General features: G+C 34.4%; 1 protein-coding gene, 1 long non-coding RNA gene and 1 pseudogene across 2 annotated transcripts; 1 reads left to right on the top strand and 2 right to left on the bottom strand.

Annotated features, from left to right (window-relative positions):
- The first annotated feature begins 13,810 nt into the window (after positions 1 to 13,810).
- On the top strand, positions 13,811 to 22,836 carry LOC133179855 (uncharacterized; annotated as a pseudogene).
- A 10,069-nt stretch (positions 22,837 to 32,905) lies between these two features.
- Positions 32,906 to 34,320, bottom strand: LOC133179995 (uncharacterized). Its single transcript, XM_061314629.1, has 2 exons — positions 34,140 to 34,320; positions 32,906 to 33,126 (listed from the first exon to the last, which is right to left on the bottom strand). The coding sequence occupies exons 1-2, from the start codon at positions 34,267 to 34,269 to the stop codon at positions 32,909 to 32,911; spliced, it is 348 nt and encodes a 115-aa protein (XP_061170613.1). The 5' UTR covers positions 34,270 to 34,320; the 3' UTR covers positions 32,906 to 32,908.
- Positions 34,321 to 34,763: 443 nt separating this feature from the next.
- LOC133179994 (uncharacterized) lies at positions 34,764 to 37,992 on the bottom strand. The gene is made up of 5 exons (XR_009720232.1): positions 37,944 to 37,992; positions 37,738 to 37,767; positions 36,296 to 36,402; positions 36,032 to 36,097; positions 34,764 to 34,800 (listed from the first exon to the last, which is right to left on the bottom strand). It is a non-coding gene; the product is annotated as an uncharacterized LOC133179994 (long non-coding RNA).
- Between the last annotated feature and the right edge of the window lie 34,097 nt (positions 37,993 to 72,089).

The raw sequence follows: 72,089 nt of genomic DNA, 5'->3' as shown, positions 1-72,089 counted from the left end.
TCCTGAAACACATCATAAACGTTGGCAGAACTGGATGGACAACTTGAATCTGTTGGATGGATTCTGTATTCCTAGAATGTACGTACCAACTTCATACAGTCAGATGAAAGTACCGGAAGTGTTAATTTTTTCCGATGCTTCAGAGAAAGCCGTAGGTGCAGCTGCTTATCTCAAGACAACAGATGACCTCGGTCAACAGCAGTTGGGGTTCATTATGGGCAAATCCAAATTAGCACCTTCAGCTGGTAATAGTATATCTCGCTTAGAGCTTTGCGGAGCAGTCCTGGCGACAGAAATGGGGCAGTTCCTTGCAGAACAGCTTGAGATACTTCCAAATAAGATGAAATATTTTGTTTATAGCAATGTTGTTCTCGGTTATATAAAAAATGACACACGGAGATTTTATACCTATGTTAGCAATAGAGTAGCCAGGATTCCTCATGCTACTTCACCAGAACAATGGAATTATGTGACTACTCACTTGAATCCTGCAGACGTTGCTACAAGGGATGTGTCACAAGACATTTTGACAGCCATACAAATATGGTTGAAAGGACCTGAGTATATCTTAAATGGCATGGAAACATCAAAAGAAGAACCAGAAATGTTTCCCCTCATTGAACCAGATTCTGATAAAGAAATCCGTCCAGTACAGGTGCTACAATCCACTGTCTCAACACACTTACCACTAGATGAACGATTCTCGAAATTCTCAACATGGAAAGGGTTAGTTCATGCAATTGCCATCTTGAAACATAATGCACGCTGCCACAACAAAGAAAATGACTCATCTTGCGAAGGATGGCATTGGTGCCAGGAAGCAACAAGTCCAGTTGCACTTAGGCAGAATAATTCGTGATAAAAACCGTGCAACAAAAGCACTATTACAAGGAGGTCAACAATCTAAGACTAGGGTTGTCGCTCAACAAGGAAAGTCACATCATATCACTGGCGCCTTACTTGGATGAAGAGGGTCTGCTGAGGGTTGGTGGCCGGTTAAAATCGCCTTCGAGATAGTCAAATTTTTAGTATTTTGTTCTTTTCATATAGGTTTCTCCTATTAAGTATGTAAGAGACGGCAATCTTGCAGTGAAGTCAATACTCTTGAAGGACAACAGCACAGTTGCCAAAGTTTGTCTTTTTGACAAACTTGCAGAAAATGAGTATGCCGAAGGAAACAATTTGCAAATTACAGCAGTGTATCCAAAGAAGTACTTAGGTGTTGATCAGTTGACTGCAACTGCAGTATCAAAATGTCAGGTATATAACAAGTAAAAAAATATTAAAAAATTTATTTAATACTTTTTGTTTAGAAGTATGTCTGTGTTTATGATTTTATTTTAAATTTTTTCCTTTTTTACAGTTTTTATCTGACCAAAATTTCCCCGAGATGATTGAAGAAGATTTACAGCAGTTTCAGAATGACCAAGACTTTTTTCATTCTGTTAGTGATTTGCAAGCATCAGTCGTAACTTTAACGGACATTCTTGAAATTGACATTTATGATGTCTGCGCTAAAGATGGTAAGTATGAGAATGTGCTGTTTAGTCTACTTAAGGTGAAGTTGTGTTTGTTTGATGTCATTATTTTAAACTAGAATTCCTCCTACTGTGCATTGTTTCCTTTTTTATAAGGATATCTTTTTTGCATTTGTAGGACTAGAATGCGTCATATTAAATGATACTTCTATTTATCGATAACGAAAAGTTTTAGAAAGGGGCCACTGAATTTGGTATATGCCTCATAGTCATACACGAGAGCTTGCCTAGAAAAAAGAATGATCTATGTCTTTAGGAAAACCTTTTGTTGCCGATTTGTTTTCTACTATTTCTTTCAAAATTCTAAAGCAAATTGATTTTAATAAGATCCTTAAGAATGGAAACCTTTACTCAGTTTCTTTTAATTACTCTAATAAATTTTCTTCACTTACATGAAATTCCTGATTATAATTTGTCATTGATATTCTATCGATTATCAATGCCCTGGTGACCTGCTGCTGGGACGTCATGACACAGGCGTAGAACCCCCTTCCTCAACTCCTCAGGAACGACTAAAAGTCTGGTCTTCACAACCCCCCTCCCCACCTCCTTCCAAAGGACCTTGTCCTTATCTAATGTGAAGGCCGTCCTATGTAGCCAATAGTTTTTAATTGCGGGACCTGCAAGGAACATCACACCTTCCTCTAGTCCGAAATATCTGACTTTTTCCTGGCTTTTTTACTATTTTTATATTTTACGTGCCAGTTTCCTGGCACGTAAAATATCAAAATCGTAAAAAAGCCAGGAAAACGTCAGATATTTCGGACTAACCTTCCTCTTGAACTACACCACCGTCTTACCAGTCAAGAAATTGACTGATTTCCAAGTCCCTTAACTAGCATAGGCTCATTTCCTCTGGTGTCAAACCTACGAATGACAAGGGGCTGCCAGAACCATCATGGGGTGCCCCCACTACTGCGACAAAGTTGGGGTGCTTAGTTAGGCGAATCTTAGTCCGGAAGGGCCCATCTATTGACTCCTCACCACCAATGTCAACTTCCGGGGGAGTGTAAGTACCAATGCGACCTATGTTTTCACATATTAATTAGTCTTGACTTTTAATATACGTATTTAAAAATAACTTCCTTACTGCATAAAAAGGAAGACCTTGATATCCCAAGAACTTTCCTAAATGCAACAGCACAAGCAATCGTTGTCTTAATTAAGAAAATAAATGTCTAGGAATTGGAATCTTCTTAGTAATTTAAAAGAATTCAATTACGGTATTTCTTTGTTTCCTATATATTTTATCTTAATTCCTGTTAGCATATGTATATGTAGCAAATGCAGATAGCGAACAGGAACAGATGATGCAGAACTTTCATCTTTTATAGATCCTGTAAAAATTGATATATTGTTGTCCAAAACACAAAAGAGGTTTCAGGACTTTCCATAGAAACAACAAAATACAAAACCTCGGCACTTGCTTTAAAGATTGGATATTCTCTCAAGAAGTGTGCTGGAACCATGAAAGGAAATGTCCTTAAAATTGGTGATTATAATATGGTGGCAAAAAGCCAGCAAGTTCATTGAGCTACATGATCTAAAGTGGAATGAAGAAGTGACACCTCATGCCCACAGAATCTTACAGGAGATGAGAAGAAATAGGGTACATCTAATGCCATTAACAAATGATGTTATCCTCTTGAACAATTACTTCAACAAGAAGTCTGTGAGCCAATGCTCACTAATAATACCCCCGCTCTGATGTGAATACACAAGTTCATTTATTGACAGACACAGTGATGATCAGGAAATTGACATCGGAATTTTGTATAAAAATGAATCCCCACATATAGCATGTCTAAACAAAGAGTGTGTTAAAATTTCAAGCATCTGCGATGAGTAGTTGCTGAGAAAACTGCCACCAAAATTTGATATGTTTGGTACGGACAGACGCACGGATAAACAGGAAGTTGACATCAGATTAGTACAAAAATGAATCCCACCATATGACATGCCTAAACATAGGGTGTGTTAAAATTTCAAGGATTTGCGGTGAGTTGTTGCTGAGAAAACTGCGACCAAAATTTGTTACGGAAAGACACACAGACAGACAGACAAGGGTAAAACAGTATACCCCCTCTCCTTCGGAGGCAGGGGTATAAAAATGAATTTCAGATAGCATACGACAGACTTACAGAAGACAAAATGAACGAGATGCATGGTCCAGTCTCTGTGAGATCATATTGGCACAAATACTATTCAACCGCAGACGACAGGGAGGGGTTTCTAAAATGAAGGCTGTAGACTATCAGACTTTTGCTGAATTTATTACCGACTTTCAATATTGTTTCGCATTCTCTATTTAAATCGCTTACTCTGATTGGTCAATAGCAGAAGTTGACCGTTCACGGTAGCTCAGTCTGTAGAGCGCTTGCTCCGTGATCGGATGGTCGTGAATTCGAATCTCGACCGACTTAAGTCGATAAAAATGGGTAGCAACTGTTCCTTCGCCATGCGCTCAGCACTTTGAAGTTAAAGTTGCGGGTCCTTCGGATGAGACCTTAAAAACCGAGGCCCCTTGACACGGCAGGCGTTGGCATGATAAAGCACTGCTCAATGGCCATGAGTGCCGAGTAAAGGTCAAAATTTGAAGCCCTTCACCGGTATATGGAGACGCCTCTATATGAGTGAAAAATTCTCGAATGGGACGTAAAACAACATACAATAAATCAATTGCAGAAGTCAATTATGTTCAAAATGTGTAATTTCACTAGATAGTAAATCCGGTTAAAGTCAGTCTATTCAGTAAGGGTTTATGTGGACCTGAGTGGATCAGAAAGCCTGGACTTTGGAAGATTTGCATGAGAAGTCATCTGAGTGGATCAGAAAGCCTGTACTTTGGAAGATTTGCATGAGAAGTCATCCGAATTCAGAAATTGAAGGAAACATCATAGAGTTAGAAATATTCAGTCTGAAAATGTATGCACTATTTATTCACATATTAAGATTAAAACAAATTGAATACACCCGTTGGAACGTAAACTGTTTTGTAAAACAGGGCACGAGCTCTGTTAGCTGCATAGGGGTCTGTATAGCCCCAGCTGTCAAGCAATGGAGGGGAGGAGTCACAGATATAGCGACAGACGCTGATTGGTTAGGCTGTATAGCCCTCCTGTCAAACAGACCAAAGAGGGGGAGGGGTCACAGATATAGCCCCAGACGATGATTGGTTGGGCAGATATAGCCCCAGACAATAATAAGCAAAGGGGAAGAGAGTCAGATATAGCCCTAAAAGATGATTGGTTGAGATATAGCCCCCTGGCAAATCAGAAAACGGTCAGATAAAGCCCTCAGAAATAAATAGGTAATAGAATAGTAGGAGGAGTAAATGCTACCGGTGTAATATAGCCCAGCAAATGAATGGTTGTAAAAAAAGGAGGGAGTGGAGAATGTTATTCAGAATATGTATATAAACAGCTGTAGTAATATGTAATAACATGCAGCACATTAAAAAATGGAGGATTTTCTAATAGTGTCATCAAAGAGACCTCATGAAGAGGAAAAAGATATTGAGCGAGTTAAGCCAAACAGCAAGAATACGACTAACGAATTTGACATAGGAAATGATTGTCACGTTTCCGCACAGAGACATGAAGGCAACTTGTACATACATATACGATATTTTGAGACCAGTCCTATTGGGAGAAAGTATCCTTCAACGCCAAGCAGTGGGATAAAATTGTTCACCGATAACGTCTGCTGTATGCGTTATTGTTCCTGAGGTAAGAAAGATGATTTCCGAATAAATTAAGGTTCATAGTAGATTCGAAGTGACCGGGCTTCTGCGGATCGAAAGGACACTTTTATCTTCCTGTAGCTGGAAAATAATTACATTGATTTCAAAACATTGTTCAAAAAGATGCAGGTCTTCAAGGTCAATTTCCTCGTAGCCCTGGACTGTTGTACAAGAGGAACTTCATGTACTTCTGGAAATAAATAGCGGTAGCTTTTTCTAGCTGATAGCGCCCACTTAAATGCATAGATAAACAGCGGGAAGCACACAGGTTGTCGCGGTCTGTTCCTCAATAAAGCGCAAATGTTTTGTTAGAGATTATGTACTCTGGTAATACGATACCCCCAGCACCGATGTTTTGAAAATCACAATCTGCAGGTTTATCATGTAGAATAGTTTCCACTTCGTGTTTTCCCCATTATTTGTCATCAAGTCTTGGAGAGACAGTTCTCATTTTGCTTTCAATCTCTTGATGCTGTAGGAAAAGGCGCAGGAGAAGAGTGTTATTCCTGGCCGGGATGTAATATCGATAGTCTCCACATGCCTCAAAATAAATATAAGCGAGAACTGAATTTTGAAAGTTCTCCTTTTAGATTAAAAATACGTTCCACTTCTTGAATAATATCCACAACTGAAATCTTAATTTTTAAGAGATTATTGAATGTTTATTGGACTCCATCTTCTCGGGTCTTCTCAAAAGTAAACTTAGAGCTGGCTTTGAAAACATCCTTAAACTTTTCATCCTCCATTGAGGGAACAGACTTTTCATCGTGTCCGGTTTGTTCGTGTGTTAGGTTCCTATGAAAATAAAGTTCCCTTCGAGATGGAAATCGCAAGCTGCATGTCTTACAATACGAAGACGGTCCGGATTCAGAGACTTTCACTCAACTCGCTGCGACGGGAGGGGGATGGTTAATCGTCAGGCTGTAAATTTTGAAATACACATAGTGAAAATGCATCAATGTTAAAATCTTCTTCTCTGCCCCTGGGTATTATTCAAACAAACCAAGTGCATGGTTATGATAAGCATTGATGCCTTTTCTAAGATTGTGAATGTCATGGCCCCTGGGTCAAGGGTTCAGGTGTTAGGGCGGGACTCTATTGGTTATATATTGAAAATGCATTACATGTATTTCTTTGAAAATCTTCTTCCCTACTCCTGGGTATTATTGAACCAAACTAAGTGCATGGTTATGGTAAGCATTGATGCCTTTTCTAAAATTTTGTATTTCATGGTCCCAGGTTCAGGGGTTCTAGTGTTAGGGCGAGACTCTATTGATTATATAGTGAAAATGCATTAATCGTTTTAAAATCTTCTTTTCTTCTCCTGGGTATTATGTAAACAAACTAAGTGCATGGTTATGATGCACAAGGATTCTTTTTCCTACATTGTGCAATTCATGCCTCCAGAGTTTGGGAGGGGGGTTCTATTGATTATGTAGTGGAAAGCTTAATTTCTTTGAAAATATTCTTTTCTGCTCCTGGTTGTATTTGTTTGTTTGTATGTTGTTTAACGTCCCTCTCGAGAATTTTTCACTCATATGGAGATGCCACCACTTGCCGGTGGAGAGCTGCAAATTTTGTCCTATACTCGGCACTTACAGCCATTGAGCAGTGAGGGATCTTCTTCGTGCCAGCACCTACTGTGACACGGGACCTCGGTTTATACGGTATCATCCGAAGGACCGGTCTCCACGTCCCACAGTGGGATTCGAACCCGCGACGTGAGGATCAACTCCCTACTTCACGACTCTAGAGCAGACGCTCTTACCACTGCGCCACGTGCTCAGTGCCCACGACGCTCCTGGTTGTAGAATTTTGTATAGTTATGATGAACCTGAGTGCCTCTTCCAGAATTTTGAGTTTCATTGCCCCAAAGTCAAATGTTCTGGTGTAAGGGTGGGGATCTAATGATAATATAGTGAAAATGCATTTATTCTGTTAAATAAACCTGTCTGCTCCTACCCTAACAAAAATTTACTATAGTTAACTATAGTTTACTATAGTTAACTATAGTGAAAACTTTGATACTTTGATTTACTATGAAACTTTACTCTGGAACTTTTTTGAGATTTCAAAGCTTGAAATCTCTAAAATTCGATAACAGTAATGTAAAATTTGGGGAAAATGTGTGAATATACAAATAATAATTCAATTTAATATAAAAATGTGCAGGTATGAATTGAAGTACAAAAAATATAACGCTCTGAAATCCATGGTAAAAATACTTTGATCTACAATAGTGAAAAAACTTTGATACTATAGTGAACTATAGTTAACAATAATAAACTATAGTTAACTATATAGTTAACTATAGTACTTCTTATACGCCCGTCTTTAGACGGGACGTATTATGTTATGGCGTTCATGTCCGTCCGTCTGTCTGTCTGTTAGCTATTCTCGTGTCCGGCTCTTAACTTTAATACTATTAGGCCTAGAATTATCAAACTTTGTCAGCTGATACTTCTTGGGTAGAAGGTGTGTCGCGCACTAAAAGTAGGTCACTCTGACCTTTAATTAAGATGCTATTGCCATATATGGAAAAATCCTGTCCGGCTCATAACTAGAAAACTATTAGACTTAGAATCATCAAACTTGGCCAATTTATGCATCTTAGGTAGAAGGTGTGTCGCGACTTATTTCAAGGTCACTGTGACCTTTAATTTAAGTGAAATTCAAAAATAAAACTAGATTACACAATCCAAAAAATGCAAGAGTGTTGCAGTATCCTTATTAAAATATGTTAAATCAAGACAAGAGGCCCAAGGGCCTTAACGGTCACCTGAGAATAATACAACAATTTAGAGGATCCATAGAGTATAAAATGAACTGAAAGGTGAAGCTTTGTTGCCCAAAAGCAAGAAAAATAGGGTGATCAGGATCAACAAAATAATTAGTCTAGTATTCATTAACAGTTCATAAATTAGGAATTTCACAGAAATTTCTATTTTTTAGTAACCATGGCAACACCGTCCATCGAAATCAAAAACCGATGCACTAAATTATGTATCTTAGTGTAGTGTACTTGTGTGCCAAATTATATTGAAATCGGGCCAAAACCGTAGGAGGAGTAGCGTTTTGAAAAATTGTTTACAGACAGACAGACGGACGGACGACGGACACCTTACTATCGCATAAGCTCTTCTGGTCTCTGACCAGTAGAGCTAAATATACAGAAAATGTCCCTGCCAAACAAAGACAACTGGAAAAATTATAGACATAGGAAAATTGGTCAAGGTGAGGTTTTTGATTGCATTGTAAAACTCGATAATTTTTGAGACGTGACAAGCACGAGACAGTCTTTTATGACATAATAAATATATTTTTATAAAATTATTTTGAAATCAATAAACAGATTATGAAGACTTTGAAACAGCCAGAAAGAACCTGAAAAAACATCAAACCTGGAAAGTGAGGAGGATTTGCGGAAGAGGAAGCAACCATCAAGATTAATAAGCGAGTCAGAAAGTGGAGCAGATATTAAAAGTGACATAGAAGGTAATTATTTACATTTGTTTAAGGACCATAGATGCAATTTCAGTCTGAGGGACACATTCCAACAGAAATTCCCTCAAAACCAAAAAAAGTCATATCAGATTTTATTACGGAAGATGAGGGACGGGGGGGGGGGGCACAACTGTAAATAAGCGCTTTGTTTTTTTTATTGCATTTTACGTATTGTTTAAAATCATTGGAGAGGCACAGTCCCCTATTACCATCCCACCCAGGTTCCTACAGGCCTTGTAGTCAGTGTCAGATTTTGGTCAATCTATTGTATTTATTTCATCTATCATATGATACACAATAATTGTATGCTTAAAGAATATTTTGTCTTGTTAACATAAGTAGAATGCCGTCTCCCCCAAAGACAAAATTTTCACAGAGAGAGAATCACAAAAGACACATAACAAAAAGCATCAATAACATCATCACCAGATAGTTCACCACTCTCTCCATCACCACCACCACCATCTTTGCCAGTTAGGAAACATGACCTAGCCACAAATTCAGTAAAAGAGACAGTTGCTAAGTACAAGTACAGCAGTTCGTAGGTCCCCAAGGTCAAAAACAGGGGTTTCAAGCTTCAGCACTGAGAAATCTCCACTGAAAGTTACAAGAACTCCATCAGCGTCTTCAGCTGGACGTGCTATGTCATCTTCATCTTGAAGTGCTTCTTCATTTTCTAACCAAATACTTGGTATACTATTAAATTATTTGAAGGTATATTGGATAATTCGAATTATTTGATTAATTTAATTTTCATTATTTTTCTTTAATTTAATCAACTTATTTTAAAACTGGTTTTCTGTTATCAGCTGCCAGTGATACTGGAACATCTGCGACAAAGAAATCGGGAGGAAACATTTCTGAGTTAATCCATTAAGGTGTGTAAATAAAGTCCTGATTGTATAATGATTTTATTTCCAATCTATAAAAATTAAACACTTCTTTCTTTGTAAGATTTAGCCTCTTGAATTAGAAGCGCTCATATAAAAAATGAGCTTGCAAAATGGGGGTGTGGCCTAAAGTCTATGAGAAATCGCTGTAAACAACCTTCCCCTGCTATATTAATCAGATAAATACCTAATTACAGTGCAAGGAAGTAAAAATTGAAATTGAAATTAATAAACTACAATGTCTGTTGGAAAGATTGGGGCAAAATTATGTAGAAAATCTTTAATTTTTTGTAAATTATCGGGGGGCCATATTTGGACGTTTAAACGATTCATCCTTAATACCCATGCTCGGCACTCGGGGCCACTGAGCAATGGATCTTTTTTTTTGCCAACACCTACTGCGGCATAGGACCTTGGTTTATACGGTCTTATCCGAAGGACCGGTCCGACGCAAGTAATCCACAGAACAAGACATTTCAATACAAGTAAAGATTGATTGGACTTTCCGATCTATATGTATAAAATAATAAAATACATCTGACAATTTTTCATCATTTTCTCACCGAAAAAAAAGTTAAACGAATTATTTCAGGTTATCGAGGTCAGTCTATACTAAATGACCATAAAGCCCTAATTTCAAGACTTGAAATCTTGAATACTTATGAGGCAGTTCCATTAGACATTTTTGAACCCATTGAAATCAGTTATTTGCTCAAATGGAGAATGAAGTAAGAGAGCAGTTTATCTTTTCCAGTTTCATTGTTTTAACCAGTTTTGGGAACTACACTGAAAATTCACTTTTTTCCTAAGGAAAATACCCCATGTGCAAGTGAAAGAATGCTGAAAAAGAACTTGAAATAGTGACCAAAATTAAAGTCCGAATGCCTGTGTTTTATACCAGAGCAATAAGGAAAGAGTTTTTGGAGAGATATCCTAATTGAAGCCTTACGAATTGAGAAATATCTTTTTCAAGCTCAGAAATTTTGAATACTGTTTCAGAAAACAAAACTAGTGCAGATGTTGATGAACGATTCCTGAAATTCATTACAGTAGTCGTGATAATTGTCCTTAGGAAAAATAATAGCCGTCTTTGTGACCCCAAGCTAAACCATTTTGGGATGAACTTGCCAAGTTTCTGGAGTTTTCATCAGTGGATGATCGCCGCCAGCATTCAACATCCTATCTGTCATTTGCAATTTCTATTGATGATTTAAGAGAAAAAGCTAAACTTCCTCCTGGTGATCCGACTCCTTCAAATTCCTAAATCAGACTGAATTTCATGTCATCTAATACATCAGAAAACTACTCTGGCGGATTCAATGTCAAATATGCTGTACAGTAGCTGCAGGTCTGTAGCTCGCTGGTCTGAAATAAAATTGGAATGGACGACCAGAGAGCTACAGTGCCACCCATTGAAAAAAGTGTATATTTATTGCGCACATAAAGAAGTGCAGCTAGCTAGCTAGCTGTGCAGCAACAATTACTGTGGAAGATGCACAATATACCTTACTTCAGTTCTACATGTTGAAAGACATGGCCGTCAAGTACAGAGAATTCGCTTACGTGCAGTGTCTTGATGATAAACCCGACCGACCTGTTTCTACTGGTGTTATGGCACATCAAGGACTGACAGTTAGGAATAGCAGAGGCATTCTTTGTCTTGACTGCATTTAAGCCAAATCATCAGAGGCTGGAAAGTGCTTGTTGAAGAAAAAGGGATTATGTTTGAAGTGTTGTGTTGTGACTGAGTATCAAAGCAAACATTGCACAGAAAAAAATGAATGATGGAAAACTTGTTCATCAAAATCATAAACCGATGTACTAAATTATAGACCTTTGTGTAGTCTACTTGTGTGCAAAGTAATATTGAAATCAAACCAATACTGTAGGAAGTGTAGCGTTTTAAAGGGATTTCACAGAAAGTTCTATTTTTAGTAGCCATGGCAACATCGTTAATCAAAAACTAATTATCTTAGTGTAGTCTTCTTCTGTGCCAAAATCTAATGAAATGAGAACAAAACTGTAGGGGGAGCAAAAATTGTTTACAGACAGACGGACGACAGACACTTTTATATCGCTTCAGCTCTTTGACCAATTAAGCTAAAAATAGGCAACCCGGACCTACTTTTCTTATGTTGTGGGTATATTTAACGGCTTGGCCAAGATCAGGTGCCCATTTCCAACTAAATGATGAAACGCTTTATAGTTACATCTAATCTGAATGTCTTTTGTTGCATTGCAAAGATCAGCATGAGAGCTTTCCATTGGTATATCAAATGTATATAGTATCTGCATTTTTGAAAAACAACAGAATAAAGTCAAAGATTTATAATTTTTTTAAAGCAGTATGCTGTTGCATATTGTTGAAATTGATGCAACAAGACCGGGCTTTGTTTTTATCAGTCGTGTTGATGGCTTACAGATCCTCTCTGCATGAAGCAACCAAAGTTCACCTTCATACATGATGCTTGGAAGGGAAATAACTTTACCAAATGATTTTATATTTGATTTAGTATTTGGCGTAGTTCAATACGAAAGGCAGAAACAATTCGAGTCAGATTATGCATTTCAACTATTTGAACAATGAGATGTATGCATGATTATGCCAGGGAAAATCTAAAAATTAACTGCAGATACAATGAAAAAGAGATATCACAAAAATATCACTTTTCATTAATATAACATGGGTGATGCCGTGTGGCTACATGATTCAACGAAAAAGAAAGGGTTGTCTAAGAAAATCCGAAATCAATGGATCGGGCCATTTCTTATTGTGAAGAAAATTAGTGATGTGACATATAAAATCACCAAGATCAAAACCGAAGGTTGTGCATTCTGGTAGGTTAAAACCATATCTAACCATATCTAGGAGAAAACTAGATATCATTGAGATGGTGGCCATCTCAAAGGGCCCCGCTGTCAGCAACGAACATGAAAATGCATACTTTGCATAACACTCTTTCCATACATTCTTACTCTTTTAGATGTACCAGTAGCACAAATCTCATTACCCATGATATGTCAACCAAAATATTTGAATAGATTATACTTTCATATAAATTAGTTGAATCTGATTCGTCAAGAAATATTTGTTAAAAACACTATTGAAAGCTGAATGATGAAGCCACGCCTTTCATCGTACCAACAGTCAACATTGCTTGACGACGGGTGATAATAAAAAAAAAATAGTGACTGTGCAGAATTTATGCGCGCAAGGTTCACTGTTATATGTAGCTGTATAAACATTTAGTATAATATAAAAAAATATTGCATCTAGTTGAGTGTAACATTAAAAATTTTCACCCCTCAAAAACTGTCGTCAACCTCGACTAGGCCCTGTTGACAGTTGGGAAAATTCTTTGGGTGAAAACTTTTAATGTTAAACTCAACTACATGCAATATTTATATAAAGGAACACCTCTCAAAACTAATCTTTTAATGTTTTATAGCTTAACTGACTTTACAAAGCTCTACTTCATGTGCTTACTACCAGTAGTATGAAGGATGAAGACCTGTCAGGAGTTGATTGCATTGAACAGGGTGATGATGTGGTGTGCCCAAAGATGAAAGCAGAAACCACACTTCTTTTTCTGTCATCGGACCCGATTTCAGAGACATCTATTGTACAGGTGAGTCATGTACATGTTTATCAATTCATAAAGTTAACTTTTAGTGTGTTTGTATTTAATTTTTGTTAGTTGTGATAAAGAATAAATAGTTCAACAATGATATACTTGCTTGCTCAAATGAAAATTTACTGCCAGGATTGATTTACAAAGAAAAAGTAGGAAAGGCCAGGAATTTTCATAGTAGTTATGGAATACACCAGTTATGAGATTTTTCTGCTTCTTTTTATATCCCAGAAAAGCTGTAAAGCTGGTTTATCATTATTAAATCTTTATTAAAGGTATGGTAATGCCCTCTGTCTCTTGGATGCCACTTATCGGACCACTAAATATGCCCTTCCATTATTTTTCCTTGCTGTGAAGACCAACATGGGATTCAGTGTAGTTGCAAAGTTTGTTGTCCAACATGAGACAAAGAATGCATTAAAGGAAGGGTTAAGTACCATAAAACGCTGGGTGGATGAAGATCCAGAAAAGCCACAAAACTGGAACTGGAATCCAAAGTGTTTTATGACCGATTATTGTGAGAGAGAGATATGCGCTATTGAAGAAGTATTTACAAGTACATTAGCTCTTTTGTAATTTTTGTTCTTAATGAGAAAGAATATAATATTGTAGACATTATGTACTGTATATATGAGTCTTCTGAGTTCATGGATTAATCAACTTCTTTGTAAACCATGTTAACATTATTTATACAAATTGACAAGCAGTTTTGTGTTCATCTGTGATTTTCACCGTCAAAAAAGCTGGAAAAGATGGATGTCTAAACTTGAAAATGGTGTTTCAAGCTCTAAAGAAGGAGTCTTTGAGTATGCTTAGATGTGGCCATGCTTGTACTGAAGAGCAGTATACAGAGGCGCTTCATAAGCTCCAAGACTCTGAGGTGTGGTGTAGTAACACTCGTCTCAGAAACTGGTTTTCGAAGACATGGTTATCAGAGAAGGTTTGCTTTATTACAAAATATTTCATGGCTTTCATTCAAATTTTTGTTTCTTCAGTCATTAATGATTCCTTTTCAAAAATTGGATTTTCCCCCTATTCATTTATGTGAACATTTATGAAAGCAACTCGTTGAAGAAGTATGATTGTAGCCTCTATATTTTTTCAAATATTTTCTTGTATTTAAAGATCCTTGAAAATAATACCCCAATTGAGAATTGATACAGATTGAAATTATAAACACTAATTCATGTAAATCATTGCAGCGCTGGGTATGGGCTTACAGATACGGGAAAGGAGTTCTTGTCAACACCAACAATGGGTTAGAAAGTCAAAACAAGCTATTCAAGTATACTTTCCTAGAGAAGAGGAAAGACAACACCTTTTCGTCTATGATCAAAGCTCTCGTGAATGAATACATTCCTACTATGACGTTGAAGTAAGTAAAAATATGTCTCAATATATATCCTAAGACAAAATACTGTTGCATCAGGGTGCTCTTAAATTAGTAATGCAGCCCGTCTGCTGCATTTCTCTATAGACTACCTTTCTTTAGATTTAGGCCAACTTTTTTTTATTAAATGATTTACGGGAATTTTTTTTTTGAAAAATTGGTTCGGGGGGGGGGGGGATAAATAAAAATAAAATTCCATATTTTACGCAGTCGACTAAAAAAATTTAAATGGAAAAAGTGTCTGATATTTTCTTTCTTTTAATTATTCGATAAAAACTGCCAAATATGTGGTGTGGAACTTAAAATATGATAACCGCAACACAAAAATTAACGTAGACTATTAAACCCTTATGAGAAAAGGGGGAAATCTAAATTTCTTATCAAAATATTCATCATGACCATAACAAGATGACCAAAGAAAAAAAGTTTATAATGAGAACCTCAATATGCTTAGAGTACTGAAAAAAACATGAAACAACAAGTCAAAAAATGGGGGGAAAATGTTATAAAGAGAATCTCAATATAATTTAAAACCCAGAGTCATGATTTAAACGTGTATTTTATAATACAGCATATGTTTATACATATTATTAAACTTCTGAGAGCTTGAAAGTATTCACACATTAAATACCGTTTCGTTTGCAGTGTCTGTTTAAATCTATTCTAAAACTATTTAACACACAACAAAATACTTAGGAATTTCCAGTCTGTACAGTGCTACATTTGATCTTTTTAAAATGTTACAAGTTTGAAAACGTTTCTTGGATATACATGCAAGTAAAATACGTCATATTTTATTCTTCACAAAATTCGAACGTCCAATTTCGATTTACATTCTGTTATCACGTTCATAACGTCAGGTATCAAAATTGTAAACGAGAACTACTGTAAATGGTACCCATAGCGAAAGTGACAGTTCCGTCAACGTATCCTCTAGTAAAATATTATGCTGATCATTTCTTTTTCAACTCCAACCACAGGGGCTTGCTCCCGGCGTGTAATAATTATTTATTAAAAAAATCATATACGGTAATACTTATTGTTTTAGTATTACCGACAATTTGATTTTTTAAAATAAATAATTATTACATGCCGGGAGCAAGCCCCTGTGCTCCAACTTAACTTCTTCATTGGACATACTCTAATTGATTTTCCTGTTAGTTATGGTTGACTTGGAAAAACTATCGTGTATAAGGACAAAGTATTCTCAGCTTTTGTAAAATTTGACATTACTGCATCCATGTTGGCACGTTTTATACACTTCCGAAACGGTTGATAACAAACGTAAATTGATTGGATAATAATAATGGCTTTCAATAAAGCAGCCAATCAGAATTGCCGACTTAATTGCATATTATTTTATTTTCTTAGTGCACTTGCATTGACGATCGGCGGGAAATTAAAAAATAAAATCAACAACAGGGACTTTTATTTTTATTTGGTTTTAGCTGAAATTGCAGTCGGCGCTCCCGTAAATCATTTTATTAAAAAATGTTGGCCTTGATGAACCAATAATAAACACAAACACATGGGTGACGTGATAATTAAGTCATGATTACAATAGCTTGAGTCATACGAGGGACTCCTATTGAGGTGAGCCTTAAGAGAAAAATATCACACTTCTCTTTAAAAGACCACCAAAGTACTCTATGCTTCCATAATAATATTTTTATTAAGTACACTGTAACTCGTAAAGAGGTCTAGAGTGACTTTGTCGAGTCCTATTAAATTTATGATAAGTTTGGTTGATTGATCTCCTATTTTGAAACAATATAATATTGGAAAAGGAAGGTTTTATGGAGCCCATTCTAAAATTGCATATATTTTGAAGACCAAAATACAAAACAAATCTGCAATAACTTGAAAAAATTCTATTTCTTCTCTTGTTTTAAATTATTTTAATATTCATGTGATGTAAATAAGTAATGTAACCGACATGTTATAGTAGCTTTAGAATATATATATATATATATTTATTTTTAAATTTAAAAGGTAGAATTCTCAGGGTTTGGATTTTTAGGTCACCTGAGTCACTCAGGTGACCTATTGCTATCCGTTTTTGTCTGTCGTCGTGCGTCGTCCGTCGTGCGTAAACTTTTGAACATTTTCAACTTCTTCTCTAGAACCGCTCAACCAATTTCAACTAATTTTGGCATATAGCATCTTTGGGTGAAGGGGAACAAAAATTGTGAATTTCATGGTCCCTGCCCCCCTGGGGCCCCAGGGGTGGGGCTAAAACCACCAAAATTGATGCAATCTTTAAAAATCTTCTTCTTTACTCCTGGACATCAAGCAGTCAAACTGTTTACATGATTGTAATAAGCATTGGGCCCTCTACCTAAATTGTGAAATTCATGGCCCCAGGGTCAGGGGTTCTGGTGCTAGGATGGGGCTATATAGATCATGTAGTGAAAGTGCATTATTTCTTTGAAAATCTTCTTCTCTTCTCCTGGGTATTATTTAAACAAACCAAGTGCATGGTTATGACAAGCAATAATGCCTTTTCCAAAATTGTGAAATTCATGGCCCCAGGGTCGGGGGTTCTGGTGTAAGGGCGGGGCTCTATTGATTACATAGTGAAAATGTATTAATTCTTTGAAAATCTACTTCTCTGCTCCTGGGTATTATTTAAACAAACTAAGTGCATGATAATAGTGCACAAGGATGATTTTTCCAAAATTGTAAAATTCATGGCCCCAGGGTTAGGGGTTCTGGTGTTAGAGCGGGGCTCTATTGATTATATAGTGAAAATGCATCAATTCTTTGAAAATCTTCTTCTCTGCTCCTGGATATTATATAAACAAACTAAGTGCATGGTTATGATAAGCATTGATGCCTTTTTCAAATTGTGAATTTCATGGCCCCTGGGTCAGGGGTTCTGGTGGTAGGGCAGGGCTCTATTGATTATATAGTGAAAATGCATTAATTCTTTGAAAATCTTCTTCTCTGCTCCTTGGTATTATTTAAACAAACTAAGTGCATAGTAATGGTGCACAAGGATACTTTTTCCAAAATTGTGAAATTCATGGTCCCAGGGTCAGGGATTCTGGTGCTAGGGTGGGGCTATATAGATCATATAGTGAAAGTGCATTATTTCTTTGCAAAAATCTTCTTCTCTACTCCTGGGTATTATTGAAACAAATTGAATACATAGTTATGATAAGCAAGGGTGACTCTACCAAAATTGTGAAATTCATGGCCCCAGGGTCAGGGGTTCTAGCGCTAGGGCGGGGCTATATGAATCATATATTGAAAGTGCATTATTTCTTTGAAAATCTTCTTCTCTACTCCAGGGTAATATTGAAACAAATTGAATACATAGTTATGATAAGCAAGGGTGACTCTACCAAAATTGTGAAAGTCATGGCCCCAAGGTCAGGGGTTCTGGTGCTAGGGGGAGGGGGGGGGGCTCTATTGATAATATAGTGAATCTGTAGTAAAATGCATTATTTTTTTTGGAAAATCTTCTCTGCACCTGGTCATATCACAGGCAAAAAGAGTAAAAGTTTTAATAAAGATTTTTGAACATCTGGACCATTTGGTCAAGTGTTCTGGTCCTGGCCAGGGCTTTATTAATTGGTATTCAACTAAGAGGAGTTATTCCCCTCTGCCATTTACTTTTGATAATTAATCACTGTAAATAATGTACTTGAAAGGTTAATGGAATAGGAGAGTTATGCAAGATTTTTTATTGTATAATACATAAACTATAGTTTAAATGATTAGGTAGACTTGTAAGTAATAGATAAATAAAAAATGAGACAAAAATAACTTGTCTAATTTAATGTTCATCAAAGACCAAAAGAGTCCAATGTAAGAGATTTCATCAAGGAATTAAAATAGTTCAGAATCACTGATAATTTGTTAATATACTGTATGGTGATAGTGATAAATGGGGGACAGATTTGAACCTAATTTATGAACTGTTAATGAAAACTAGACTAATTATTTTGTTGATCCTGATCACTCTATTTTTCTTGCTTTTGGGCAACAAAGCTTCACCTTTCAGTTCATTTTATACTCTATGGATCCTCTAAATTGTTGTATTATACTCAGGTGACCGTTAAGGCCCTTGGGCCTCTTGTGTTTTAATGCGAGTTTATTCATGTTCATTGAAATTATGTTGCTAAAATATATCTCTTTGGTGCAAGGCTCATGCCAAACACGATCGCAGGACTCCAGGTCTTTTTTAAAATTGAATACGAGGGAGACGAAATCATTGGTTTATGTTCAAAGACCTACATTGTTTCGACTCGAGAACGAGTGAAGCAGTCTAATACCAGAATTACGACTGACCGCTTACTTAGCAAAGCCAAATGTAACAAATTTATACACAGAAAACGCGTAAATGACAGAATTGTTAATAAATCGAAATTCTCCTGCAAAGGTATTTCAAAGAAAAGGGTGAAAGCTCCCTTAACTACTTTTAGAAACGTCCTAAAAACCCAGAAATCATCATCAAGTTTAAATATGGGGTTTAAATTACACAATAACGAAATTTGTACATACCGTCAAGCGAGGAATGGGTTTTCGTACTTTTACTGCAAAAGCAGAGTTTTATCTGACGGCATCAGCACCGTACATTTAGATGTGGAATTATGTCCAGTTAAAAGTAAACGCGATTATGAAATTGAAATTGACGACTATGATTTAGAACTCATACATATGCTTTACGAAATGGACGAGACAGATTAATAAGTAATCTGATTTTATGGTGTAAAATGGTTTCATAAAAATTGGACAAGGCATTTTTATTATCTCCTTGGAAGAAGGGAGAACATATTGCTCTGCTGCTGTTCGTCTGTCTGTAGGTCGATCTACCAACAGTGACTGTTCATTTACTTTGCAGAGGTTGTACATACGGAAATTTGATATACATGTACTAATATCTAAGTGGAGTTTGATTTTGGGTACAAATGAGCAATTTTTGAAAGAGTTATGCCCCTTTGGACTTAAAAATATTCCAATTACATGTATTTGCTGTTTCCTTTCATTTTCTTTGCAGAGGTCTTTAAGGGAGGGGGCATTAGTCTTTTGCCAACATCTCACCAATATAGGATGAAATATAAAAAATGCCACATGATAATCTATATGTCTATTCATTTGGTGGTTTGAAATGGCAAATTGAATTGTTATTTTTTTCTAATGCGCAATATAACTTGTCTTAGTGGGGGAGAGGGAGTCATTAGATATGCAAACATTAACATTAAACCATATTTGCTATGACCTTTTACAGAATTTACAGTTAAAGTTCAAGGTTATAGCATATCTCTTTGTGATGACATTGTCCTTAGCATGTTTCTTTCCCCTCTGGTTAATGCCAATCTGGTTCACATTAATTCACCTGAAAGAATGGATCATTACTCCGAATCATTATCATGTCACACTCAAAGGTTGCCTTTAATGAATGTTTGATGCCATATCTCAATATATGGCTTCATATAATAGGAAACAACAAGATTATAAAACCAAAAGCTATCATTGTATCCAAGAAATACTTGAGCAATATGTTAATATTATTTAAATCTGATTATTGTCAGCCACCAAGTCAGTTTATTGATGATCTAGATGCCAGTTCAAAAATGTACAATTTTCTTGATTTATTTAAATGTTATTAATTTACATATCTAGAAAAGCTAGGTTGATTATGCTTTTGATTTTTAACAGAAGCAGAAACGTCACGATATCATACTGTCTGATTCTTCAGAGGACGAGTTGGAAGAGCCTGTGAGTTTGACTTGTAATATTTTGTGCATGGACATGTTTTATAGATAGAATGTTTCATCTATATGCAAGTATATTTTTATTCCATTCATGCCTTTATTAATCAATCATTGACTTCTTGATTGGTTTAATAAAATTGTAATTTTTTTTAAGAACCACATTTTTCAGCTGCAGGTTTGTAGCTCCCGGTCTGGAAAAATTTTGGATGCATGACCTTGGGGCTTTAGTGCCTCAATTGAAAAATTGTGTATTTATTGTGCACAAAATGTGCCTAGTTTTGGACTGATTTATATGAAAAATCTTTGAAAAAAAATAGTACCAGTAAATTCTTCATGCAATTTACTACCCATATTGTCTCTTTACTTGCCTCAGACTTTCTCCAGAATACACAAACCGACCTCGTAAAATGAAGTATGTTAGATTCACATCTAGATTGGCTCTCTGAGGAATATACCGGTACATGTATATAATTGTGATGCAAAAGGGCCTTAAAGCCTTTGTCAGTTTTGATTGCCATTTGTGATGTATTGGTTTAACAGTTTCTAGCATTTTTGCAGTCTTTATTAATTGGCCTTTTGGGTTTGATTTGATGTTGAGTTCCTATATTTTTACATTAATATAGGTACATGTAGCATCTGTTAATAATGATGAAATGCAAATGCTCCATTCTCATTCCAAGGTAACAAAGTGTTACCTTGGAATTATTATCAATTTATCACATCAAGAAAAACTAGGTTGATTATGCTTTAGATTTTTAACAGAAGCAGAGAAGTCTGGATATCATACTGTCTGATTCTTCAGAGGACGAGTTTGAAGAGCCTGTGAGTTTCACTTATAATATTTTGTGCAAGGATTTGTTTTATATTAGATAGAATGTTTCATCTATATACAAGTATATTTTAATTCCATTCATGCTTTTATCAATCAATTATTGACTTCTTGATTGATTTAATAAAATTGTTATTTTTTTAAGAAAAGAAAAAAGAAGACAGAAAATTTGCCACAGACTAGTACACCTGAAAGAAAACGATCTAAACGGGTAAATTAATAATTTCCATAAAACCACATTTTTATGCAGCCTATTAAAACCATTGCGTTTTATGTTTAAGTGATGTTATGACAAGAGGTTAGACTTTCAGAGGCGCATAAGCATGAAAATGTTAATGCATAATTTTAAAGCCTCTAAACCTTTGTCAGTTTTTATAACCATTAGTGATGTTTTGCTTAAACAGTTTATAGTTTTTTTGCAGTCTTTATTAGTTGACCTTTTGGGTTTGATTTGATGTTGAGTTCCTATATTTTTACATTAATATAGGTACATGTAGCATCTGACACTGAAGATATGCCAACGCTCCATTCCCATTCCATGGTAACAAAGTGTTTATATCATTATTCAAGTTCAATTAAACAATTACCCATTGGTAGGGTGCGTCAAATTTTTACATAAAAATATATGATGATTGAAAAATCTTCAGAAAATATTTTCTTTAAAACTTATAGGTCAGAAATGCTGTTACTTGTGTGAAAGCATTCCCAGGTAGTGTTGAGTTCAAGTTGAGTCCGCAATGGAGGGTCAAAATTTTACGTAGAAAAAAATCTTTCAAAATCATTTCTTTAAAACTAATGTGATACTACAATGAAATCATTTTGATCCAATAGGGGCTATATGTTGAACATAAAAATATCTAGAGTGAAATGAGAAAACTCATTTATACAAGCATCTTTTACTTCATTGTCCAGATTTATGTTTGACTCCATAAAGCTGATTATATAATGGCTTTTGTTGCTCAGGTGAGCGGTGTGGCCAATGGACATCTTGTTCAGTGGGAGGGGTGTATGGTGCCTTGAGCAATTTAAACTTAATGTATACAATCCCTGGATCAAGTTTAAATGTTATGTAGCCCAACAAACCACTAATGTTTGGATAATACAAATAAATAAATGTTAATATATGAAATTTTTCGCTGTCTTTTAGATTTAAAGTTGTTCGTATTCACTCTTATCTGGAAAAGCATGCTATATGTTTAAATTCATATACCTGTAAAAGAAGACAGATAATGGATTTACCTATTCCAATTTTGCAGATTAAGAATGACAGTTCAGATCTGCCAGACATTCCTGTAACGGTATGTGTGACATTATGAATGTACATTTCATCTTTCAAAGTCAAGAGTCTCTGATTCGATCCACACTTATGTATAGCGAAGCAAGTCAGAAGCTTATGCTTATTTATGAAACATTAATATTCACATGTTAAATTTTGTCCCTTACTTTACCATTAAAGGACACAGATGAAGGCAAATGTACAGATGAGAATAAGGTAGTTATTTTTTTTAATTTTTAGCTCACCGAGACGAAGTCGGGGGGAGCTTATGCTATACCCCTGGCGTCGGCATCAGTGTCCGGACCTGGTTAAAGTTTTTGTTGCAGGTCCAGTATCTAAGTTATAACTTGTCCTATCTTCACCAAACTTGCATGGATGATGCATCTGGACCTACTTATGGACTTGAAAGACTTGGATGCTGAATCTGGGCCATGAATTTCAGATGCTGGAGCAGGTTAAGGTTTTTGGAGCAGGTTAAAATTTTTGGTGCAGGTGCCCTTTGATAGCAATTTCTAAGTTACTACTGGTCCTAACTTCACCAAACTTGCATGGATGGTGCGTCTTATGATACTGATGCACCAGACAGGCTTGAATGCTGAATCTGAGCCATAGGTTTCGGATGCTGGAGGAGGTTAAGGTTTTTGGAGCTGGTTAAAGTTTTGGGAGCAGGTGCCCTCTGATGATTATATCTTAGTTATTACTGGTCCTAACTTCACCAAACTTGCATGGATGATGCGTCTTATGATACTGATGCACCTGACAGGCATGAATGCTGAATCTGAGCCATAGGTTTCGGATGCTGGATGAGGTTTTGTTTTTTGGAACAGGTCACATGTTTTATAGGTAATAGTACTGTACTATTTCAAACTTGCATAGTTGATTTAACTATAATATAAACTAGTTCTAATTGTAACGGGGACCGTTACAGATGTTCCCCAAACGCTCCCCAACTCCCTTTTTGTGCCAATTTCCTTTAAAACTTTTTTTTTAAGATGCTCAGTTATCGCAGGATTTCATAAAAAAAAAATTTAAAAGCTACAATGATATTTTTTGTCATTAAACGCATTGCACGCAAACGCACGTGCATACACATGCAAGGTGATCATTGCATGTTGTCTAAACTATTAACATATCTTTATATTCTATAATATAGCTAAGAATCAATAAAAAGTCATAAAAATATAAATGTTACCGTTTTTCAAATGCATTGTTCATTTTTCGCATTGCACTTGCGCAAATACATGCAAGCACGCCCTTGCATTCAATCTTGATAGTAGTATCATGTAGGAATTCATTATTTCTATTCATATTCTAAATTTCATCCTGTTCTGTTGAGAAACAACAAAGTTATAGGCATCTAAAGTTTCAGCCAATCAGATTGCAGCACACGTAAATTAACATGTTTTATGATAATTCTTATATTTCATGCTGTAGATCTTCATAATGTATGACTATGTTCAAAATTTCAAAGAATTATGACGTAAAACAAGAAAGATATTGAGAATTTAGTTTCAGTCAATCAGAGCGAAGCACACGTGCATGCGCGTAAGATCTTGCTATTTTGACCACGTAATCTTCTTGATACTACTAATATATCCATACATTGTGAGTTTCAAAAAATTCCATCAAGAAATAGAAAAGTTAAGGCTTCATTCATTATATTAGAAATTTCACATGTTGCACGTGCGCGCTCTTGCCAGCACACGTGCATGTACGTGCTTTCATGAACATTCTTATATATCATGCTGTAGACCTTCATAATGTGTGACTAAGTTCAAAATTTCAAATGATTATGACGTAAAACAAAACAGATATTGAGACTTTAGTTTCACCCAATCAGAGCGAAGCGCACGTGCATGCGCGTGAGATCTTGCTATAATGACCATGTCATCTTGTTTATACTACTAATATATCCTTACATTATGAGTTTCAAAACATTTCATCAAAAAGGTTACAAACAGTAATCTGGAGATGTTTTTTTTATTTTCAACATTGGAATATCGCAAATGAAAATGGTGTTGTCAAACAGCCTTCAATGTCTTATCTATTCAAATCCCGACTATATAATAAAACAGTTATGGACTCTTTTGGTGTTGAATATGGTTTGTTATTCACCAGAAAAATATCCATATTGACCTCAGCTTCGCCTCGGTCAATATGAATATTTTTTTTGGTGAATAACAAACCATATTCAACACCAAAAGAGTCCATAATTGTATAATATCACATGATATTGTATCATATGATATGATACAATGTTGTATCAAATTATATTGTATCAATTGATACAATATCATATAATGTATCAAATATGATATAATATCATACTATATTATACAATTTAATATCATATGTTACAATATTGTGATGTATTATGTGATATGATATTGTATCATATAATACTATATTGTATAATAAATAATGATATAAATTGTATTATGTGATCAAATACAATAATGTATACAATAGGATACAATGTCATATCATATGTTACAATATCATATTGGATCATTATTTATAACAGTATTATATTGTATAATATGATATAAATTGTATCATAGGATGCAAAATCGTATTTTATATTATTGTATTGATAAACATTGAATCTTATAATACTATAAAATGAACATATGGTTATCATGCAATTTTTTAACATATGACAATACGATATTGTGTCAAAACAGTATCCATGAATATCCAAGATCATTAACAATGATTTTTATATAATATGATAAAGTTGGTCTCAAAAAGGTGATGCTTCCCCTTCATAAAGGTGATGCCTCGTCTCGGTGAGCTTTGTAATCTGTGATTACCTATGTTTAAACTTTATAAAGGTACATGTGTACTTAATTCAAGGTGTTTTACATGAATGGTAGAAATGTGGGTGTTACTGCTTCTCCAAATTATCGTAAGACAGTCGGTGTTAATTTTAGATTAGGTAAAGGTATGATCAAGCATGACAGTGTCACCTGAATAAACAACCCATTACTCTGGTCCCGTGTCTAACGCCTGGGGCCATTTAAATGACCTAGTAGGTGTTAATTAGGTGACGCTTGCCTGTACACAGCCACTTCAAGGTATCAATAGTAAAAAACAATAGATTATGAATAACAGGACCCTAGACTCATTTCGAGCGATCAAGAACTTTGAGCCATCAAGAGTTTCCTGTATATGATTCCATAAAGCTTTCAAAATTTAGAATACACATAATGTTTATCTATTTATACAGAGAGATGATGATGATGGTTTGTACTGTGTGTGTCCAGCTCATAAGAATTAAAATACAAAGTTTATACTGTTACTGTGCTAGTAGTAAATCATGTTTCCATGCATTTGTGCAAACTATAAACTAGTCATTAGATATGGTGTGATATTTCAGTTGTCAAGCAATTTTTTTATGATCATAATGATATCAATTGAAAAGTATTGTAAAATATGTTTAAGATTCATTTTTGAATTAAGTCTGTTTTTGATAAAAATAATGAAACTAATTAAAAGGAAAAAACTTTATCTTCTGAATCAAGACAACATGATAAAATGATCCCTCTATCCTGGAAAACAGTAAAGATCACAATAATTAGGTGCTATTCATGGAAGAAACTTGACATGTGAAATACAGAAGTTTATATCTTCTAGAAAATTGCAGGCATTTCTCAAATGCTTTTCTAGTATTTGTCAATGTTGGTTGGCTTTTCTTTCAAATGTCTTAATATGTACAAGGTTTTGAAAATTAATTTTTGATTATCCAAGCAGAAGAATCAGTGGAGCTGTCAAACTGTAATGGATAATTAATTTTCATTTATTTCAATTCTAAATGTTTATAAAATTTAATTATGGTAAAAATATCCCCCCCCCTCAAAAAAAAGAAGAAATTATAAATGTTTTATGTTGGACTTATTTCAAACTAAACTATAGATTTCTTTTTGAAGTTCGCACAGAGTTCATTCCTATACTTTCCAACCAAAGATGAGCCCCAGGTTCAACTCTGCGTTGTGTACGAGAGCCATGGGGGTCTTGCAATTAACAGGCCATTCAAACTGAATGATACAGTAAAGGTATGTCAAATAGAATGGAGGGGGTTCAAGCTAATACACATCACACTTTTTAACATGATGGGCTGAAGATCCACATATGGAATCTTTAAGTTTGACAGGTACGCAAATTGTTATCATCAGTGTAAGAAGAAAAAGTTTTATATTAATTTACAAAATAAATACCAGAGAATATATATGGTTTTTAAGTTTCACTTTCATACACATTGATGAGCAATGCCTGTGAATAATGAAGAGTTTAATAAGTTCATATAATTAATTAAAGCGTAACACTGTTCGTAAATAGGTATTGACAGCCGTATATCTATTTCATCGCCACTATCTCTACAGCCCAAATATAAGCCGCAGACCTCTTACAGTTTTAAGTATTTTGCTGTAGAGGTCTCACCTGTGTGGATGTACCACTTGCCTCGCTGTGTTACTTGGTCGCGATGAAATTATCAAATGTTATGCTAAATGGATAAACTCAGGTGACCTATTGCTATCTGTTTTCGTCCGTCGTCGTGTGTTAACATTTGAACATTTTTAGCTTCTTCTCTGAAACCACTGAACCAATTTCAACCAAATTTGGCATATAGCATGTATGGGTGAAGGGGAACAAAAATTGTGAATTTCACGGTCCCTGTCCCCCTGGGGCCTGGGAAGTTGGTCAAAAACCACTAAAATTAGTGCAATCTTTAAAAATCTTCTTCTTTACTCCTGGACATCAAGTAGTTAAACTGTTGGTATGATCGTAATCAGCATTGAGTTCTCTACCAAAATTGTGAAATTTATGGCCCCAGGGTCAGGGGTTCTTGTGCTAGGGCGGGGCTAAACAGGTTATATAGTGAAAATGCATTATTTCTTTGAAATTCTTCTTTTCTGTTTGTGAGCATTAAATAAACTAACCAAGTGCAAAGGTAAGTTGAAAATGACCGCCTTTTCCAAAATTGTGAATTTCATGGCCCCAGGGTCAGGGGCTCTAGTGCTAGGGCGGGGCTATATAGATTATATAGTGAAAATGCATAAATTCTTTGAAAATCTTCTTTTCTGTTTGTGGGCATTTAAAATAAACAAACCAAGTGTATAGTTATGTTGAATAAGACTGCCTCTTCTCAAATTGTGAATTTAATGGCCCCAGGGTCAGGGGTTCTAGTAGTAGGGTGGGGCTATATAGATTATATAGTGAAATTGCATAAATTCTTTGAAATTCTTCTTCTCTGTTCATGGGCATTAGATAAACTAATCAAGTGCATGGCTATGTTGAATAAGGCTGTCTCTTCCAAAATTGTGAATTTCATGGCCCCAGGGTCAGGGGTTCTAGTGCTAGGGCGGGGCTATATAGATTATATAGTAAAAATGAATTATTTCTTTGAAAATTTTCTTCTTTGCTCCTGAGTATTATATAAACTAACCACATAATTACATAAGTACTTAATTATGTTGAATAAAGCTACCTCTTCAAAAATTGTGAATTTCATTGCCCCTGGGTTGGGGATTCTGGCGTTAGGGTGAGGCTTTATTGAATATATAGTGAAAATGCATAAATTCTTTAAAACTCTTCTTTTCTGCACCTGAGCATTTAACCAATAAACTATGTACATAGTTATGAGGAGGAAGAATGCCTCTTTGAGATTTTTGAATTTCAGGGTCCCTGGGTTAGAGATTCTTGTGTTTGGGGGTGGGGGTCTCTGATGTTTATATAGTGAAAATGCTTGAATTCTTTGAAAATCTTTTCCTTTGTTATTTGGTATAATGCCAATGATCTTAGTATATATTTATGAAAAAACTGCTTCTTCCAAAAATGATTTATTTCCTGTCCCCTGGGGCAGAGGTACTTTGGGGTGGGGGGGGGGGGGTAACATAGTCTGAAATAATTTAATGCTTTGAAGTTTGCACTTTGGTATTAATCAACAGCATGATGAAATAAAATTTTTAAAAATTTCCAAAATTTCGAAAGATGTGGCCCCAGGGTCAGTGGTTCCTGTGGGATGGGGAGCTCAACTATGGACCCGCCTTAACATAAGAAGCCCTGACCCAGGGGCCATGAAATTCACTAACAGTGGAAATGCATTTTCTCTTTGTTGCTCTGATCTACCTCTGGGTTTTAAGTAACCAAAATTAGCATGCTGAGTGTATAATTATGATAAGCAATGGTGCTTCTTTCAAAATTGTAAATTTCATGGCCTCTAGTTTAAGACATGAATCAAATTCAATTGTTGGAAAGTTGTTGCATGATACTCAGGTGACCTATGAGGCCCATGGGCCTCTTGTTATGAAATTATTGGGCTATAGGCTTCAAAATGTAATGTTATCACAGACAAAGAGAGTTGAAAGTGTAAATATTTAGAAATAGAATATGTACATAGAAAAGAAATAAATGCATAAAATCCAAAGACCACGAAAGGAAAACTACACATCAAAACTACACGTCGAGTTTCATGTGTGCAATTGGGTGTAACTTAATTGAATGGTTTATATAACTGTGTGATGGTGCCCATTTACGAGTAGGGTTCAGCTTTAAATTGCCCTTTCAATAAATCTTATAGGTATAATCCCTGTTTGCCCTCAATAGATTTGATGATTTGGATTTAAATTTTTAACTTACTTGCAAGGTTAATTGTATTATAATGAGTAATTAATGCAGTGCAAATCAACACAAAGTACAACAAGTCGTGCAAGTTATTATTAAGTAATTATTTTATATTCTTTTCAGAGCGTTTTCAGCTGGATATGCGTGGAGGTCGATCCTGAAATTCCCCCCCCCCCCCCCGTTTTCCACTTGGAGTGTCGCACACCCACCAACTGCCCTAACCCCAGTTGCCCGCACATTTATGAACTAAAAAACAACTTCAAAGTGAAAGTGGGGGACTTGCCAAATATATTATACCTGCGTGAAGGGGTAGGTATTTCAGAAACCATCATTAATTGACAATGCCCACTAAGAATTGACAATGCCCACTAAGAAAATGCATTTTATACTTGCATATACATTGCTATCACAAAGTAAGGTTCTTTATCATTTTGTAATGAAAAGTTGAACACAAGCAAGAATTGCTTTTGCATGAACAGACATAAATTAAGTCTCATAAAAGAATTGATACAAAATTTGAATGAAATTACATGAGGAAATTTATTCTTCTCTTTTTTAGCTCTACTGGTCAGAGACCAGAAGAGCTTATGCGATAGTAAGGTGTCCGTCCGTCTGTCTGTCTGTCTGTCCGTCCGTCTGTAAACAATTTTTCAAAATGCTACTCCTCCTACAGTTTTGGTCTGATTTCAGTATAACTTGGCACACAAGTAGACTACACTAAGATACATAATTCTGTGTATCGGTTTTTGATTTCGATGAACGGTGTTGCCATGGTTACTAAAAATAGAAATTTCTGTGAAATACTTTCAAAATGCTACTCCTCCTACAGTTTTGGTCTGATTTCAATATAACTTGGCACACAAGTAGACTACACTAAGATACATAATTCTGTGTATCGGTTTTTGATTTCGATGAACGGTGTTGCCATGGTTACTAAAAATAGAAATTTCCGTGAAATACTTTCAAAATGCTACTCCTCCTACAGTTTTTATCTGATTTCAATATTACTTGGCACACAAGTAGACTATAATAAGATACATAATTCTGTGTATCGGTTTTTGATTTCGATGAACATTGTTCCCATGGTTACTAAAAATAGAAATTTCCTTGAAATACCTTCAAAATGCTACCCCTACAGTTTTGGTCTGATTTTAGTATTACTTAGCTCACAAGTAAACTACACTAAGATACATTATTCTCAGTACCAGTTTCGGATTTCGATGAACTGTGTTGCCATGGTTACTAAAAATAGAAATTTCCTTGAAATACTTCAAAATGCTACTCCTCCTACAGTTTTGGTCTAATTTTAGTATAACTTAGCACACAATTAGACTACACTAAGATACATAATTCTCTGTACCAGTTTTGAATTTCAATGAACGGTGTTGCCATGGTTACTAAAAGTAGAAATTTTCTTGAAATACTTTCAAAACGCTACTCCTCCTACACTTTTTGTCTGATTTCAGTATAATGTGACATACAAGTAGACTACAGAGATACATAATTGGTGTTATTGTTTTTTGATTTTGTTGAATGATGTTGCCATGGTTACTTAAATCAAAATTTCTGTAAAATTGTTTTAAAAGGCTACTCCTCCTACAGTTTTAGTCTGATATAATAATAGATCTTGCCACAAAAGAGACTGAACCAAGGATCATTATTCTGTTTATTGCTGTTGCAATGTTTCAAGTCAAAGTGCTGCTTTTATCTTCCTTTATAAATACAACCAGTAGAGCTACAGTCTCGTCAGAGACTTCTGGTTTTTAGTATTTTGCCACAGAAGAAACTTTCACTGGATTTGGGGATGTTCTCATGTAACAAGAGAATATAAATTTGTAGCAGTTTTTTTTTTCTTTTCCCCATCACATTTGTATAGAGTACCATTTTTCATTATTGAGCATTTGATATCATTATGAGCAGAGATTTTTTTTCATAGACAGCAATATGGCTGCTTTGTATCAACCATTAATAGAGCGAATAAAAAAACAGAAAATATTATCAATGCATGGATTTGGAAAGGATTAATGTTTGGAATGATCCTGTACAATTTAATAAACATAAGAAATAACACAATATTCATTTTCTTCTTTATTATATCTTATTATTATATCAGTAATCAACTGTTTATCCTCAAATTGAATGTAAAAAGTGGGTATCTTGACAGAGGAACTATTAAAAATGAATCAAGGTCAGATATAACCAATGTACTATTATTTTTGTTCTCCATCGCCCCAAAGGGAATTTTTCACTAAATCCACTTTAATGTGGATAAAAGTACACGATCAAAATACACCTTTTTAGAATTTTAAAATGGTACCTATTTGACCAAAAAGAGTCTTTAAAATATTTTTGGAAAAGTCAAAATTATAAAAGCCCCAGCAGTATTGGAACTCGTGACATGAAAGATTTGTAGACAAACCGATTGTTATATACCGTTTGGTAACAATTATGGGTAAGGAATGATTCATAAAATTATACTTGATTCTTCTGGTATATTTTGATCAGAACAATATCCAAAATATGGAGGCATCCCATTACTCCTGAACTTTTTTTTTATTTTGATACTGAAATTTTGACCTTTACAGAGTATCAGTTCACTAATATTAGTTTCACAATCTGATTCATTCAAGTATTAATCACTTTCAAATATCGTTAATCCAACATCTATTTATATTATTATATTGCTTAATCTAGGTTGAAGGACTTACAGTAAAACTCAAATACAGCTTTTTTTATTATAAATTCATACTTCATTAAAGCAAGTTTTATTAATGCATTGGTAAGTTAAGTAGATGTATTGAAATAACCAACCAAAATCACTTATACATGGTGCTTCACTGTAATCATGTTGTACTTGGTTAGAACGTGAGTTTTTGGCCAAAAAGTTTCGTTTGAAATTCAGTCAAGTTAAACATTAACTTCATTACTATCAAGCGGCATGGTCTCGCTTATGGTCAAATTTGATATTTCTGCTTTCATTGTTAACAATGCTTTAAAATGCATTTCTAATTATAAACCAACTTTGAGCGTCAGTTACAGATATGAGCAAGATACAGATCTCAAATTTTTCTGTCATGTAAACAAGGCTCCGGTCATGTTTTTGTTTCCATTTGGTCAAAATAGCGAAAAAAGATCTTTTTCAAACTGATTTTCTTTCGTCTGATTAGTTTTGAACATAAACAAGTAGTTTCTAGCATTTGTCGGATTCATTTTAGGTCTAAACCTGGAAAATTCAAAATGTAAACAAAAACATAACTCGAGATTTGTTTACATAACAAAGAATTGTGTGCTATGTATCTCACTTACAACTTGACGACCGATGTTCAAATTTTGGTTGAGCATTAGAAATGCCTTACTTAAATATTTACATTATAACTTTTTAAGCACTCTTCAGTAGTGTCACATTGTCAACAAGTTGTGAAATTGTTATCTGGGAGGCATAGTAGTAAGTTGCAGGACTCTTTAAATTTGCATTCACTGGTTAAACTCCCAAGTAATATAAAGAACATTAAAAGAACTACTGGATAATATAAATTAAAATTCAATGCATTGATATTTTTTTTATTGTTTTTTTTTCATATGTACATGTTTTACAATTCCCATCCCATATAATATGTTTCCTGATGATGTACAATGTACATGTACTTGATGTGTACAAACAGATGTTCATAATTAAACATACACAACCCAGAATTTATAGAATATATTATTAATTATAAGAATAGGATATAAAATACCCGAAAAAAAAGAAGCAAAAAAATTAATGATATATTTGGTGTTCCAATACATCTTTGAGTGCAATATACATAGTTCTGGCTTCTAATATTGTTGAAGGACGGTAATAGTCTGAGATGATGTCAAAAGCTTCCTTAATGTCATCATCCAAGTCATTTTGAAAGCAGCATTGAGATTTCAGAAAATGAAACCGCTCATCATTAACATCGATATAATGAAGATAATTTTGGCACTGTGGATTGCCTGAAATAAAAAATGAAATAAAACATCATACACAATTAACTAAACATGTTTTTCAGTTTTCAATATAAAATTCCTTTGGAAAAATTCTTACATTTTCATAGGAAAATACTTTGTATATATTAAATCATTTGTGACCTTGTTGTTCTTAAACGATGTGTTTCATAGGACATAGGTAAACAATTGCAATTTTTTTCTCTTATAAAAGTATTACACAGCGAAACACGTCATTTCTTGTGGGTTAAGCATCTTTCAAAGTCAAGACTTTCTGATCCGCTCCGCTCTACATAAACCCTTGACCGAATAGGCAGTGTTTGGCTGGGTTAGAAACCTCGCACGCTGGTTGGTGTCATACAAGTTTGCATGATCCAATAAGAAACGTGGTTTCAATAATGATGTTAATTGTGCATTGATCAATGTTGAATCATTGTCAAATAAATTTGAGACGAACTGCCTATTCGATCAAGGGTTTATGTAGAGAGGAGCAGATCAGAAACTCTTGACTTGGAAAGATGGGGTTAAGAGGTTATATATACATGTATGTCAACATATTAAATGATCTTTTAAAAAGAGACTTTAAATTTCATGCATTTTTAATTCCAACAAATTTTTAACTAAAAGATACTCTGACAGGGGCCAAAATTTTAACTTTCTTTAATTGTTACTATAGATATATACATGTACATGCTACTTTAACACAAGAGGAATGGGGAAATGTCTGGTATAAAGCTTTTTTTGTAACACAGTTCCTTGTAAGCAACTTATGATGAAATTTCTTGATTTTAAGTTCATTTATACACAATTTTCTATGAGAAAAAAAATCAGTTAACAAATGTACAAAAGTCTGTTGATCCAGCATTGTAGTCTTTAACAGTGTCCACAAGAGTTACATATAAAAAATTGAATCTAAAGAACTTTCAAATACAAACCTATTTTTACTTTCAGCAAAAAAAAATATGTGAACCGAAATTTGATCACTTTGTAAATGATTCCAGAATCAAAACAAGTAAACTGACCTAACATTTCAGGAACATGATAAAGGAGCTCAGGTATCCCAGGAACAATATCACCTGATTTTTGTTTCCTGATTCTGTGGTTATTCCAGGCAAATTTCACTTCTTCCAATTCTTCTCTGATAATCTGCATGTAGCAGTACTGAACTAAAGTTCTGAAATGAAACTTGATATTAGTTTCTTGGCTTCAAACATGGATCTGATTGGTTCATTAGCTTTTGATACTTTTGATATTGAATTTAAACCACACATATTTGTGTGATATACTGACAAACCGGTAGCAACTGACAAAGCAAAGACAACAGAAAATATAAACAGCAAGGGGCCTTGACAGTCACTTGAGTCCCATAACCCTTAGATTGACATGTCAGAGTCTCATGTTTGCATTTTCAGCTTCATTTTGAGTTCTAAACCCTTATCTTAGAGTCCTATGACTGTTACCTTGCCTTTATTATTTTAGATTCATTCACATGGGGGAGTAGTTCAAGAGTCCGAGGAATTTTGAATTGTCTATACCTTTATAGCTACAGAGGCCAATTTTTTTTTTTATTCTATTAATGATTGAATAGTTAGCCTATTTAATCTGTTGGTTATTTCTAAGTAAAAAGCAAACTTACATATGAAGAGCATCACCAATTGTAAAATGACCATCTTTTTCTAATTCCTGAAAACCATAAGAAAAATAAATAGAAAAGCAGAACAATATTGCCTAAACTTGAATACCCGTCTTAAACCATTTTTTTTACCCAATCCTTTGTTTATTTTTAGCTTTTATATTTAGTATATATTATCCAGTATGATATACATCTACTCCATTTTTCAGAATCAGGAATCAAAACAAGATATCTGTGAGCCAATGCTCACTAGTAATACCACCGCTCTAATGTGAATATACAAAATAAGCAAAGTGGACTTAAACAGGAAGTTGACCCCCAAACAATGTGTACAAAAATATATCCAAGTGTATAGAATTCCTAAACAAATAGTGTGTTAAAATTTTAAGCACCTGCAATGAATAGTTGCTGAGAAAAATACGACAAAAATTTTTGTTACGGACAGACAGACAGACAGACACACAAGGGTAAAACAGTATACCCCCTTCTCCTTCAGAGCGGGGGTATAATTAATGCATTTTATCATATTAATAACTGGTAACCACAAATCACATCAGATATGATCAGAACATACACTATAACAAATTTCACTGCACTACATTAAAAATCATATTCTTCACAATCTAAAAGTTAATTCTTGATCATCCGAACTACATAGGAAAAAGGTTCATAAAACTAAACCTTGACCGTCAACCTCCTCCACACCCCTGGAAAAATTTCTGCATCTGAGTCGGTCAATGCATTCTTTGTTTTGGTTGGCTTAATCATTTCATCAAATGATATTGTAATTTAAGTCATATCAAAAGTTGGCACAACATTCCCACCCTCCATATCCAGATTATCACAGTGTTAATATATGCAGTCCATCTTTTACATCCTTAAATATTGTTAAATAAGAAATGCTCTCCCCAATAAAGAATGAGATGGTGTTGCTTAGTAGAAGAGTGAATGAATATGAAATTTTTACAGCACAGCTATATAAACCTCCTGCATATCCATTAAGTGAACAACAGAAAGTTCTATGCAACACTGGTTTTATTGTTCAAAGTTAAGAAATATATTTATCAGCATTGTCAACTGCAGGTTAACTTGATTGTGTCCATTCTTAAAACAATGAAGGTAATGTTTTAAGTTGGATATTAGCCTCAAGCTGTCCATTCTGTGAGAGAAAGAAGTAATCTCGGCCCTACAGGCCTTGATCAGTTTTCTCTCACAGAATGAACAGTGTTCGGCTTATGTACTTTACTTAAAGGATGGAAAAAATACTTGTATTTTTCTAACCTTAAAATGATGAATCCATTGATCTGTGCATTTTCTTCTCAAAATTCCCCACCATCTCTCTATCCTCTTCAATAAAAAACATTAAAATTTAGAAGCTATGTTGCAGATTTAATATACAGTCATTCAGTCAAAATTCAAAGTGAAAGGGCAGTGCTTTTAAATCAGTCAATAACCACTAATATTGGGATGGGTTTGAACAACTTCACATATGACACAATGACACGACCTGTGGTAAATTAGGTAATAGTTAATAATAAACATTACTTGATTATGAGTGGATTTTCCATAGAGGAAGGATTTCTTGCTGAAGCAGTCATCATCATCTTCTCTCAAGAAGTTTTGAATGGCAGCTACTGTCCCATTCTCTGTTCCTTAAAAAATATGTGGGTATTTCAAACAGGGATATAAAGAAACAAAAAGGTAGTTTACACATAAAATCAATAAAAAGAATTCTAGGGTACAAAAAAATTACCCTCAAAAGATGAAGGCCGAAATCTCACAATAAAATTAGTTTCAAAAGCATGTTATCTTCTATAATGGGTAATCAATTTCACCCAAGCTCAACTATTATTTAATTTTCTAAAGTTGAAGTATCAAGACCAGAGAATAACAAATCATTTGTTTATAAACTAGACATAATTGAGATAGTCGTCTCAAAAGGACTGGATAAAAAAATGGACATAAGGATGAAAAGTTTTTTCAGAGAATTTGCTTTCACCTTAGAAATATTTTCAGTTGGCATAGAACTTTTAATTCAATCTCATTAATCACACAACCTTGACCACAGGCAACCAGTGGTTGCAGTATAACTTAGATTAAGATTTAAGAAGGTATGCTCCTGACCAGAGTTTTTTTTGTTGTTTTTTTGACATACTGTAAACCAACTTTTATTCGCGTGCGAGAAATTTTCGCGAAGTTTGCGAGACCCTCGTCATCGCGAATATTTCTCGCCGCGAACCGGTCATTATGGTCTATGTGTTTAATAACAAGAGAACCTAAATAGGCGTGATCGCGAAAATTAATCGTCGCGAACTAGTTTACCCCTGGTAAATCGCGAAATAAAGTCGTCGCGAATAAAAGTTGGTTTACAGTAATTCTAATAGGACATTCACATCTGACCTTGAAAGGTTCAAGGTTAATGCACACCCTTTAACTTAACAAGATGCCCACAGGTCTTGATGGTCACCCAAGTACCATAGCTCTTAGATTGATATGTCAGTCTTATGTTTTCATTTAAAGCTTCATGTTGAAGTCTAAATGCTAATCTGAGACTCTTATGTTACCCCACTTTTATTATTCGTTGTTTAAAAAACACTTTTTTTTTTTAATGAAAATGTTGATGGGGTGGGAGTGGAGGATTGTACCTGTTTGACAGCAGCCCACCCATAATTTTCACCATTTTAATAACAGGACTTTTCTTTTGGAAAACTCATTTAAAAATTGCAGGTTCACATATTCAAATGGTTTTCAAAAAATGCACAAATTGTCATACTATTCTATGCAGTAGGAAAAAAATCTATAGGATGGGGGACAAATTTGTCCTTAGAGACGGACTGGATGATTCCAGCATACCTCCTTTAGATTTATTTGCAGGGGTATCTATGTTATTACTAGCCTGACAAATCAATAACATGATTTATTCCACTCTTTTTTTTTCTTTTTTTTTTTTTAAAAATCACACTGTATGGTTTTAAAAAAAAACTGACCTGCATCTCCTCGAATAATATGTGGAAATCCTACAAATCAGTATTCAATATGTATATACATCAACATTAATAGATGCAAAAGGTAAAAAAATATTACAGAAAACAAGCCATCTTGCTTTAACTCCAGAAATCAAATGAGATATTGTCTTCAATATGTTCATTTAACAAACCAACTCTTCCAAATCTTTGCACTGAATTACATGTACCTTTAACATTCTCCAAAGTCTTCAAAAAGTACCCTGCAATCTTTTTGGGTTTTTTATTGCTGACACCAGCTTCCACCCAAAGCACATAGCGGGAAAACCTAAAATTACAATGGAACATGTAAGATTTGTAAGCTTTTGCATTACCATATTCACCTCTGGGTGGAGAGAGTGCACTAGTAAAGTAACTTGCCCAACGTAACCGCAATAGTGACAGACTAGACTCGAACCCGGGGCTAAATCTGTCAACGCTATCAAATGCGCCTACATCTCTAGGGACATAGTAAGAAGTATAATTAATAAATTCCCAACATTTTATGTTTACCTACCCATCAATGCATCCACTGATATATATCCCAAAAGGGCTCAATTTATCATACTGATCTACAATTATTAAAAAAGATACTAAATATCATACAGTTTTTAATTTAAAAATCTATATACACCATAAATGATTCATTCTGCTGTTTACTGGCATTCATTGATCAGCAGACTTCACCAATGTATTTGAAATATACGTACATTGCAATGACTGGTTTCAAGCATAGAAACTAAATATCATTACACGTGTATATGTTGCTCATGTGCCACAGTACTATACATGTATCATAATGCATGAAAATAAAATACTAAAATGAATTAAATTTGATTTAACAACTTTAATAACAGAGATTCATTTTGAAAATTGTCTTCAGGAGTCCAAAGGCCCCCTTTTAACCATAATTATGAGTCCCAAGCCGAAAACAACAAGTCCATATTTATTTTACATAGAACATGAATATCAAACAAGCTATGCTTATCTAAACTAAAATTTTAAATGACCATACTAAGAGACAGGCAAAGTGCTGTCACTGGGACCCTTCAGAGTTTCGCCTGTTTCTTTATCGCCTGTATCAATAGCCATTTATTGCACGTTCTGGATCAGCGTTCCTTTTAGCATGAACCTCTTTGTTGTTATTAACTGCCACTTGTCTACTTTTTCATAAACCCTGGTTAATATATCCTGGATCCAGAGTAATTTTATCCGTTTTATTCGGTAGCATCATGATCAACATCAACACGGTAATGTCATGTATCATTGGATCTCATTGGTTAATTACTAAGTGTTGACCTATGAGATTTCTGCTTTTGTAGTGTGTTTTAATTCGGAATATTTCGGGCATCTAGTTTGTAGGTTAAGAAAGGAACTTCTTAGCGAAAAAATGGGCATGTGTATTTTTAAAATGGGATGCACAAACAGTGAAATTATGTTTACTGAGCAAATTTTGTGTATATTTTATGCAGGACGCACCACGTCAAAATGAATCACTGGCTAAAAAGTTTTAAAAAAATCCATTTGCAATTTGTCATAAAAATGCTAACTTACCTATATGCCAAAGCCAATTGGGACCTGTTAAATTGCAATGACAAGGATTCAACAAAATATTATCTTATTAATCCAAATGTAGTACATGTATTGAACAAAAATTATAAACCATAACTTTTTGCACATGTAACTCTACATTCAAGGTAAATAATTATGAAAAACCTTTACTAAGGTACTGTCTTCGTTTCAGTTTGTTTCCCTTTCTGAGGGACACGCCGACAGGGTCTAGTGTTCTCATTATTTGCCTCACCAATTCTCTATCAAAAAAGTACAAATTAATACATTTTTTCCACATTCTCTGTGTACCTGCAACTGTGTGTAACCAAGGAGAAATATTCTTAGTGTTAACTATATAATGATAGTTAAAAAAGTCTACTTTACCTTCGAACATTGCACCCATGGATTGTTTTCAATCTGAAAAACATGTCAGATATACTTCGATCTGGTTTTATTTTCACTTCATTCTGAAAGTAAAAATAACACACAAACACATTATGCATGCATTTTTATTTATATATTCTCTCTCCCTCCAAACACAGGCACGTATGTGTGTGTACATTGAATTTACCTTTATAAGATCCAATACTTCAGCAAAATCTGTCAGGTTTCTATTTCCTCTTCTGTAATTTAAATTTAATCTTGGCATTACTTTTCTCTTCAGATATTGGAAACTGGAAGAAAATAGAATTTTAAAGTATTTTATTCCTTTCAGTGAATAAAAAATGTATTTTTATTAAAATTACTTAGCCTTAATTAGCATGTCATTGACATACCAACACACCTTTATTTTAGAAGGTTAGTGGTAGCAGCAGCATTGCACAGTGCATATTCAATACAAAAGCACGAGGAAAGAGATGCAACTACTCTGGTATTTAATATTCAAACATGTAGCATCATTTTTCGAAGTGGAGAAGAAAAAAGGGGGTGGCGGTAGTCTCCTTATATTTTGAATTTGATTTCAATATACAATTCCTTCACTTTCTTTTAAGCTGTTCAAACAATGTTGGAGGAAGGAGGGGGTGGGTAGCTTCTAGCTATAAAATCTAATTTCTATTGAATAAATTTTAAGAAAAGGTTGGTTGATAACTCTGTTCTTTTTATATGTATGCTTGAAGAATGGGTGGGGTTGATGTTGTTTTTGTAGTTATTTAAGAAATTGTTATTTTTCCTTCTTTTTAATCAAATTACATGTAGCTATATATACATGTACACACACATACCTATAGTTTTGACCATGTCTTATTTTCAGTAAAAAGTGAATTTCCTTGTGAGATAAACCTCTTCTGTGGTAACTTCTAATGATGTCTTTTAAATCTACAAAAATATACAACAAGCATTTATTTACTAGTCTGTCATAATGATAATGATCATAAAAATACAATATTTTTATACCAGTGAAACCGGTAGGGTAATAATAAGGTGATTGCTTAATTGGCATCAGCAAATACTTGCAGTGCCCAAGTTACAAAATGAATATTACTTACTTTCATCCATATTTCTGTGTCCTCATTTATGGTGCACATACCAAATTAAACCCTGAAAATATAACCTATACCTCTCACAAAAAGTCAAGCAACAAACTCATTTTTATTCTTTTTAAAGGAAAAATTACTTGTAATTGAAGGTATAGCAACAAAACCATCTATTACAAGTTATTTCTCCCTTAAAAACATACCTATGAGATAGTTGCTTGACTTTTTGTGAGGAGTAGTTTTACACATGCTATTCAATCAAAACTTTATTGATCAAAGAATTCTTAAAACTCATGTAATACTACATACATCAAATAAGGCAAAATGGCAGAACACCAAGGGTGCGTTTGATGACATACCTCAAATATAATCATTATAAATTTGATCAGAAGTTGTTAGTTCTTTTGTAAAACATTGCTTGGATATTAGCCCAATTCAATATTACAATACTGTGTGCCAATTGTGAATATTACCTCTCAATACCTAAGCAGCTTTCTAAAAAAAACTCTTATAGTTAAATCTAATCTATTTTCTTAATCAACGTTTGTCATAATAATGTAATTCATACACTTTTTAAACACATCATCGTTTCATAGTATCATTCTTTTTTGCTTACATTTAATTTGGCTCAGTTCCATATTCAAATAACTTTTACCATTAACATTGAGCTATGAATAGATTTTGAGAAAATTCTGCGAAATAACAAACCCGATTTGTATATAAAAAAAATCCCGTCCAGTTTCACCAAAAAAGGGACTTATGAAATAAAATAAGAGTTTTACATTTATTATCTTTTATGCAGTACAAGTACATAACCTCTGACAAACTGAATACATTTCAAGCTCTAATAGTATTTCATATACATGATATATTTGTTTTTTATGAGTCACACACAATATCTGTATTCTGTTATCACTATAAATCTAATCACATATGCAGTAAAATGCTTGTCCATTAGACCAATATATTAATACAATGTAACCATAGCAATGACAAATGATATATTTGATGCATTTAAATTAATAAATGCATTGCAATTGGTTCAGCAAATAAAAAATTACCATAGTCAATTTGAAAATATATGCATAAATAAAGTTTAACAAATTAACTTTGTTATTAATAGAGATTGTTCTATTTGACGTATCCGTATCCGTATCTGTATCCGTATACGTATCGAGGTATGAGAGGCATCTCGATCCCGATGATTTAACCGCTGGGTAACATTTCTATCGTTTCTTGTTTGATTTTAACCTCATTCATTGGAAAATAAGATATATAGTAATATTTCTAACGAAACGTATCAAGTTGCTGTTCACACCTATCATTTTATGGAAGGATTTTAAAAAAATAAAATTAGTGAAAAAGTATGTATATTTTTATTAAATTGTTTAAAAATAGAAAAAAAAAAGGTTCAAAAAGGGACTTCCCCCTCTCTCTCTCTCTCTCTCACACACACACAATATCAGGATATATTATTGTTTCATTCTCGAAGTAACCTTTACCAGTACAAGACATATTCCCCATAATGCATACAGTCAACGCTCGTTATCTCAAACGTGATTGGACCAATTAAAACTTCGATATATCCAAGGATTTGAGTTAACAAAGTTTAACTGTACGAGGTGTCATATATCAAACATTCTAGATGAGTATAAGTTTGTCTACATCAAACAGACACTTAAAATTGATTAACAAAGTGGAGAAGGGGGAAGCTGGGCCGAGACAGGGAGAAACCAAAAAATGACAAGTCACCTTAGCAAAACTTTGACAATATAAAGGTGTAGAAATTAATCAAACTCTTAAAATAAACCTATTACTGGGTATGTGTGTGTGTGTGGGGGGGGGGGGATGGATATTAAGTTTTGAGTTCCTCTTTTCCACAAAAATAATTACGGATACATTAACTGTCAAAGATTAATTTGACCATACTGCATACTCTGTGTGTGTGTGGGTGGAGGGGGGGGGTATGGATATTAAGTTTTGAGTTCCTCTTTTCCACAAAAATAATTACGGATACATTAACTGTGAAAGATTAATTTGACCATACTGCATACTCTGTGTGTGTATGTGTGTGTGTGGGGGGGGGGGGGTGGAACTGAAAATTTCCATCCTCATTTTCTTTTTTATCATTATCAACATTCTGTATATCATTTGATTATATGTGATGGACATAGTTCTCCAGAAAAGCTTTGGAAAGCTGGCAATTCTGGGATGGTTTGAAGACTCTAAATTCCCTAAATTGTTAGGTGATAGCCGTTTCCGAAATTCCAGAGAGGTTGAGGAAGGACTACCATTTCCGAAAGTGATGCAATTACACGCAATTTTTGTCGGGGATGAATTAACAATTGTCGATAAAAGGAGATAAACGGAAAATTTTTTTTATGTCTTATACATTACTTTTTATACATATTGACTAAAGTTAACTTAATGATTTATCTATTGAAATTAAGATGACTGTAATTCTCTGTATACAAGCGGGATCAAAACTCTGAAAAAATGCTGATACTTTATCAATTAAATGTTTTGCAAAAAGTTTATCCTTTATTCTGTGTTTTTTTATTTCTCTGCTACGTTGAGGCAGCCTCTTCTCTTTAATTTTATAAACTGCGTGTTGAATTGACTCGCACTTGTCCCGATCTTGGCCAAAATGCATAAATAAATAAAAAAAATAAATAAATAAATTTATTAAAATCAGCTGGATGAAAAAGGTAGCATAGAAGAAATAGATGTCTATTGTTTTGGCATTTTTTAGCCGAATGTTCTTTTCTTTTTTATAAAAAGAGAGTTAAGATAATGAATACCCTATTTTGAAACAGTTCTATATCAAACCATGAATTATAATATACATGTACGACAACAAGAGAAGTAAAAGGAAACTAAATTTAACAATTGCATTTTCATTTCATTACCTATTTTTTGTCGCCATGAAGTCTTTTCAAGTTAATACTGCTGAAAGGACAAAATATAAAACAAAATCAAGCTGTGTGAGAATAGGCACGAAAGTAGCAATTTCAACTGGGGAGGGAAAGGGGAGACATACAGGTATTTGTCAAATACATGTAGTTCATTGAAAAAAAGAATGAAGAAAGTCAACAGACGCTATGAAAGTTTGTGTGTGTTCCCAAGGGGGGGGGGGGGGGGGAACTGGCATTTTTAAGCATATACTGGTAAGGGTCTGGAAGCGAATTCTCTTTAGAAAACAGCTACATGTTTTTATTGATTGTGTGGATATTAACGTCTTTAGCATTTGTGTGTGTGGGGGGGGGGGGGGGGGGTAACTTTTATGTCATCTAATGTAAATTACAGACTCAATCAATAAAATGTCCTGATGTTAAGAGGGAGAGAGGGGGATCCCGATAAATGTTTTTAAACAAAATTGCAATTAAAGTTTTAAACAATATAATGAAAAGAAATACAAATTTATTTAATTTCATTATCTATTTTTTTTTTTAATTTTTCAAGCGAAATGACAGACTTTTACAGCAGCTTAATACATTTTTTATTAGAAAAAATACCATATGCTATTCTTAAATGAATGGGGCTGCTTTAAAACCAAACAAATAACGATGGAAATTATAGTAAATAATTTAGACATCGGGATCGAGATGCCTCTCTCACCTCGATACGTATACGGATACTTATACGGATACGTCAGATAGAACAATCTCTAATAGAAGATTTAAGATAATCCAAGGAATTCAAATTGAAAGCTATTTTCCAAACAATTTATAAAGTTTAATAACTTTAAACGTGTAAAATGTCTGTCAGCAAAAATTTAAATTTAGCACAAAATTAAACCTTTAATTTGACCTCTTCTTGTATTTGTTTTGCTACCTACACTGTCAAAAAAATTAACTTCAGCCTTTGTATTCCTGTCAATCATTGTTTTTACACACTCTACACCATCCACCCCAAAAAAGACATTACTTCCACTAAAATTTGCAACAATGGTATAAATTTTTTCTTTTTTTATCTCTACAACATTTGGAAAAATTACAGGAAAATCAAAAACATCTCCAAGTTCCTCTCGTATTTTTAATTTAACAATACAGTCTTCTGAAAAAAGGGTAATTTCGACACACAATGAACAGTTTTTGGCACCAAAGAGAATAACTCCTGATAATCTAACATCTGAGTTTACAGAAAAAGCTAGTCGGTCACCATAAATGGCATCATATTCCCATGTACTATCCGGACTATGGAAAAAAAACCTATTCACTACACGGTCATTTAAAGAAATACACTTTCTTGGACGATATGTATTGTGATCAATCTCATCTTTCTGTGTAGATAAAGAGGTCATATATAACATGATTTTCAAAGCATAATCACTTTCTATAACATTTTTGTAAACAATATTTTCTATGAAAAAATCAATAGACATTCTTCCAAATCTAATGTGAGGAACAAGTGTATTCCAACAAACAGGTTCAGCTCTATTTTCAGATTTCATCCACATAACAACAAATTTGAAGAGTTTTTCTTCATGAATGCACATTGAGTCTCCTTTGATTAAAAGAATTAACAGATCTTTATGAAATGTACAAAACAAGTCTGCATTTTCTCTGATAGACATAATGTTTTCTAAATAATTGTCAATAAATGACAATGCAGATGACAAAACATTTTCTATGCTAAATGTAAAAGCCATATTCAGGATGGAAAAAACATTTTCAGATGATATTGAACAGAGCAAAAACTCTTCACACTTCTTTCTTCAATCAGGAACGATGTAGAAATCTGCAATTTGTAGAATGTCCTGTACATTTTCCATTGACAGATCAATATCTGTTTGGTAAAGAAACTTAATCATCGACCGTGTAAGGCCTGCAGAAAAATCACTGCAATTTACTTCATGGTTCCCTTTTCCACTGTTCCAATTTCCATTTAATCGGGTATGAAAGTATTGACAACCAATGACCAACACTAATGAATGTGCACACATGAAAGTTCCATCAGCTAGTGTGATACGTACGTCACAATGTTCTTCATTTTCAAACGCCCTCACAATTTTCTGCCCAAGTTTTGCCATTCTGATAAAATTAGTCAAGTTAACATATCATTTAGTTCCGACTTTTACCCCTTTCCAATTGCAACCACATTGGTTACATTGGTTAATCAACTCTTATGTATTTAAGTCAGGTTACAGTGGTTGCTGGAAACTTAGGTTAAGAAATACATGTAAATATAGGTACTAAGGGTTAAAATTAGGTCAGTGCTGGGAATTGAGTAAATTGGGTTTGGATTAATTAGAGTTTAAGGTTAGTTATGGTTTTGCTTAGTGTTTGGGATTTGGGAGAAGGGTTAGGTTGGGTTTATAATTAGTTAGGATTTGGGGTCAGGGTAAGGGTTGGGATTTAGATTAAGGTTAGTTGGGATTGGGATAAAGGTTAGTTGATTTTGGGATAAAGGTTAAGTTTGGATTGGGATAAAGGTTAGTTAGGGTGGAAATAAACGTTAGGGATTACTGTTAGTTAGGATGTGGGTTAGTTAGTGTTTTAGATTAGGGAAAGGGGTTAGGTTGGGAATATGGTTAATTAAGATTAATTGGTTCATTGGGGCTAGGGTAAGGATTGTAACCAATGTAACCGAATGACACTCTGCAAATCAGTTAAATTACAGCCATTATGTATATTACAAAATAGTTATAATAGAAAATATACTATATGTGTCGCCATTAAATCAGATACAACTAACCCAATCACAGGTACTTGGGTCGTGGTTTATAAAATAAATATGTATGAGGGTTCATACATATTTATATTATAAACCACGACCCAAGTACCTGTGAACCCAATGCTACATTTTGTCACAAGAAATAAATAAAGCTGTAACATAAAGCTATAGCCATGGTAACTAAATAAAACAATATTACTGAATTAACACTTGTTTGTCATCTCTGTTACTAGTATTATTGTCAACATGAAAATGAGTTGTATAGATTTAAGTTTTGTAACATGATTAAATAAAGCCATTAAGTAATGTTGGGCAAAATAAAACAAAAATTTAGTCTTACTTCATGTTATCTTATTTATCAGAAAACAGTCTTGTTAATTAATGGTTAAAAATGAAATGGGGTTAAAGTCAGGACTAGCAATGAATTTATTACAGGTAGAGGGCAAAGTCCTTACCAAATGGTCCATGATGGAGAAATTCTCCCTATTTTGACAACTATTTAAACGTCACCAGGTTTATTAAGTATGGCACTTTTAACAAACCAAAGAAATAGATGGGTGGATCTAACTGTGCATGTTTCAAATGAGTAACTCTATATCGAAGAATTACACAAATAATCATTATTATACTTTCATGTTAAATACTAAACTTAAACACACAATACTAATATGTCATAAAATATGAAGTGAAATGTATAATAAATGCATGTTTTTGCATTATCTAAACTGTAAATATTAATCTTGTGAGAATTAATTTTTTTCTGTTTCTAATGTCAAAGAAAGCGGCAAAAAGAGGAAAACATGAAATGCATACGGTCTTTCTTTGATTAAACAGATATATTTTTATCCATATTTTTCGAATAATAGCTATATATTCGTGACATACAACAAAAAAAAAAAAAATAAATCCCTACCTGAATGTGGGTCTCGACCCGTGGCCAAGCAAGCATATGATTATTGCCGCGCTTCTGCATCCTAAAAATTCTTGGCCAATTCTTGATCTTTTGAAATCTTGGGAAATTAGTCTTTGTCTTTTGAAATCTTGGGAAGTGAATCTTGACTGCGTTTGGAAGTAATGTATCTTGGCGCAATGCTATCTTGGCCGAATCTCGGTCCTATAAAATCTTGGGAAGTAAATCTTGACTGCGTTTGGAAGTAATGTATCTTGGCCAATGCAATCTTGGGATAGAAAATCATGGCCTAGTCAAAATGTAAAACATGGGATATATCTTGACTAAGCCAGGGTTGTCAAATCATGACCGGCAAAGATAAGAAGGCCATGTTATGCTATCAAACCAAACCTGACTTGGTCAGAGTTGCAATCATAACATGACCGATTGAATTACTATGAATATATAGAACATGACCGCCCAAGATTGAATTACTATGAATATATAGAACATGACCGCCCAAGATTGAATTACTATGAATATATAGAACATGACCGCCCAAGATTGAATTACTATGAATATATAGAACATGACCGCCCAAGATTGATTTACTATGAATATATAGAACATGACTTGGGAGTCCCGTGTGGCCGATCATGACTTGGCCGGGATTGTAAACATGACCGCCCAAGATTGAATTACTATGAATATATAGAACATGACCGCCCAAGATTGAATTACTATGAATATATAGAACATGACCGCCCAAGATTGAATTACTATGAATATATAGAACATGACCGCCCAAGATTGAATTACTATGAATATATAGAACATGACTTGGGAGTCCCGTGTGGCCGATCATGATTGGCCGGGATTGTAAACATGACCGCCCAAGATTGAATTACTATGAATATATAGAACATGACTTGGGGGTCCCCTGTGGCTTTCCATAATGAAGAGCATGTTCCATTTCATAATGAGCCAGATATGGATCAGGACTAGATTTGTTTAAAGCAGGTATATTCAGACTGTAGACATTGTAGAATGTAGTATATATAATTTAACAGTTCCTTGCCTTGGTGTTTCAATAACTGTAACAATATTTTCAGTTTGAAAAAAAAGTAATATATAATTACTATGCAGATTTGAATTTTCAGATATATTAAATTTCTTATTGCTTATTCATACACAAGTTATGGGATGAGTATGATCTAATCAGTCAAAATGACAATTTTCAAGTGCTACAAGCTCTGATCCTTGAGGTGAGAGGGATCATGGTGATGGTCATTTTCCTCAACAAGAATCAACATCTTGTCATATGCAAGGTAATTTTTTTTATTATGTAAATTCTTTTCAATTCCAATTTTACATTCTATACTTTTAAATATTTACAGGTAATATAAATCTAAGATGTTTCAAAATCTTTGTGAAAAATCTACAATTAGCAAGAAAAGATTTAATATTTGTCTTATCTTCCAAGAATTACATTTAGCATCTGGTAATGGGCATGATGAAGAGAGACTGTCACCAGTTATAACATGGAACATGTAGAGTATGGGTATTTTGTTTTGTTTTTCTTTATCTTTCTGTAGTTTGGTAAAAAAAAACTGTAAATTTCTTTTAATTGCTATGAATTATTTGTGTTACTTTAAATCTTAATTTATTTTATATATACGGAATCGCTCACAGAGGAAAATGTACCTGATGAAGCCCCGTAGATTAACCACGGTATCCTCATGTATTTCATAATAATTGACATCCTTAAAAATATGCATGTTTTCTTCTATTTAATTTAAACTCTATACTTCAGCTGTACCCTTCATTCCAACCGTAAGTACAGATGTACCCTTGATTCTAACCATAAGTACAGATGTACCCTTGATTCTAACCATAAGTACAGATTGATTGTATATTGTTTTACGTCCCATTCGAGAATTTTTCACTCATATAGAGACGTCACCATATACCGGTGAAGGGCTTCAAATTTTGACCTTTACTCGGCACTCAGGGCCATTGAGCAGTGAGGGATCTTTATCGTGCCAACGCCTGCCGTGACACGGGGCCTCGGTTTTTAAGGTCTCATCCGAAGGACCCGCAACTTTCACTTCAAAGTGCCGAGCGCATGGCGAAGGAACAGTTGCTACCTATTTTTTATAGACTTAGGTCTGTCGCGGCCGAGATTCGAACTCACGACCTCCCGATCACGGAGCGAGCGCTCTACCAACTGAGCTACCGTGAACGGTCCATAAGTACAGATGTACCCTTGATTCCAACCATTTGCACAGAACTCTATTTGCTGAAGTTTTCAGCCCCTGGTTATTTTTTTTTTCTAATTATTTTAAATCATTATTTTTTTTATATCATAAGTCAGTTGTAAATACCAATCAAATGTATTTTTTAAAACCTTGTTTTATTTAACGACGACGGACCTAATTCAATTCTGCAATAGATTTAATATTAAGTAAAGTGGCTTTTGGTGAGTTAAAATCAATAAAAAACATCATATGGTCATCGATGTAGATTTTCAATGGGGAGCGTTTCAAAAGTTGGCGATGGAAATCTATAATTACTATAGGAAGTAATGGGGAATTGACAGTGAAGGGTATAAGAGTAATCATTGAAAAAAATTCTACAATAGAATTTTTATTTATATTAAAGGACAATGTTAACAAGACAATTTCCCAGCAAATTATGCCAAAAAAAAAATGGTCATCTGCTTAGGTTTTTCAGGGGGGCATGTCAAACTCAGGTGTAGGGCACATTTTGGGGGAAATTTTCAATGAAAATACCATGGCCAAATAAATCACTTATTTATAAAATCAACAAATGAATATAAATCGAAATATTTACAATATTTTTGAGTTACAATATCTTTAAAAGAATTGAAAATGTTTATTTTTTTATGTTTTGCAATACATAATTAAGTCAAGGCATATGCGCGGTTTTCTGTGCAGTGGCGCGAAATTTTGAGTAAGGTCCGTCGTCCTTAAGATATTATTTGTTTTTTTTTCCCCTATTTTTTAGAACCAGATATAACATTTGATGGTGAAGAAGAGAGGTTGCTGACTGATACCATGCAGAGCACTGGAATATTATTTACTCATTCTTGGTTTGCTTTAAAAAAGGTTATTTATGAACAATAAGAATAGATTAACATTGTAACATTTATTTTATTGTATTTTGCAACACAATTCTGAATAAATTAACATGAGTATTTTAAATTAAAAATTTAGATAATAATCCACAACCACAACAAACTGAAGAAGATTATGAGACATTCACTGTCGCAACTCCTGCAGTTAGTAAGTCTGACATCTAAATTATCCAAATAATTAGTTTATTATACATGTAGATTCATCTATTTTTTTGTCCTTAACATGATTTTTTCTAGAAAAATGACAGAACATCAACAGAGAACTGATAATAATTCAGATGATTTATTTTTTTGGTTAAGGGTGTGTTTAAATACTGGTATTATTGGCAGCATCTGATATTCAAATTTGTTGAAAAAATGAGACCAAAGAAAGTGGGAAAGCTGTCACAAAGAAAACAGGGACACCCACAGACATGCAAAAAGAAGAAAGATTTGGAAAGAAAGAGATTGAGTAGGAGACTGAAAGTTTTTGAGTAAATGGCAGCGTTTCGAAGACAATCAAGACGTGAGGTATTTTGCACTTATCCACAAAGGTGCAGAGGTGCATTTTTCAGGAAGTGAAGACTTGGTTAGGAACTTTAAAGAAAACAAAGACATTATTGATTTCAATGACTCAATGATTGAAACAAGGGAAGAATCCATTCTAAAAACGAAACAAAGCTTAAATTAAACAAAACGTTGTGCAGCCATCGCCATACAAAGCAACACATGGCGCAAGTTTGGGTTTCCTCCAAGGGTGTTATCAAATGCCTGTCAAAGAGCAACAACATTTGGAACTGACAAACATGATTCCCACAGATGGAGAACACTTGGTGACAATCTCAATAAATTTAAAATTCATGATTATCCTGAGAGAGAAAAGAAGAACTCAATTTAAGAACTTAATTTTCTCTTTAAGATAACCGATTTCTTTATCAACGTCATTCATGGTTTAAAACTTAAGCCTTATGTTTCTCAGACAAAACTTTCAAACAAATAATTGTTCTTATTATAAAAACCAGAAGTCTCTGATGAGACTGTAGCTCTACTGGTCTGTACATACAACAAAGGAAAAGTAACACTTTGATTTGAAACTTTGCAACAAGAAACAATAAATAGAATTATGTATCTTAATGTAGTCTACTTCTGTGCCAAATTAAATTGAAATCAAACGAAAACTGTAGGAGGAGTAGCATTTTGAAAGTATTTCACAGAAATTTCTATTTTTAGTAACCATTACAACACCATTCACTGAAATCAAAAACCGAAATACATATTATGTATCTTAGTGTATTCTTATTGTGTGCCAAATTAGACTGTAATCAGACCAAAACTGTAGGAGGAGTAACGTTGTAAAGGAATTTCACAGAAATTTCTATTTTTAGTAACCATGACAACATCGTTCATCGAAATCAAAAACCGATGCACTAAATTATGTATCAGTGTAGTCTACTTGTGTGCCAAGTTATATTGAAATCAGACCAAAACTGTAGGAGGAGTAGCGTTTTAAAGGAATTTCACAGAAATTTCTATTTTTAGTAACCATGGCAACACCGTTCATCGAAATCAAATAGCGATGCACTAAATTATATATCTTAGTGTAGTCTACTTGTGTGCCAAGTTATATTGAAATCAGACCACAACTGTAGGAGGAGTAGCGTTTTAAAGGAATTTCACAGAAATTTCTATTTTTAGTAACCATGGCAACACCGTTCATCCAAATCAAAAACCGATGCAATAAATTATGCATCTTAGTGTAGTCTACTTGTGTGCCAAGTTATATTGAAATCAGACCAAAACTGTAGGAGGAGTAGCGTTTTGAAAAAAATGTTTACAGACAGACGGACAGACAGACAGACAGACAGACGGACGGACGACGGACACTTTACTATCGCATAAGCTCTTCTGGTCTCTGACCAGTAGAGCTAATAACAAGTGGATTCAGATCAATTCATCCCACCGCTGCCATCAACAATTTGTAATGTGTTTTGTGGGTTCGAGCACGGATGAAGTATAGATATATAATTTTCCTTACGTTACTTGACGTATTTAACTGATTGGCTTTCATAAATAACAGAACACAATCAATATTAATCAACAACACAACGATCTGACTGATCTTCACTGCTATTCTAGGGTTTATCTCCGTTTAAAACCCTTGTCTGACACTCTGTTTTTGGCCCTAGCTCCCAGACCAGCAGTTCTGAACAATGTGTTTCAAACAACCGCTTAATATAATTTATTGTCTGAAAGTTTCTAATGAAACCTAAGAATTGAAGCTACTGAAATGGTCCGTCTGCAGTACTTTGAGACACCGCAAATGAGTAACAAAAATACCTTACCTAGCGACACGTCTTCTACTTGTGACGGCTTCTCATCAACTGAACTCCGGGCTTGAATGATCCCCCTAATATACTTTTCTAAATCTGCTGAGTCAGATCTAGATCTTTTAAATGTTTGAAACATTGGCTGAACACAGGAGATAACATTTGATTACAAAGACTATTTTAACCCTGATGATATAATTATTAACTCGATCAAAGGAATTTCACTACAATATCATATCTTGAACACACTTGTATAATCATGTATTTAAGATTTCAACATTCAGGTCATGGAATATCCCAACAACTTATGCTAAACCTTGTATAATCATGTATTTAAGATTTCAACATTCAGGTCATGGAATATCCCAACAACTTATGCTAAACCTTAAGAAATCATACAAAATCATGTACAGCTAAAAAAAATCGAGGTACAGTAATTTTAGTCAAATCTAACTATTACAATGCTTAGTATTCTAAATATAACAATAATGCAATCTACATGTTTTATAAGAGGCAACATGCGTTTTTTGTCAGATCACCATCATATACATAAAAATAAAAAGGTTGTTTATACACAACTACAATTTCTTCAGTAACTTCATATATGTAGCATAAAAAACATTGTTAACGTTTACCGAATTCTTTTTCAGCAGTTGGCTAAACACGGGCACCAACCGTTTTTGTTTATTTATTTTGCTTATCAGAAGCTGATTTTTATGCCAGTTAATATTTTAAGGACTACGGTTTTGAGGGCCACTATACCAATGGTTGCAAGGGTTGTTTTGCATGTATCCACCATTTTGATTATTATGCTGTCTATGGGAGGTAGTGTTTTTTACGTCCGTAACTTATTTCACTTCTTTCTCGACCGAATTTTCCCGCATGATTTGAATTTGCATTAGAGTTTTCAATGCGAACATTGTACTCTTTGTTTAGGGGTTTCTTTCCAAGCCTGTGATTGATATGACCTTTCATAAGCTTAAACAATGTTGTTCCTTCATCGTCCTTTAGATGCACTTTGTCAACACCATACAGCTGAGAATTGGAAGAACTTTTGCCTTTTCCTCTGCCCTTTCCCCTTCTTCTGCATCCACTTCAATACCATGTAGATTTTATTTTTTAGAAACGGTTCTGTTTCTTTGAGTTTTACACATTTCTTATGAAACCATCATGAGAATCATCAGAAAGAGACAAAGAGTTTAAAGCTGATTTGGTTGGAAGTACACGTACATGTACCGTGTAACAAATGCCATTAGTTAAATTAGTTGATAAATATTATACTTATACATTGTATAATTATACTTCTTATTATAGGATTTATGTTATGTACAGAGTGTGGAAAGAGAACAGTTATCTATGCAAGCAGAAAATTGAATAGAATAGAGGAGAGGGTAGTTGAACGAGTCAAAGAATAACTGCTTTACTTTGTTGCCTTGCTTTGCAAAGGGTCAATATCAGGACGTCATACTATGCAGACAAAATATCTCCTGCTCTTCACCCAGTATTACTCAGGAATCTGTTAACAATTTATGCTTCACTGATTGTATAAAAAAAGTGAATCAAATGAATATTGTGTTTTCCGACATTCTTTATTAGCTGTATATGACCGGGAAAACACAAACATTTCAATTGTTGTGACCCAGAGGTAACCAACTGCGATGAAGTCCGCAGATTGCAGGGAGGATTCCCACTGGAAACGCTAAAAAGCGCAAAAACTAACAATTGTAACAAATATCTAGTTTTATCCTAATAAACAATTGCAGATTTTCATTGGTTTTGTTTGTTTGTGTGTTGTTTAACGTCCATCTCGAGAATTTTTCACTCATATGGAGACGCCACCACTTGCCGGTGGAGAGCTGCAATCTGGGCACTTATGGCCATTGAGCAGTGAGGGATCTTTTTCGTGCCAGCATCTACTGCGACACAGGACCTCGATGTATACGGTTTCATCGAAGGACCGGTCTTCATGTCATTGGTTTTGTGTATTTTTTTTTAAAATACATTTTAAATTTTTTTTTTGGTCCCGACTCAAACATTTTCATCTTTTTAAAAAAAATTTATTCGTCCCCCCGACCCACCTTTTTAATTTTAATACAAATTCCCGGAATAAAAAGAAAATTAAACAAGAGGCCCATGGGCCACAACGCTCACCTAAATAACTTTGGCCCTGCTGTTCTTCACCAGATTTTTCCCCTTGTTATACGTATTGTTGCCCCATCCTATCCCAGGGGTCATGATTTGAACAATTTAAAATTTATGCTACCCAAGGATGCTTCCTTGAAAGTTGCAGCTTTTCTGTCAGACCTGTTTTTGTATTTATATGAAGCAGAACTTGTTCAAAATCCGATAAGTGAAAAGAAGAAAACACTTGCTGTGGCCTTCGACATTTAGATATATCGACGACGTATTGTCAATTAACAATGGTTATTTCCATTTTTATGTAGATAAGATATATCCCGGTAAGCTTGAATTAAAGAAACCACAGTGTAACAAACGGAAATTCTTTATTTTATTGTTTTAAAAAATACCCTTCCGGTTACTTATATAATAATCCTAAGGGGAGCTCCTAAATACCTGTGGTTCTCACGGTAACAATCTCGGGGGGGGGGGGGGGTTCACTTTAAATAGTACGGTGAAAGCAGAAAGCATGCACAGTGTAGTACCCGGGAAAACATCAGCCGATAGACGTGCTCGTCTAGTGCTACCAGGGGCCTGCCCTTAGAAAAACATCAGGGTTTTTTGCTTGGTTTTTGCCTGTAAAGCCTCCTTACAGAACGTTAATGGCTGTCGGGAATATGAGGGATCTTGGGTGCTGAATTTATCGGCGGCTGTTGTATCAGTGATTAGCCTTTTCCATGTTATGGCGTTTGAAAGAGACCGTAGCGTGTGAGATAAGTATGGCGGCTCGTACGACACATCTCTAAAACCAGTTTGTGAGTTATATCACCTGGCGGTGACCCACGTGGAACATTTTATATATGATTTAAAGTTAATATAGTAACAATTACGTTGTGAAAGTTTGACAATAATTCGAATTATGTATTTGAAACTTAACTATAAATATTTAGTTTCATTGAAAGACATTTCAAAAGTACTGGACAAGGCGACACAGTGATAATCAGGAAGTTGACATTGGATCTTGACAAAAATGAATCCCACATATGGCATGCCTAAACAAAGAGTGTGCTAAAATTTCAAGCAACTGCGATGAGTAGTTGCTGAGAAAACTGCGACCAAAATTTGTTATGTATGGTACGGATAGACACACGGATTAACAGGAAGTGGACATCGGATTCGAACAAAAATGATTCCCACCATATAGCATGCCTAAACAAAGAGTGTGCTAAAATTTCTGAGAAAACTGACCAAAATTTGTTACGGACAGACACACAGACGGATAGACAGACAGTCAGACAAGGGTAAAACAGTATACCCCCCTCTCCTTCGGAGCGGGGGTATAATAAAGATTTTCAAACTTACTGATGAGGGACCGGGCAAACTGGACCAATCTATTCCAAAAGAGTTACCGTACTTACTGATGAGGACCAGGGCAAACTAAACAAAGACATTCTTTCGATTTATTTTATTTTGTATATTTTTTTTTTCGTTAATTTTCTTTGAAATTTCAGTTTATTTGTTCCTTATTTTTAACTCACCTGAGCCAAAGGCTCAAGTGATCTTTTCTGATCAAAATTTGTCCGTGTCTGTCGTCGTCGTAAACTTTTTTTAACTTCTTCTCAAGAACCACTGGGCCGATTTCAACCAAACTTGCCACAAAGCATCCTTGGGTGAAGGAGATTCAAGTTTGTTCACAGGAAGTGCTGCACCCTCTTTCAAGGGGAAATAATTAAGAATTCGTGAAAATTTGCTGGCATCTTTTAAAGATCTTCTCAAAAACCACTGGGCAAGAAGAGATGAAACTTGTGTGAAAGCTTCATTACATACTCTAGATTCAAATTTGTTTATATCATAACCCTGGGGGTAGGGCCGGGCCACAACAGGGGGGTCAAAGTTTAACATAGGTTTATATAAGAAATATCTTTAAAAATCTTCCCAAGAACAGCAAAGCCATGATTAGTGTCCTCGGGTAAAGTAGATTCAAGTTTGTTCCAACTATGACCCCTTGGTTGGGGCAGGGCCACAACAAGGGGGTCAAAGGTTACCATAGGAACATATAGGAGATATCTTTAAAAATCTTCTCAAGAACAGCCTAGCCATTATTAGACATATTAATACATAAGTATCCTCAGGTAGTGAAGATTAAAGTTCCAATCATGACCCCTGAGGGAAGCGCAGGGCACAGCCCGGGGGGGGGGGGGGCTCAATGTTTACCATAGGAATATATAGGAAATATCTTTAAAAATCGTCTTCTCAAGAACAGCTAAGCCATTTTTAGACATATAAATACATATTAAAGTATCCTCGGATAGTGTAGATTAAAGTTTGTTCAAATCATGACCCCTACAGGTAGGGCGGGGCCACAACAGTAGGTCAAGGTTTACATAATTATGATATATGTATAATGGTTAAGGGGCATTGCAGTAAAACGCATTGAAGACTTCAAATAGAGGAATGACCTGACAACCCTTGGAATGGACTAGTTTAAGTGTATATAAGGCAAAGCTTTGGTAAAGTCAGTCATTTAGAAGGTAGCTGAAGAAGTTGGATGATGAATTAACAAAGAAGAAGTTAAGGTATTTCATCCTAATAGCAAAATACTCAATATAATTGAATACATAATAGATGTGTAGGTGTTGAATACTCGGGATATTTAGACATAAATCCCATGTATTACTATTAGCATGTAGGGGTGGGATATGTCCTAATTTATGACCTTGAATTTTGGTAAGAGTTATCTCCCTCTGTTTTTAATTAATTAAAAAAAATCAATTTTACAAATCTCACCTGGTAAAAAAAAATCATTTTCAATTGTCATTCTATTTCTTATGTGTTTAGTGCATTTTTTCACTTCAGTATTTATTGATATTCTTATTATTTGAATTTTTATGCCCCTGTATCGAAAGATCCCGGGGGTATATTGTTTTTGTCCTGTCTGTTTGTCTTTCAGTCTGTCTGTCTGTTTTCAACTTTATACTTGTCCATAACTATTGCGCTGTCAAGGGTAAGGCTTTAATATTTCACATGAGAGTTCATTATGACAAGACCTTTCCTTGGGTACAACTATATGTGACCTTTTTGACCTTGACATTGGGAGTTTGACCACGTTTTGCAAAATTTTATCAAATTTTAACCTTGGCCATACCTTCTGAACGGTTTCTGCTAGGGCTTTCATACTTCACATATGCATTCCTTGTGACAAGTCCTTTCTTTGGATTTCAACAGCTTTGACCCTTTGACCTTGGAGTTTGACCTACTTTTGGAAAACTTTAACCTTGACAATAACTTTTGAACGATTGGTGCTTCGGCTTTCATATTTCACCTGTGTATTTCTTGGGAGAAGGCCTTTCCTTTGGCACCATTAATTTTGATCATTTGACCTTGACTTTCGACATACTTTTGAAAAAAAATTTCTTAAACTTTTCCATGTATATTCAATGGTTGCTGCTAGGCCTTTCATATTTCATAGGTTTATTCCTCGAGGCAAGACCTTACTTTGGGTATCAAAATATTTTAATTGCATTTTAGAAAGTTTAACCTTTGCTATAAGTTGCCATACGGGGGCATCAGTGTTTCACAAATACATCTTGATCACTCTATACCTGTTGATTTATGACCATGGACGTTTTATATATTAACATTAAAGAAATATACGACGACATAAAGGCAGTGCTGTTATATACAGAAAATTCACAAAAACACTTGCACTGCCCCTCTTGTTCCTTCTTCCGAAATAAGTAAATTTGCTTTACTTTGGAAAGTTAAAAAAAAAATAGTCAACGAGATGGAACGTTTGAATAAATACACAAAGAGAAATGTGCTGCATATTGCAAGAAAAAAAATTCTCAATTACCAAATTCAACGAAACAAAAGAAGACCAAAGAGGAGACCATTAAGAAACCCAAAGAAGACAGTATTACAGGCAAAAATAATGAGCAAGAAATAACAATTTTACACTTAAAGAGGGAGAATTCTGCATCGAAAGACCGTTTACGGGGAATAAAAGTTAGCAACAAGAATAGAAATTTGAAAAGGAAAAAAGAGAGAATTGAAATTTAAAAACAAATCAGGTGGAATTTTTACAGCAGAGAGAAAAGGGTAAAAAAAAGAAAAAAAACAGAAAAAAGAAAAAGGTGTACAGTGTAACACTTTACAAACATATATAAAAACATTAAAAAAGAAATGGATGTTTTGTTGTCAGAAAAAGAGAATGTTGAAGACAGTTCTAGTGTTAACATCTGTGGTGAACAAATGTACAAATAGAAAAAAAAATTAGATTTTCAAGAGATGTCAAAAGGAAAGCGTTTTAATTGAAGATTAAGGAATTTGTATTATATTTTTAGAAGCCACAATGTTGGCGTTGTACATATATCACCAATTATTGAAGCAGTTTTAAATTTGTTTAATATTAATGTAAAAAAAATTACCCAGCAAAAGTACTGCTGCTGTTTTAACTAGTAAAATGGGTGTAGTTTCTAAATACCATTTGAATGAAAAACTTTTTAACTTCTGAAAATACAACCATGCATAGGAACTTTAACCTAGCCCATAACTATTGCGCTGTCAAGGGTAAGGCTTAAATATTTGACATAAGTGTTCATTATGACAAGACCTTTCCTTGGGTACCACCATATATGACCTTTTGTAATCCTTGTACCAAGACCTTCCTTTGGATACCAACAACTTTGACCCTTTGACTTTGGAGTTTGACCTACTTTTGGAAAACTTTAACCTTTATTCCTCGAGACAAGACCGTACTTTGGGTATCAACATATTTGGTTTGCATTTAAAAAAATTTAACCTTTGCTATAAGTTGCCATGCGGGGGCATCAGTGTTTCACAAACACATCTTGTTATTTTTAAAAAAAAATTGCTCCATAGACTTCAATGCAATCTTTGTTCAGTTCTTGGTGTTGTAAATTTGAAGAAGATTGAGGCAACTGGTTCTTATCTGTCAATGGGAACCTAGGGGAGAAACACGGTGCAAGTGGTACCTTACCCAGTCCCCATCTCTAGATGAAGAGAAAATTAAAGTACTATGTGATATACCCTCAGACAGAGCTGTCTTAATAACCATTCCAATTATTAACTCAGAGTAAAAGGAAAACCTATATATTCCTTGTAAGAACCTGATCATACGTTACATAGGAAATATCTTTGAAATCTTCTCAGAAACAAATAAGCCATAATATATATACAGAAGCAACCTTAGGTACTGTAAAATCAAGTTTGATCAAATCATGACCTCCCAGGGGTTAACAGAGGGTCAAAGTTTTGCATAAGAATATATAAGAATCATCTTGAAAAAATCTGCTTCTCAAGAACAGCAAAGCCATATATATATATATATATATATATATATATATATATATATAGATCACGTTTGAATCCTGTCACATTTGACCAACAGCACAGGTGCTAGAGTAAATCAGTTTTTTAGCATTCCTCTTTTTATGATGGGTTCATGCTGCACAAAAATGTTCCAAAAATGAGGTTGTCGATTGTGAAAGAAAAGACGGTAAAGTTATATTGTGCATTGTTTTCAGCAATTCCTACCAGCAAATACTAAATATACTTGGCGAAATAATACCAGATGCTATAAAGACTGAATATTTTTCCAGATTTGGATTGTTTTTTATATCCCTATTTATTTATAAGTTAAAGGCAGAGATTTTTTTATCGGGTGGTAAATGCCAGGTTAGGGAAAACGAGTAACGTAAGCAATTGACATGTTATTCATACATTATGTGATTTTAGTCAAAGACAGATTTCATTCCAACATTTTATTCATAAACAAGTAATCCGAAATGTCCACATTGCGGGGGGAGGATCAACACTAGTCGTGCTACTGTGTCCAACACATTTGTGCATGCCATATATGAAAGTTTGTTTGAAAGGATTATGGAAGCTGTCAGAATGCCAAGTCAACTGAAATGCTAAGGATTTATCCCAAAGACATTTGAAGAATTCTCATCGGCTAGAACCGCAATGGATGCCACAGAAGTGACGCAAGACATTCCAACAGATATGAATAATCAGTCCTTGGCATGCAGTAACAATAAGAGAAGTGTAAGCTGGTGATAGGATCCTGGCCGACAAAAGGATTCAATATATTTGATTAACTTCAAAATGGTGTAACCCTTAATATCCCACCATTTCTTGAAAACATATCTTATTTTACTGAAGAAGCTCAACTATGTTTTAAAATAGGAAGAAGCAGAATCCGTGTAGAGCTGGCAAACGAAAGAATATAGACTTCCGCAAAGGACATTCCACAGTGAGCATGGCGGGAGAAATCTATTCAGATTCGATCCCATCCGACATTTCTCCTGATTTCTAGCTCTACTGGTCAGAGACCAGAAGAGATGCGATAGTAAGATGTCCGTCGTCCGTCTGTCTGTAAACAATTTTTCAAAAACGCTACTCCTCGCAGTTTAGGTCTGATTTCATTATACATTGGCACACAAGTAGACTTCACTAAGATACATAACTTAGTGCATCGCCTTTTAAAACACTATTCCTTCTACTGATTTGGTTTGATTTCAATATAACTTGGCACACAAGTAGACTTCACTAAAATACATATCTTAGTGCATGGATTTTCGGTTTTATTGAACGATTTTTCGAATCACCAAAAATATACATTTCTGTGAAATTCCTTTAAAATGCTACTCCTCCTACAGTTTTGGATTGATTTCAACATTACTTTACATACAAGTAGACTACACTAGGATACATAACTTTGTGCATCGGTTTTTAATTTTGTTGAACGGTGTTGACATGATTACTAAAAATAGAAATTTCTGTGAAATTCCTTTAAAACGCTACTCCTAGAGTTTTGGTTTGATTTCAATATTGGCACACAAAAGTCACTGCTCAATGACCCCGAGTGCCGAGTATAGGGCTAAATTTTAAGTCCTTCATCGGTATATGGTGACATCTCTGTATGAGTGAAAATATCTCGAACAGGACGTAAAACAACATAAAATCAACCAAAGCGAATTTCCCTAAGAGTCAGGACAACAGAAAATTGAAAGAGAAGGTAGGAATTGGTAGTCTAAATACTCAACATTTTTTTATACTTAAAAAAGTATTGGAACTATAAAAATGGTAGACTGGGAAAACTATATTTGTACCAAGTCAAATATCTAAGAAGAGAAAAAGGCTATAGATACTCAGAGATGTAAGTGAGCGTCGCCGGTGGAAGACCATTGTCGCCAAAAAGACCAAGGGCCTCAATGGCAATTTAAGTGTGTAAAGGATTGATTGATTGTATGTTGTTTTACGTCCAATTCGAGATTTTTTCACTCATATAGAGACGTCACCATATACCGGAGAAGGACTTCAAATTTTGACACTTAGGGCCATTGAGCAGTGAAAGATCTTTATCGTGCCAACGCCTGTCGTGACACGGGGCCTCGGGTTTTAAGGTCTCATCCGAAGGACCCGCAACTTTCACTTGAAAGTGCTGAGCGCATGGCGAGGGAACAGTTGATACCAATTTTTATCGACTTAGGTCAGTCGTGGCCGAGATTGGAACTCATGACCTCCCGATCACGAAGCAAGCGCTCTACCTATAAATTTAAAGCCCTTCAGTAGTATTGGGTGGTCTCGCTTGCTGGGTGTTTTGGGTCCAGGTAAGACCGCTAGCCGGGTGTTTTGGGTCCGGGTTGGGAGATAGGATGGTAGTTTTGGGTCCGGGTGGGGTTCTGGTTTTTGGGGGTTCTGGTAGGACCGCTGGGTGGAAGTTTTGTGTCAAGTTTAACTAAAATAGCAATAAACAGCAAACTATTTTTTCAATGTAATAAAAAACATTGTAATTATTAGTATTGATGTTTTATTCTGCAGCACCTTAGTTTCTTCATAAAAAAAAAAAATGAGTAATTAAAATTAAAAATGAAGAAAAAACACATGTAAAATGCAAAAAAAAATATCCAATCATGATGAAAATACCAAGTGCACACCTTCATATGGCGAATAATAAGTGTACAAATTTTCAGACAAATCCTTGCAACAGTTTCCATGGAAAGGTCCGGACGAAATCTCGTCTACAGACAGACGGATATGCTGATTCCAATATACCCCCCTTAACTTCGTTTGCAGGGGGGGGGGTATAATACTTAAAAGTGGTATAAGGAGATTCTTTCTCTTCAAATAACCAGGATTAATGTCACAGACCAATACCATCAAGGTCAGATATTACGATAAAAGAACAAGGTACAGTTTTAGCCAAAGTTTGCCCGGTGATCTTCTAAAAAAAAAATGTTTATTTAACTCTTTCTTTTGTTATTTAATACAGTAATCCTCATAGACACCAACACATATCAGAAAACAAGAACACGAGTTCGCATGCGCAATACGAACTGTCAAAGAAATGATATCTTTGGCTCATTTGTCGTTATTTGCAAAAGTAAATACCTCCATAGTGATCGCCCACGATTAAATTTTGACAGAATGAATATGAAATGTAAATTCATATTCAGTCTTAATTTCATCGTGGGCGAGGACTGTGTACATGATTTAATCTTTTAAAAAAACCAGTTCGATCAATTTCTAATCGTAATGGGTGCCATGTCGTTAGTGGATATATTGTCTAGAATTATAATCTCAATAAGATGATTTCAAGTTAGTTGAAAGCAGTGTATCATTTAAGTGCTCAGTATAGCTAATATTAGTGTCTTGGCATAGAATTTAAGGAATGTTTTTTAAGTTTTGTGTGAGTTGTTGGTGTATAAATAACACAGACTTGTCACGTCGGCATATTTCATGAATCGCACAATAACATCATTAATTTACACTAAACTAAAAAGCTCAGAGCAAACCGCAATTCAAGAAATGCAGTGAAGACTGTCTTTAAGGTAAACTTATATGCATATTTTATGATGAATTATTTATGCCAGTTCTACAGTTTAAGTACAAAGTGAATAATTACTCAAAAAAAAGGATGCTTGTCTGAAGGCCATGACATGCATCCAAAATTGATATAACCCAAATGATATATTGGTAATACATGTATTACATGTTTTATATTTTCGGAGTTTTCTTGTTTTGTTTTGTAGAATGAGCCATTCAGAAGACTGTTCCCACCGCAGGAACCCACTGTTGGTATGAATAATTAATTTTGCATAATCCAATAAACAATCAGATTTACAGAGGGTACTTGTATGATATTGAGGAAATAAGAGTTTAAAATGAAAAACATTTAACAGCTCAGCACCCTTTTATGTTCTTTGCCTTGGAAACAACAGGATTAGGTGTGTGAATAATTTGGTTGATTAATTGATTAACTGTGGAAACAATACAGATGCAACATCTTTGTTTTGGGCATATATATTTCATATCTGCAAATTTTGAAAAAAGAAATCATTTTACTTCTTCACAGGAAGTTTTTTTATTTTTATGCAAAATAATATATGGCATTTATTCATCCTAAGCACTTCCTTGTGTTGTAGTGTGACATATTTTCAGTCTAAAGATAATTTTTTGCAGAGTCTAAAAAAAAGTGTCGAATTGTAAAAAAAAAGTTGCAGAATCAGAACTCCGTTAAACCTCATTGAAAAAAAAAAGTTTTACTGAATGATTTAGTATCTGATGTGTAATTTTAATGTCTCAATGTGTTCCATTACAGGGCGTTCTTCAGATATCATTCAGATAGCAGCTGTTTGTAATTATGAAACTTTTAATACAATGCGAGATAAATTATTATTGTTTGTTGTTGTTTTGTTGTCATATTCAAGATGTAGAATTTTACATGTTTGAAAGTCTAAATTTTCATTTTCCCATCACAATTTAGGGTTGTTGTTTTATGATATTTAAAAACCATTCTGAATGATGATGACTGGTTTTCCTTGAAGTTGAGTCTGGCAGCTGGAGAGGAGCTTGAGTAAAAATAGTGTCCTCAGACCCACTTGGTGTTGTAATGAATGATGTGTTCTGGAAACGAACGATTTCCACATTGCGCACCCTTGATTTCTTGCAACAACACCTCTGTTAAAAGGACGGTTGGCTTACGCAGAGAAATCCTGTGAAGAAGGCCCTGAGACCATCCAATTTACCAAATATAATAACGAGGAAAGCCTCACTAAACTCTAAAAAGGAAAAAAAAGTTTTTAAACAAAAATTTCATAATTATAATATCTTTAATTATTTATAAATCTATTCTTATATAGGCAAATAAGTATCTGCGAAGATTGAAATACATATGGGGTCTTAAGTAATTAAGGTCTAATGAAGGTGATGTCATCGTTGTGAAGGTGGTGGTATCTCCGTTTGAAACAGTCAGCATGGTTGTATGAAAGAAAGCATGTTTGAAGTTAATCCATCATTTTGTACATATAGAACCCCTTTTTCAGTTCGGGATATTGTTTCTGTGGATTAACCCATACTTTGCAACAATATTATAATATGAACCCATTAATACACAAAACCTATCAGGCAATATTAAAGCAATAGTCCCGTAAAAGATTATTGAATTGACAAATGAATCCCCGCGGCGTGCGAGACTTACCCATCCGGTTCTGCAGTATGTTCAAACTTAGTATCGACTTACCAGGAAATTTGAGCATCTTCTGTCGTCGATCCTAATTGTAATGTTTAGAGTCCAGTTGATAAGTTCCTGCAGGAAATCTTTGGTAAGTCTCTAATTGATAGATAAAGCAGGTTAGGTACCTCCTACGGAGTAAGAGTGAAATCATCCACTCTGCGCAATTCCATACGGTGAACGGCCCGTAAGTTCATCAGGCGTACGTCTCTGTGAAACTCGTCACACTTCAAGGTCTCATAATGCTGACTGCATGGAGTAAACCCGCAGGCCAAAACCAAAGTAACACACACACAAAGTTTTAGTGACAATGTGACAAACTCAAATCAGGGTGACGCGAAACGAAAACGAGGCTTCTTTTCGATTAATGAACGCAAAATGTATAAGGATGTAAAAATTATCCAAATGAAATTCTATTTACAACACAAATAGACATCGCAATAAACAAAAACGTCAATTAACACAATCTAACCATATATATGGTATATGAACCTGATCTTTATTAGCTCACCTGAGTCACTCAGGTGACATATTGTTATTTCTTTTCGTCCGTCGTCGTGCGTCGGTCGTAAACTTTTGAACAATTTTAGCTGCTTCTCTGAGACCAGCGAACTAATTTCAACCAACTTTGGCATATTGCATCTATGGGTGAAGGGGAACAAAAATTGTGAAATTCGTGGCCCCTGCCCCCCTGTGGCCTGAGGGGTGGGGCCAAAACCATCAAAATTAATTCTATCTTTAAAAGTCTTCTTCTTTACTCCTTAACATTAAGCAGTCAAACTGTTGGCATCATTGTAATAAGCATTGAGTCCTCTACCAAAATTGTGAAATTCATGGCCCCAGGGTCAGGGCTTCTGGTGCTAGGGCGGGGTATATAGATCCTATAGTGAAAGTGCATTATTTCTTTGAAAATCTTCTCTACTCATGGGTATTATTGAAACAAACTGAATACATAGTTATGATAAGCAAGGGTGACTCTAACAAAATTGTGCAATTCATGGCGGCCCCAGGGTCAGGGCATCTAGTGCTAGGGCGGGGTATATAGATCATATAGAGAAAGTGCATTATTTCTTTGAAAATCTTCTTTTTTACTCCTGGGTATTATTGAAACAAACTGAATACATAGTTACGATTAGCAAGGGTGACTCTATCAAAATTGTAAAATTCATGGCCCCAGGGTCAGGGCTTCTGGTGAAAGGGCGGGGTATATATATCATATACTGAAAGTGAAAATTATTTCTTTGAAAATCTTCTTCTCTACTCCTGGGTATTATTGAAATAAATTAAATACATAGTTATGATAAGCAAGAGTGACTCTACCAAAATTGTGAAGTTCATAGCCCCAGGGTTAGGGGTCCCGGTGCAAGGGCGGGGCTATATAGATCATATAGTGAAAGTGCATTTTTTCTTTGATTATCTTCTTCTCTACTCTTGGGTATTATTTAAACAAATTAAATACATAGTAATGATAAGCAAGGATGCCTCTTTCAAAAATTGTGAATTTCATGGCCCCTGGATCGGGGTTCTGGAGTTAGGGGAGGGGCTCTATTTATTATATTGTGAAAATGCATTTATGCTTTAATAATCTTCTTCTTTGCTCCTGATTTTTATGAAAACAAACTAAGTACATTGTTATGATAAGCAAGGATGCTTCTTCCAAAATTTTGAAATTCGAGGCCCCAGGGTCAGGGGTTCTGGTGTTAGGGCAGGGCTATATAGATTCTATAGTGAAGGTGAATTATTTCTTTGAAAATCTTCTTCTCTGCTCCTGGGTAATATTTAAACAAATTAAGTACATTGATATGATAAGCAAGGATGCCTCTTCCAAAATTGTGAATTTCATGGCACCAGGGTCAAGGGTTCTGGTAAAAAAAAAAAGGGGGGGGGCTCTATTGATTATATAGTGAAAAAGCAACATTTCTTTGAAATATTCTTTTCTGTTTCTGGTTAAAAAGCAAAGAAGCAAAGTGTATAGTTATGATGAGCAAGAGTGCTTCTTCCAGAGTACTGAATTGCATGACCCCTTGGTCAGATGTACTGGTGTAAGGGTGGGGCATTTGATAATTAATATACTGAAAATGCATTAATTCTATTAAATAATCCTGTCTACTCCTTAGTGTTAAGCAGATAAAGTAAGTGATTACTTGATTATGATGAGCAAACTTCTGGTCCAAGAGTGAGAGGCTCTGATGTTTCTCGGTGGGGAGGGGGGGGGGCTCTATTGATAATATAGTGAATCTGTAATAAAAATGCATCATTTCTTTAAAAATTTTCTCTGCACCTGGGCATATCAGAGGCAAAAAGAGTAAAAGTTTTAATAAGGAAGGGTATTTTTACCAGATTTTTAAACATTTGGTCAAGTGTTCTGGTCCTGCCCAGGGCTCTATTAGTTTGTATTCTACTGTCAGGAGTTATTTCGCTTTGCCACTTACTTTTGATAATTAATCACTGTAAATAATGTACTTGAAAGGTAAATAGAATAAGAGAATTATGCAAGAAGTTTTATTGTATAATACAAAAAGAACTTTCATAGTTTTAATAATCAGGTAGACTTGTAAGTAATAGATAAATAAAAATAAGACAAAAATAACTTCGCAGCTATGTTAAGGCTTCCCGAAGACATAATATGTCATTGCAATGTATGGTTTGGTTTTAAAATTAAAGTATTGATGTAATTTATAAGTATTGAACTTTACTACTTCCAATTTAGATAGAGGGTTTCCTCGGCTATATATTAACATATTTGTTATGATATCACATGACTTTGTTGATCACGTGACGGTTATTTATAATTTTATAATTTATAATTTTTTGAAGTGTTTCATATAAATCGCTTCGGCGCAGCTGATTAACACAATAATTATAAACATATTGTTATATAAATAAACTCATCGTATCCTTGTGTATCCGAAATGGGAAAAGTCATAGTATTACTAGAGTACAAAATATTTCGTGAGAAATTCAACGTACCTACAAATTTGAGAGTATTTTCCACACAATATCGTAATCTGTATTAAAACAAAGCTAACACACATTTTTCCCAAGCAAGATTCAGTTAGAGAACAACCTCTTCTTACAGAGTTTCACAAAAATTCACAGACTAATTCTCATTAATCACCTGCGCCAGACTCTTTTATACACACAAAATGAATTATACCTACAACCACGGGTATAAAACAGAGTACATTTCAAAGGTTTATTTTTCATAAGCATTTTGAACATGCCGAATTTCAATCAAGGGTAGGTAAGCGGTGTATTTTTAAAATATTCGGACATAGAAGACTTAAAAAATGATCCGTGAATTTTTCAATAGCTATTTAGCATTTAACATGCAGTTTGAAATAAAGTGTCAAGTTCATGACATTCTCCCCGTCATAACACCTCAAGTTCGCAGTGACTTGACGTCATTTTCTATCATGACGTCATATTTTGGTAGTTCAGAGGTGCGAAGGCACAGAGTGTACTGTGATATTTCTACGGGAAGCTTTAACTTACCTGCGTTGTCTGTTCATCAAAGACCAAGAGAGGCCACGCAAGTGAGTTAAGGTATGTCACTCGTGAAATTTGTTATATCAAGGATTTTTTGAGAAGTAAATTTTGGATAAGTACTCATATAGTATGACTCAAAATCGCAGAGAAAGTGGGGGGTCAGTGTGCATCTAACTGAGATACGGTACAATTAAGTTGACCTTTTTGCACTTAAATTGTAACTCTTTGGTTAATCACTTTAACCGTTATCATGTTTTATAAGATGTAACCATGGAAATAAATATCTTATTTTACGTAAAATAGTATGAGTAATATTTATCATTGAACAAATCATGCAAATTAATGCGCGTAAATTATTGTGTGACCTTTTTGCACTAAAAAAGTATCATATTTGGGGTATTGAAAGTCTAAATAGGCAATAGAATATTTTCTTGTATCAAACTTTTTACGACTTAAGTGCTGATCGGTCAAAAGTATCGAGTAGTTTAAAATAATGAAAGAAAAAGTTGGGGTCAGTGATGTAAATTTTGAAATATTGGTCAAAATATGCGATTTTCAGGCAAAAAACTGTGTAAATTTTATCTCGACTTCCTCAATATATCTTCATTTCTTGGCAATGTTTGTTGAGCGAAGGTGTAAATTTTGTTATAAAAATATAAATTGAGACTTATATTTAATATTCCAGGCATATCATAACGGAAAATATTCTCTGAGTAAAACTATGTGAGGCTAAAGTTCCAAGATATTAAATTTAATAAATGTGTAGATTTGCAGAATTTTCTGCTAAATATCCTTCCGCCACAAGAAATAGTCCCTTATAAATGTTGAACATTTTACATTGTTTAATTTAAATATGTTATAAAGATTGAATTGTAATACATAGTTTTTAAGTAAGAGGTTCTGACTGAAAATTTCTAAAAGGCTGACGAGTGACATACCTTAAGGCTAAGTATAGACGTTCCTATGAAACTGAACTAATTTAAACGCATAAGGGCTATACTTATACAGAAAAGGTTAAAACTTATTTTCTAATGCAAACTTGGTACCCGCGACAAGTGATAGCCAGTACACTATGACGTCATATTATGACGTCATTGCTCTCTACTACACACATTTATAAAGAACATCAACAAAAAAGCTTCGGCGCAAGGGCATACCCTATTTATTTTTACAGAAACAGGGTCTAATTAGAAGCAAAATATTCCAAGGATTTGTGATATTGCTGCACAAATGTCGACAGATCAATTGTTTAGTTACTATTTGTAAAGTTTTGAGTTGAAACGGGGTAAAAATTCACAGTCCAGCGCAAGTTTCCTCAAATTTTTATCAAACGAGATAGTGCATAGGATTTGTCCAGCATTTTTATTAATCTTTAGATTGATTGATTGATTGTTTAACGCCGAGTCGGCAATATTTCAGCCATGTTTCGGCGGATAACTTTTTTAAATACTCGGTTTATGAAAGGTTTTTGGTTTCTCTGGCGGCCCCAAGTGAGCCTACTCTTTTTCGAAATCCAGAGAAACGATCCTTTACGTGCCAAGGGGGTTGTAATCCTTGACACGGGGCACCATTTAATGTCCCGTCCGACGGACTTAAAATTTTAAAATATGTAAACTGTTAAAAATATGTGAACTGTTAAAAATTAAATTGATCTATGAACATGTATTTCTCATCAAAATTCTTTTCTTTATTTTATTCTAAATTTTACTGTAATAATCAGTTTCTTGTAGATATTCTAAAATTTTATAAACATTAACATTTGTAAAAAGTTCATACATCGTTCTCACATTACCAAAAAGTCTACTTAGAACAGGCGTAAAATCGGAACATTCTAAAAGCATGTGGTTTATAGTTATCGGACAGTCACAGGATATGCATTCTGGCTGAGACTTCCGATTCAATAAGTATTCATGTGTAATTTTTGAATGACCGATACGTATTCTTGAAATAATTACTTCGTCTTGACGTTTCAAACCGAAGTCAGATGATCTGTTAACTTTTTTTCAATAGCATAAAGCTTACTTTCATCACAAAAATCCCAATAAATTTGCCAAAGAGAATCAACATAAATTTTAACTAGATATTTCAAATCGGTGTAAGGAATTTTGAATAAAGTATTCATGTTGAAGTGCAGTTTTTGCAGCATTGTCGGTCTTAGTGTTTCCAGGGATGCCGATATGACTCGGAATCCAACAGTAGTTAACTGTTTTACCTTGTTGCCCGAAATGATGATATTGAATTAATATATCTAAAATGTAAGGTTGATCAATGTTCTTATTTTGTATAGATTGTAAGCAAGAGAGCGAGTCCGAAAATATTGTAAATATGTTTTCACTAGAAGATTTGATATATTCATATGCAAGTTGAATGGCTTTTGCTTCTGCTGTAAAAATTGTTGCTTCATTTGGAAGCCGTGTACAGAAAACACTGCCTTCCATCACTGCAGCTGATGCAACTCTATTTTTATCCTTTGAACCATCCGTATAAATCTCGACTGTAGAACCCTTAGAATGTTTAATTTAGGCAAATTTTTGTTTAAAAACAAGAGAATTCGTTTCCGATTTCTTAAATTCAGTTAAAGATAAATCTACAATTGGATTTATTAATTTCCATGGCGGTATTTCGGAGAAAGTAGTAGGCTTTATTATATCCAAAGGTAAATCGGAATCTCTGATGTGTTTTTTAGATCTTAGACCAAGGGGTTTTACACATGATTTTCTTTTATGATATAAGTCTTCGCACTGCGGATGAAAAACACAATTATAAGCAGGATTATCAATATTTGCTTTTAATTTCATAATATATTGTAAGGTAAGTTTAATTCTTCTTAGGTCGAGAGGCGGTTCGTTTGCCTCAACATATAAACTGTTCATAGGAGAAGTTCGAAAAGCTCCTAAGCACAGTCGAAGGCCTTGATGATGTATTGCATCAAGAGCTTTTGTGTATGAAGTTCTTGCAGAGCCATATACAATACAGCCATAATCTAACTTGGATCTTACTAAAGAGCGATAGAGTTTTAAAATAGTATTTTTATCCGCCCCCCATTTTGTATTTGAAATAACTTTGATAACATCTAATGCCTTTTTACATTTTTCTTTTAACATTTTTATATGCGATACAAAAGAGAGTTTACTAT

Source organism: Saccostrea echinata, unplaced genomic scaffold (genome assembly GCF_033153115.1).
Source record: "Saccostrea echinata isolate AGI-Se365-2 ecotype Australia unplaced genomic scaffold, CSIRO_AGI_Sech_v1 ptg000005l, whole genome shotgun sequence".
In the NCBI taxonomy this organism is placed as follows: Eukaryota; Metazoa; Mollusca; class Bivalvia; order Ostreida; family Ostreidae; genus Saccostrea; species Saccostrea echinata.
The sequence above is the reverse complement of the archived record's forward strand: the minus strand, read 5'-3'. Positions and strand labels throughout refer to the sequence as shown.

What these genes read in the sequence shown, in the direction of transcription:
- LOC133179995 (XM_061314629.1), bottom strand. Translation starts at nt 34,269, where the DNA reads ATGCAGATTATCAGAGAAGAATTGGAAGAAGTGAAATTTGCCTGGAAT. An exon ending in TCATGTTCCTGAAATGTTAG is followed by an intron (nt 33,127 to 34,139) that starts GTCAGTTTACTT and finishes TTTTTATTTCAG; the next exon opens with GCAATCCACAGTGCCAAAAT.